Here is a 72,089-nt window from a genome sequence, read left to right as displayed (position 1 = left end):
TTATTTCTCTATCCTTTAAAAGCCCAGGTTAAATGTCACCTTCTCTGAGAAGCTTTCCTCGTCCCCTTATCTGCTTTATGTTAAGGGTCTATGATAAAAAGTAGCTCACAGGCTAAATGCATCTAACACCGATTTTTGTGCAACCGTGAACTAGGAAGAGATTTTACTCTTCTGGAAGGGTTGGTTCCTTTAAGATTCCCTCTGCTCTGAGGTAGAGAACACTTTCTAATTCGACTTGGTCTCCCCAGCGTAGAGCAGTGTGCCTTGTACATAGGAGCCACTTGATAAATAAATGCGTGGATGCATGAAGTAATGGTGTGAGCTCCCTCCATAACACTAGAATGTAAGTTACATGAGGACAGGGGTTTTATCTCCTTTGTTCACAGTGTGTCTCCAGAAGAGTATCTGGAACATGGCAGGCACTCAGAAAATATGAGTGGAAGTTAACTGCACCAATGTTGGTACCATATTTTTGAGTTTTATAAGTGTTAGGTCAATTCTTAGTCTTTTATTTCATGCTATTTGGTAAGTGATGGAAATAAAAGTCTACCTTAAGAGCCTCCAGAAACAAAGAAGAGACAGTTTTAACTTTGTCATGAAAGGAAGTAATTATGAGGTCTTTTCAAGAACATATTGATTTATCCCAGTCTTTAATGCATCTCAATTTAGACATCACAGCTTGTTATTACCTTTTCCTTTTAATCACTGGTAGCAACTATCTCAGGGCAGGTGTTAAATCAAGATCCCGCTGACACTGAGTTATTAAATACCTGTGGCAGCAGGGCCCGTGAAGCAAAGTGAGACTCAGCATTCTGGCCCCGTTTCAAATCAGGATGAGATGTACTTTCAGAGATTAATGTGCACGTATTAATCATAGCCTAAACACTTCATCTGATCTTGGATAGTCTCTCTCCCTGTGAGTTGAAAGCTCTTTGTAGAGGATGAACTAACTAGTTTTCATATCAACTTTATGGGTTTGCAGGGAGGATGAATTAAGATCCCTGTCCTGTGCTGAATAATGATCATCATAATACCTTGTATGTTTACAGTACTGCAATCTGAAGTAGCATGTTCGAGAAATGTTTTTCCTTAATGACAAATGTACCCACTCAATATCTGACAATTTCATACTTGTCTCATTATGGGCTTTATGACATTTTGTTGATGATTGAGTGTGAGGGTCTGTATCTTTTTTAAAATTTTGTGAAGAGCCAAGTAAGTGCATGCTGCTCTCTCCTAAGGCACTAAAAGTTCCAGCAAGGCAGACTTTTAAAATGCAAAGGACAAAATATGTCTCCTAGTCACTCACTTCTGGTGAAAAGGCCTAGCCAGTCCCCGCAGCCCAACCAGCTCCTGGCAACACAGTGCTAGCCTTGCCCTCGTTCAGGAGGGCTGCCACATACCCTCTGCTGGGGTTCCTGCATGGCTTTATCAGTGACCCAGTTTATCAGCAGACCTTTGCTCCTCTGTCACATCAGGATGGGGTTGGAAGCTGTTCCCTTCTCACTCCTCCCCTTCAATTTAGAAGAACCCTGTTCTCACATACACAAGGGTCAGGGGAAAGGAAGGTCTGTTTGGGCTTTCTGTTCTAAATTCACACACACATGCCTTTCAAAAACCTAAATTTTAGCTTTTATTTCTTTGAACAACAAGAGTGAGCATGATTATAAACACTGATGGAAAGAGGTGAAAATAATGAAGTCACTACCAAAGGAAATGGAAATCTCCACTGCTGTTCTAAGGCTGAGAAACCTTTGAGTGTTTTGAGTCTGGATGGAAGCAGAAAGGTGCAGAGAGGGAGCATGCTTTTTACAGTCAGAGATACCTGATTTCACATTCAACCTTAACATCTGTGCACCTCAGTTTTTTCATCTATAAAATGGGAACAGTAACTTTTAATGTTGTGAAAAGCATATGAGACAACTTAGATACTTCGGAAAATGTCAGTCAGTCACTCACCACCCCTCTCACATGGAGTCAGGGCACTGACTTAGCTGATGGGCCTCTGGAGTCCTCTGTAGGTAGTTAATATCAGTTGTTCTTACTGATTAAGAGAACAGCTGAACAATAGAAACTGACTAAAAGAAACAGGCCCGAGAACCATTGCAGAAATTTTCTAGTCAAACACAGTTCTCTACATTGGGGATAATCCAAAACTCTGTACATAAAAGCAAATAATTATTGAATGGGTGGCCCAGAAAGCTTGCCAAAACCACTGTTATAATCTGTAAGACACAAAGGATGCATTGCTAATCATAGTTAATACAAAGGACTTTAGAAGGGATTTATAGCTTTTATAAATTTTAGTGGATCACTAGAGTGGAGTGAAGGTAATCTCTGATGCATGTGTCTTATTTGAATGCAGGCTCTGGGGACTGCAAATACATATGCCCATGCCCCTAGGTGCATTTTATAAATGTGGGCATCACCATGATTTATGTAGGGTTAAAAAAAAAAAAAAAAAAAAAAAAAAGGCGGAGACCCACTGGACTGAGGCTTGTCCACAGCGAGTTCAAAGGGAGACTTGAATGGTGTGTCTTTAGCATCAGCCACAAGGTAGCTCTGAATTTAGGGGGCTTATCTCCCAGGCATTTTCCTAGCACTTATTTCCTCCCTACCAAGAAACTTTCAATTTTTTTTTTCCTTCTAGAAATAGTTGATTTTAATAATAAATGATTGAATTGACTTCTGAGTATCTATAGGCCTCATGGAAATATAGGAGCATCAGCTGCTGTCCTGGGTCTAACATCAGTGAATCCAGGATGATATTAACCACGTTGGGGCCTTTTCCCAACCTTTTATCTCACTACCAAAAGAATCTTTTCAGAAAGTTCTTGATTCCAGTCCTTCACAAAGATATCAGACTTTCTTGGGCATGAAGAAACAAAGAAATGCAAATGCTAAGGACCCAAACCCTTTTTGGGTGAGAATGTAATATTTTTAATATTCAGCAATGTTACATACACACCTGACAGATATATCAACTCACAGAAAAATATTAGTCTGGCTTTAAAAAAAAAGAAAAAAAAAAAAAAAACGCTTTCATCCAAATTACAAAAATAACAGCACATTTTGTTAACTCATTACAGTTTAGAGTTATCAACACATCCGCAGAGATGAAGAGCATTTTTAAATTAACTGCTTCTTGCCAATACAAATCTCATGACATAAAAAAATTTATTTTCATATTTACAGAAGAAAAATGCTTATTGTTTCTTAAAATTCTCTTTGTAATTAATGGGTGAGGCTATATTTTAATGTCAGAGAACATTTCAAATGGAAGAAGTTATTTTAGAAACATCTCACAATGCATTTTATTTAATACCATTGAACAGTTCTGCATCCTCTTCTAAAGATCATGTTTTTATCGCAGAGCTTCAGGAACTTCGACCTACAAAAACAGGGGATTTTCTTTCAATGAAACAACACAAATGGTAATGTGAAAAATATTAGTAGGGTATGGCTCTAGCAGTGTTCCCTGAGAAGAACTCAAATATAGATCGATTATTGCTGTATGGTACTCAAATCTTATAAATTAGGTTTTAAATTACTTGCAACTCTGTGGCAAAATTTTTGATAAGTGTTGAATCCTTTTGGAATGTAGATTATACTCTCTGATTTTCTTATTAAGGAAATTGGGATTTTTAAATGTTGGACTGTCTTAAAACGGTCCTGGCCTTTCTAGGACTGAGATGCTAGGAAGGTGGCCCAGGCCCACCTTTCAGATGGAAATGTGCCTGATCCTAATGCTTCAAACTTGATATGCTTGCTCTCACATACTAGAATATTTGAAATATTATTAAGTAATATTGAGAAGGACTTTGGTACCGTCATGCAGTGGAGGCCGACTCATTTACTAAATCTGTGCCCACATGTCTGTTCTCGGGTTACTTACCCGCCTTAGCTGTCTCATGCTGCTTCCCCGAATTGCTTCCATGAGATCCTCATGAGCTGATCTCTGTGGGGTGGAAGGTCGGGAACTGTCTTCTGTTTTCTTCTCTTGCACTGACCTAAGAGAATTTTTTATTTCCTTTAGGATATTGTTTGGCTGTTTCTTAGCCTTTTTCCCTTTTTTCTTTTTCTGTCCGTTCTGCAGAGCCCGTTGGGCGCTCTCCTGTTGTTTGATGACTTCTGCAATATTTCGGGTGATGAGCTTTTTCTCTGGGAGAGGAGGGGGAGGGGGAGGGGGAGGAGGTGGCAGCCTCTGGGGAGGAGGAGGGGGAGGAGGGGGAGGAGGTGGAGCTACTACAGGAGATGAGGGACGGCTCCTCCCAGTCTGGACTTTCTTGGGGAGTTTGGGGGAGGACCAGGGAGAGTGCCTGGGGGATGCATGAGGTGAAGAGCCAGGCGTTCCTCTTTGCCAGACTTTGGTCCTGAGATTGGATCCTCCATCGTATCCCTCTTGCTGTTTCTGCTCCTGCATCCGCTTCTGCCTCTGTTTATCCATATTTCTTGTCAAGATGCTTGTCATGCTCATCCTTGGTCCTGGGAGCTCAAAGTGGTAGCCCAGCCTCAGCAGCGTGGTGTTGTCCTTCAGCAGCTTGACGATCTCCATCTCCACCTGGGAACCCATGATGTGCCTCTGGTTGTGGAAGCGCAGCTCCGTGAGCACCGTGTTGTGCTGCAGAGCCCTCATGATGGCCAGGATCCCCCTGCCCGTTATGAAGTTGGACTCGATGTTGATGCTGGTGATGTGCTTGTTGACTCTGAGCATCTCGGCGATGGCGGTGGCCGCGCCGTCGTCGGCGTGCGTGTTGGCCAGGCTGAACGTCTTCACCACCGTGTTGTCCTTGAGGGCTTCAGCGAAGCGGCTCAGGGTCTGCGTGGTGATGTTCTCGATGTTGTTCACGTTGACCTCTGTGGTGGCCGGGTCATTGCGTTCAATCTTCTCCAAAGCATCCTCGATAACCGTAGGATTCCCACAAGGGTGAATGGCAGCGGGTGACTCTGTGTTCCTTCCACTGTTGCCCTCGGTCAGATGTATGTTTTCTATTTGACTCGTAAACGTCTTTGGCTTAGAGTTGTCAGAATTCCCGCTGTGGTAGTTTGCGGTTCCGTTGATACCCTTCGCAGTTCCGGTCCTCCTCTCCTCCTCCTCCTCCTCTCCCTCCTCCTCCTCCTCCTCTCCCTCCTCCTCTTCTTCCTCCTCTTCCTCCTCCTCTTCCTCCTCCTCTTCCTCCTCCTCTTCCTCCTGGGACTCGTGCACCTGCTCCTCCTCTTCGGTGTCCACCTCCTCAGAAATCTCACTGTTACTTTCAGTAAAGATAAGCTCTTCCTCACTCTCCTCTTTGTCTTCTTCTGCAACCTAAAGAGTATGGCATCATCATTCAGTTTTTCATTTTTAAGCACATTTTTTAATTTTCAAAAGTAACACGTGGCAACTAATACAAAAGTCTATCATGGAAAAAGCTAACTCTCTCCTACTGCTGACCTCTCTATTTCAGGTGACCAAGGTTAAGATTTGTTGTCAATACCTTTTTGTATAAATATCTCCTTTGTTTTTCACAGGATATCCAGAATTCAATTGATAGAATAAAAATATTATCATTTTGCCAATTCGATCACGTAAGTTGGAACTTCAGCTTTAGAAAACCCTTGATGCACTTTTCAATCTCTTGACTACTGACTCTGAAGTACTTGATTCCTTGTCTACTCAGAATTTAGCAAATTCAACCCGCCCTTGTGAAATCATCACTTTGTTCTTCCTTATTTCTCCATACCAAACAAACAAATGACAACAAAAATATGCAAAATGTTAATGAGTTCTTTTTTTTTTTAATGTTCAAAAATTCTTTTTCATATTTATCATCAATATCAGAAGTGACAGGAGCCAAGTTCCCTTTGCCTCGGCTTGTTTCAGTGTAGGCACAAGCAGGGGTGTCATTTGCTCCTTCAGCATTTACTTCTGTGGTAGAGCCCTGCATAGGGACTCGAGACTGCACACCACCTGAGACCTTTCGCTGTGCCTGTCCCTCATCTGGGGAAGGGAAGCCTAGGGGGGCAGGCTGCTACTCAGGACAGCAGGAGGTCAGACCCATCTCTATGCAGGAAAACATTCGGGTCACCCTTTTCAGCAAATCAACTTGAAGCTAGCTCCAGCTAGCTCAGGATTAAATGAGATAGACTGCAGAACACCATGTGGGAAAGATAATCACCCCTGGCACTTAATAGATTGTAACCAGTACTGTGGGACAACAGAAAACAGTAGAAAATCTTGAAGCAAGCCAGTGCCCAGCCTCACGGTCTTAAATTTTTTAACATGTATCAATTACAAAAGGCTTTCAGACAAACACAATTTCATTTTATCTTTGTCTTTCCTGTTTATACGACTCACTGTACAAAGATACCCAAGTGATCCCTTCTTCCTCTTTCTCTTTCCATCTTTTCTGATTTTTTTTAAAAAAAGGTGTTTGGAAATTGCTGACAGAGTCTGGTTTTCCCTCATGCTATCTTTTTAGTCCTTTCTCTTTATCTTCTCTAAAACCCTGGTGTCCTCCCCTGTCCTCAAAGCCCTGAGTCTTTCCTCTATGTTAGCAACTTTTTTGTGACCCCCGAGGGCACCTGCCTGAGGCATGTGGATTGAGCTTTGGAAAACACTGCACTTGTCTCAGGTTTGTTTGCCCAGTTGCTATCACAAAATAGCCTCCAATACCCACTTGTTTGGAGTGGCAGGCACCAAGTGATGGCCTGGGGAAGGGGTTAGCCACTCCAGTCTTAATTTACTTACCTCTTTAGGAGTAGCTGGGAGAGGTATAGTGTATGCGTGTGTAAGATAGAGAGAGAGAAATGTAGGAATGCTTGGTGGCAGCTGGCTGTAAGTCACAACCCAACAACACAAGAGAAAGAGCTTGGCTCTAGCCACTCTTGGCATGTATGGGAGAGAGAAAGCCTTATATGCCCAGCAATGGAGTAAATGGATTAACTGGAGGAAGGAAAGAATTGTAGGCTGAGCTGTCCTCACCCCCACCCCACCCCCAATCCCTTTGCATATCATATTATTCTAGTCCATGTCAGCTGTGTGTGCACATATGTGTTTGCAGGTGTATTTTTAGCTGCTTTAGTATTTGGAGGAAAGGGGCCTGTCTCACAATCCAAGACATACTGGCTTTTATGCCACCATTAAATTTTATCCCCTTTAGTTTTTTAAACACCTTTAGGCTCTATCTGCAAGAGCTATTTTCCACTATAAATGTACCTGAAAAGATAATATCTGGAACTTATCTAGCCACTTGAGTTGTCATTGTAACATCCAAATGACACCTCTTTCAGAAAGCCTTCTTCGACACCCCTTTAAATCATTTCTGCAATGCGTTTCCATGACATTGTATTTCCCCCAATAAAGTCTATTTTAATTACTTGTTTGTCATTTTCCCCAGTAGCCTGTTAACTGGGTGAGGGCAGAAACCATGTCTGATTTGCTCACCTAGCACAGTGCTTAGCATGTATAGGGGCTTAATGACTACTTGCTAATTAAATGGATCTAAGTTGACATTGATAAGCAGCAGGTGAGAGTCTGGACTAGACCCAGGAGAAAGTACTGACAGGTGCAGGCTGGGGTAAGGTGACCAACTGTCCCCATTTGCGTGAGCCAAAAGGGTTTCCCAGGATGCGGGATTTTTAGTTCTAAAATCTAGATAGTCGTGGACAATCTGAGATGGTTAGTCACTCTAGGTGGGGGACATCTGGAAGAACACCAGAAGGGAGAAAGATGTCTAGGGAGAGGAGGTAGGAGAATACAAAAAACAAACTTTGCCGACTTTATAAACTATCCTGGCACTAGGGGGACTGTCTTATCCAGATCTCCTAAATGCCATTGTTCTGGAGTTAACCCTGATCCTTTGGAGAATGGAGGTGGGGAAGTTGGGCTAGAGTGAGGGGGTGGGGAATGAGGTGGTGGGGTGTGAATAGGGAGCAGGTGAATGCTGGTGCACTTAGAGAATAAATCAGACGATGAGGAGGAGGGGCCAACCATTTCTCCTGATCGTCTCCCTGGCGTCATTGCATGAACAAGGAGACAAGAGGCTTAGTTTTCAGCTCTGGTTGTGTTTCTGCCCATAAACAACTGGTTGACTTTAGACAAGTCACTAAACCTCTTTGTGTCTCAAAGAAACTACAGTATAATTGAGTGGTTCTTAAATTTTAGCATGTGTCATAATCACCTGGAGGACTTGTTAAACCACAGAATGTTGGGCCCTATCCCCAGAGTCTCCCGTTCAGCAGATAGAGGGGAACCCTAGAATTTGCAGTTATAAGAAGTTCACAGGTGATGCTGCTGCTGCTGTTTGACACCTGCAATATTGAGATGGTCTTTGTGCCAACAAAGCTTAGTCTGAATTTCAGTTCTACTTTCAAGCTGTTAACCTCGAAAGAGTTTCTTAGCCTCTTCTAGTCTCAGTTCTCATGTGCAGAAGGTAAGAAGGAAATGAGAGAACGTGAGAAAACTCACTGGCTCCTGTGCCTGAGATCCAGCAGATGCTCAAGCTAGGGGAGCTAGGCTGCTGGGTCTTCAGCACCCCTTGGAGCCCTAATGCAGCCTAAGTTTGTGTGAACCCAGGTGGCAGAAGACTGTCATTCAACAGGTGTTGCACACGATTTCATAAGCCTTTACAGAGCCAGCAGCCTCATCACCAAGACCCCCAGCTCCTCCTCATGGTGCCCACTGTGCTGCCCCTCACTCAGGCAGCTGTCCTGCTCCCCACCCACCCCTCAGCTGCTCTGAGTTTTTCCTCTGGTAGGAATGGATTTACACCCTACATCGGCAAGCTTCTGCTCAGCAGTCCTTGTGACTACAGAGACAGCTGGCCAGCAGGCAAAGTGTAGTGGGAGAAAAGTTAACTAGCTGAGAAAGGAAGCAAAGTTCAACAACACAGCAGCCTCCCTAATCGAGCTGATAAGCCATTGGCAGGGATCCGCAAAACCTTTGGCAGGAGCAGGTGGGTTTCATCAACAGCTGACAACAGGCTTTGTCCTTCGGTTCTCACTGCTGTCATGACATTATGACATTAAAATGCCTTTGCTGGGTTGTTGCTACTGTTGGTTGTATGTCCTGGAAATTAAGACAATTTTATTCTTTTTATTAAGGAAACTCTTTAATAACTGTAATAAAAATGTCATTATATTTTATTAAACTTTTGACACTCATTCCACATCAGAGGAAAAAAAAAACACCTCTGAAAATTATGGTTGTGGAGGAACTGACCAGCCCAAATCCCGGCTTGTCATTTGTGTCCTTCCTTCTCCCCTCTCCTTCTAGCTCCTCGATACAGGCGGCCACTGGGGCCTTGGCAGAACCTGGCCTGATCCCAGTGGCCCTTCCTGCAATGACTGACATGGACAAAGCTCACACATATCTTGCTGCAAATGTGTCACACGCACCCTATCATCAAGATCATCTAACAGTGCCTAGATTAGTACTGTGGGACTCATGCCATGGGCTTTAGGCCATTTCAGTTTTAGATGATGTCAATGGAAGGCAGGGGTTTTAAACTGTTGCTCCTGAACCTATGTTCTTCCACAAATTCAGGAATTTCTTTCTTATGTTAACATTTTATTGCTATAACTATTTTCCCAGAGTATAGTCTTTTGAACTTCCTTCTGATAATGACTCATTTGGAAAATTCAAAGTAATATTTACTGGGAAGTACACAAGAACTTAACAAATTCGAGCTCTGATATAAGCACATTTCTGGGTCTCAGAATAACTATCATAAAACAGGAAGGAACTTAGATTATCATCTACACAGCCATACTTAACTTGGGTCATCAGATGGGTTTCAGGCTATGTGTCATCATTTTGAAAGTCTATACAAAAATCTGTGTATATTTGCACAAGCACATGTGCATTTTCTTGAGGAGAAGGCCTATAATTTACCACAATCTCAAAGGAGTTCTAGATTCACAAAAGAAACACTGTATCTAACTCCCTCAATGGACAGATTAAAAGAGAATTCTGAAGAAGTGACTATCTGTTCAAGGTCTCACAATTTGGGGACTAGAAATAAGGCCCCCTGACTCTCAAACCCATGTACTTCCCACCACCCCACACTTTTTGGTGATGGAAAAAAAGAACTATTTTTGCTGTAGCCACTATCATAGTCAAAGAAACTGAGTTCTTATAGTAGAAAATAAATGTACTTAAATGAAAAAAAAATATATATATATATAAATCAGAAACAGATACTACGCCACATCACCAACTTACAGCTCTAGTAAGACTTATGTTTTGCAAAATATTTAAACACACACCTTGGTTGTGAATTATTTTCCTCTCGAGGTTCCCATTTTTAATCAATCAGAAAACCTCAGCTAAGAATGTTACATATTATGATTGATCGGGTGGCCACAGAAGTTGCATAACTATTTCAGCCTGAGAAATTTTTCAGTAGCAGCACAAATGGGTTATAAAAAAGCTAAAGTGATGAGGGCTGAGAAGTTAGAGAAAACAGAGGTGTCTGGGTTTGGGGTCGGGGTGGGACTGCGGGAGCAGTGAAGGAAAAGTCCCGAGAGCCTACCTTTCCACACTCCCCCAGCCTCTCCTTCTCCAGGAGTTTTTGGGACTCCTTTTCCCAATAGGCCATCAGTGCCTCTCTGCTGAATGTGCCCGTAGGGGTTTTCTCGGTCAGACTCTTCTGCCTTAGCCCCACAGGAAGGTTGCGATCAGGTTCAATGTCTTCCAGTTCCCTCTCTAGCTCCTTCAGCTCCTCTGCTGTCAGGGAGGCGAGGAGTTCGTCCTCATCGATGGATTCATATTTACTAAGTCCTCTCCTGTAGCCAAAGGTAGACATGGTCCCTGCTTTGTCAGACCCACAAGGAGCTTGAAGAACCAGACATTCAAGACAGGCAGGAGCAGGCAGGAGGCACGTGGGCAGGCTGGTCAGCAGCTGGTGCAGGAGTGGCTGCAGGAGCCTTTTAAGAGTGGTGACACGGGGCTGTGACAATGCAGCGAGGAGTGAAAGCATAGGCTGTTTTAAGCATCAGACGTCAGCTAGACATTTGAACACAAAGAATGTCACATCAGTGGTGGATGGAGGCCTCAGAACCAGTGGGGATTATTAACATGCTGGCCAGGGCCATATTTAGCTGAGCCTGATAGCTCCTGAGGACAGACAGAAAGTGTTTCAGATAGGGACTAACTCAGTTCTTTTTACTGTGTGTACAAACAACAGGGGAATAAAATTTGTTTTGAAAATGACTTGCCAATACCACCATGGCTATGAAAAGATTCTTTCATTATAATCTTAGGGGTTGAGAAATGACTCCATAGTATTCTATGAGTAGTTATTCTGGTTCTCCTATAAACATATTGTAGGTGGCATTAATGGGGACAGAGGGACATAGTAATACAGTATACTACTTTATAATTTTATTGTACTTTAATATAGTTTTCCTAATCATGAGTCCTGTGAGATGAATAACATGATCCTCATTTACAGATTTTAGCAACTGAAGTTTTGAGAGATTAGGTGAAAAAATTGAAGACACCTGGAAGGGCAAAAGTAGCTTTCTCCACCGCACAGACGGCTTCCTTTTCCTCACCATGAGTAGTAGTTTAAAAAACTAGGGCCGGCCCGGTGGCGCACTGTGCTAGTGCGCCGCTTGGGAAGCGCAGCGGCGCTCCCGCCGAGGGTTCGGATCCCACATACAGACCGGTTCCCGCTCACTGGCTGAGCGAGGCGCGGGAGCAACACCGAGGGTTGCGATCCCGTTGCCGGTCCCCGGTCCGGTACGGGCGCGACACTGAGGGTTGTGATCCGTTGCCGGTCACGAAAAAAGACAAAAAGGAAAAAAAAAAAAAAAACAACTAGATTTGCAGATCAAACTCCAAAAAGGCAAATAATAATATTGGCTATAATTTATTAAGTACTGACACTGGCCAGCCCAGTGCTAAGCATTTTTCCATATTTTTTCTCACTTAATCCTACAGTCCTGTAAGGTGTATATAATGGCCCTTAATTTACTAGTACAGACTCAGAGAAGTTAAGCAACTAGCCCAGGAGCCCAGAGCTAAGAAGTGGTAGAGCTAGAATTTGAACCCTGGTTTGTATCTGCGCTGAAAACTGAAGAGAGGACAATTTGAAATTGTGTACATGCACATATTCTAACAAATGTGATAAAATGTACATATCATAAAAAATAAAATGTAAAATTGATAAAATATAAGACATCATAAAAATAACATGATTTTAGCATACAGATATATAAAAATCTATCAAAATGTGCATGCATAGAAATATGCATTTATCAATACATGTATAATATGTGATATTTTGTTCAAACATTCAGCAATTGAATACGTTGTTTCTAGGTTTGAGTTATTATCAACTATGCTGCTATGAATATTAACACACAAGTCTTTTGAGTGGCTGTAGGTTTTCATTTCTCTTGTGTGTGTGTGTGTGTGTGTGTGTGTGTGTGTGTGTATAGGATGGAGTTACTGGGTTATATGGTAAATTTACTTTTTAAGAGAGTGCAAAACTTTTCCAAAATGGCTGCACCAACTTACATTCCTGCCAGCAATGGATGAGAGTTCCAGTTTCTCCATATCCTCATCTGTTATTGTTTGCTTCCTATTAAAGTCATTTTATAGCTGTAAAGTGGTAATTTTAATTTTAATTCCCTAATAACAATGTTTATTAATAATAATTTTCCATAATTACATGTTAAGCATCATTTCATGTGTTTATTGGCCATCTTATACATTTTTTGGTAAAATATTTTTTCAAGTTTTATGCCCGTTTTTAAATTGGGTTAATTGTCTTATTGAGTTATTGGAGTTCTTTATATATTCTGGACACAAATACTTTATAAGATATATGATTTGTAGACATTTTCTCCTATTGTATGGCTTGTCTTTTAGTGTTTTTTAATGAGCAAACATTTCTAATTTTGATCAAGTCCAATTTTTAATTTTTTTTCTTCTATTGCTTTTGTTTTGTGTTATAGTTTAAGAAATCTTTTCCTAACCCAAGGCAACAGAGATTTACTTCTATGTATTTTTCTAAGAGTTTTATAGTTTCAGATTTTTATACTTAGGTTTATTACCCATTTTGACTTAATTTTTGTGTATGTGTAAGGTACGGCTCTAAATTCATCTTATTGCATGCAGATATTGTCTTAGCAAAATTTATTGAAAAGACCATGTTTTCCCCTATTGAATTTCCTTGGCACCTTGTGAAAAATTGACCTTAAATGATAGGCCTTATTTGTGGACAATCAAATCTGTTCCGTTGATCTACATGTGCAGCCTTATGTCAGTTCCACATGGTCTTAATTACTTTAGCTTTGTGGTACATTTTGAAATCAGGAAGTGTAAGTGTATTAACTTTATTCTTTTGAAAAAATGTTTTGGCTATTTTGTTCTTAACTCACTATGGTATTCTGCCTCCAAAAATAACTATGACACTTTTCAGTGGGGCTAATGAGAGATGATAATGAAATTAGAAATAGTGAGTTTATTGGTGTTTTGTGGGCTTTTATTTTCATCCTGTTGCATATACTTTTGTGTAGCCTCAGTAAAAACATCTTTTTTATTTGAAATGGGTTTGATTTTTGGCAATAACATCAAATCATGATAGTCAAATCTGGAGAATGAGATGAATAATTCAGCTATATGACATTTTAGGTAAAAAGATGAACAATGATTACAGCTGTGTAAAAACTATGTTTTTTAAAAAAAATGAATAGGGAAGAACATACATATATATGACAGCATAAGTTCATTCCTTCAACCGTTCTGTATGGGGAACATATGATATGTTGACCACTGTGCCAGTTTTTGGGTATGTAATTATGTACAAAAAATAGTGGAATTGGGTTTTACATTCTCTCTCTTTCATGTTTGTAATTTTTCTGTAACATTTATATATATATATATATATTTCTCTTTTTTTTTGGTTAATTTTTATTTGACAATTTACTAAACTCTATGTGCCAGATTCTAATTTAATTGCTGGGGTTAAAGCAGTGAACAAAACCAGCAAAGTCCCTTCCTTCATGGAGGTTACGTTCTAATTGGGGGAGACAGATAATATACAAGAATAAATAAACACATAAATACAGAACATGCCAGACAGAAGCTTTACGGAAAAAGAGCAGAGTAAGGGAAGAGGAAAAGACTGCATGGCTAATATTTCGTGTAGGAAAATCTCTGCAATAAGGTGATACTGGGCACAGACCTGGAGAAGTAAGGGCTTGGTGCATGCAGATTATAATACACATACAGGGTGACTATGAAATAATCAATCAGATGATCTTAGAGCCACAGATTCTCAGAGTTCAAAGGGACTTGAATACATGAATGCTCTGTCACTTTTGTAAGTGATCATGCAGTATTTGAACATCTTCAGTGAAAATAGTACATTTCCCAAAACACATTCCATTGTTGGATGGCTCAAATTTTAAGAAAATTCTTCTTTCTTTCTATTCTGTTGAAACTGATCTCTTGAAAATCAGCCCATATGTTTTTACTTTTCTTATTGGACCAACCCAGAATAAATATTGTCTCATGGCAGTTTCTTCTCCGAAATTTTGAATGTCCCTTGATTGACTCTGAAAATGACTCCAGATGAAGAGGCATTAGAGTGTTTTGCTGTGTGGCAGCATCACTAAAACATATTATGCCCTCTCACGAACATTACCTTAAGAACAATGGTCATTTAAATATCCTAGTATGTTTGTTACAAATCACTCTGATTATGATAATAATCAAAGCTCATAAATGATCTTAGTTCACTGGATCCCCCGTGTAAGTATTCTCCATCAACTTAAAATCTATTGCGTAAAGTTTTGCTGAGTGATAAATGCTACCACCTGACCCTGGCTAGACTTAAGTATGATGAATAAATTACATTTCCTTGGAAACTTCTCTACATTAAAATAAATAAATAAATAAATAAATAAATAAATCAATCAATCTGATCTCAATGTGTTCCAAGCATCAGCATATTATATTTTGATATCTTTACTTGGTCTCATTGTATTTTTGAATTGTAATGTTGAATTGTTTTTAGAGTTAATTGCCTTTTGAAAATTAGCATCTTTTGTTAAAAAAAAAGAAAGAAAAAAACCCTTCTATCTTGGGAAGAATTTTTTCATAGCTCTTGATTCCCAGTCAAATATACTCAGATACATACAATCTTAGTATATTGGCAATTCCCTTTATTCAAAATAGAACTTCCTCTTTCAATTTCTTTTCCCCTTTTGGTTTCCTTCTGAAACTACTATAATTTGTTTGTTTATTCAACCCACATTTACCACGTACCTGCTATGGGACAGGTCTGTGCTGGAAGCTAAAATTACAAACAGAAAAACAGAAATTGATCCAGTCTCTGCCCTCAAAGAGATCACACTCATGGGAGAGAGATAGACAGCCGAAAATAACACAGTGCAAAGATCCAGCCAGGTGCCGAGGAGATCAAGCTGTGGAGCCCAGATGAAGAAGCAACCCCGTTGACAAATTGATGGAGTTGGAAAGGTGCAGGAGCTGAAAAAGAGCTGTTGGACTAGAGAGAGCAGCCTCTGAGCAAGTGTGCAGGAGTACGAAAACAAAAAGCAAAAACTGGACTTTGGCATAGGGATGGAGAGTAAGAGGAGATGAGGCAGAAACTGGACCTGATTCACGTACTATTTTGAAGAAATTGTTTTGGTATCTTGCTCACCTCTTTTTTTCTTTCTTTTTTTTTTTTTAACAGCCATCAGCATCATGCCCTTCACATAGTAGTTGCTTATAGATATTGAATACTTTTTATTTGAAAGTTTCTCTAGGCCATGTGAAAGAGTTTTGGACTTTTTATCACTTAGTGTGAAGTGGACATCTCTAATGTCACCCTACAACCATCATCCCATCATCCATAGCTGTGTATACCATATTTGCCTAACAGGCAACCGTTCATTTTAGCAAGTGTCCTAATATTAATGGAGAATCAAGAAGACACTGAGCAAAACTCATCAGTACCTCCCCAAATCAACAGTTCCAGCGCTGCCAGTAGGCAGGTATGTCAGTACAAAGTATTTATAGTAATCAGAGACCTCCTAACTACACAATTATGCAATACCTGCTTTGGCCTAACACTCAGGATGGAGAATCACACTTCCTAAAGATGAGTTTCTTTGCTTGTGGCTTATGTACTTTTGGCAATTAATATTTACAAGTATTCAGAGGCCCTACCAAACCTACAAAAAAATCTTTGTTTTCCTACTTTGATGACCCCCAAATTTCAGAAAGAATTTGGTAATTTCAGGAATTGTTCATATTTCAAAATGCTTGTATGGGCATTCCTATTTATAACCACAAGACAGAGTTAAATGTATGTATTACATGGATATGTTTAATTTTTAATTATATTTAATATTTATGTATTCTACAATAGGCTCTTGTCATTTGCAGATTTAATATATGTAGTTTCAATGATTTGAAAGGACCCCAAAAGTCTAAAAGACTTACAATAATATGTAGTTTTACTGAGCTACAATTTATATCCTCAAGCTCAAGAATGTTTCATGAAACTAGCTAGAAAATCTCCATCTGAGCGTCTCACTGATACCTAAAAATTAACTTGTCTCCCAAACCAGTGTATTGATTTCCCTCTTTCTGCCTTTCCCACCTTCACCACCAAACTTCCACATTTCTTTTTTTTTTTTTTTTGTCTTTTTTCCGTGTCCAGCAACGGATCGCAACCCTCAGTGTTGCCCCCGTACCGGACCAGGACCGGCAACGGGATCGCAACCCTCGGTGTTGCCCCCGTGCCTCGCTCAGCCAGTGAGCGGGAACCGGTCTGTATGTGGGATCTGAACCCTCGGCGGGAGCGCCACCGCGCTTCCCAAGCGGCGCACTAGCGCAGTGCGCCACCGGGCCGGCCCGAAACGTCCACATTTCTGAAAATGCTGTCCTCGTCCACCCAGTAACTGGAGCTGCTTCCCTCCCCACCATCATCATGTTCAATCACGAAGTCTGGACTCCTGCAGGAGAGTGCTGCAAAGTTTGTGGAAAAAATAGAATTGGAAGATAATACAGATTTTCCCATGAACTTTTTGAAGTATTCTCATATTTTAAACAGATCTTGAATTTCTACTTTATTTCTAACTCTTCCCCCTCATCTCCACCTGAGAATAATAATGAAGCTTCAGGGTTCAGGGAGGTTCCAGATAGCTGAACTTGGGGAGGTGCCTGGAGGGTGGCGCCCCGGGGACGGGCGTGGAAGCTCCATGACCCTTCTCCCACACCTCACCCCTACCGCGTCTCTTCATCCGTATCTTTTGTAATATTCTTCGTAATAAAACGGGAAGTGTTTAAAAACAAAAATCAAAATCTCATCAACTCATCCCCTGTCTAAAAGGCTCGAATGGCTTCCACTGTCCTTCAGACAGAACCTCCAGGATCAAGCCCTGCTGAGCTCTCCAGCCTCAACGTGGGCCACTTCCCCAGCTCTCACACTTGAGCCATGCTGGGGTGAAGTCCCCACATTTGCTCTATTCCCGAGCCATTGCTCATGCTCTTCCCTTTGCCTGGAAAGCCTTTGCCTTTTGCCCTTTTGCTTAGGTCTTAAGGAACACTTCCTCACAGAGGTCTTTCCTGCTGTCTGAAGTCAGTTCAGTTCTCCCAGCTCCCCCAAAACTCTTTTCCACAGCAGAATCCCACTTACGATTGCTTGTTTTAAATAGGTCTTTTCAGGAAAGGTGTTTTCTCCAAGGGAGGGGGGCCATGTCTGTCCCATTCACCATCCTCAAGGGCTAGCCTAATTATTAGGTGTTCAGGAAGTAGTTTAAACACACACACACAAAACAAAACAGATGAGTTGGAGTGAAGGCCGGAGCGGATCTAGATCTTATAGAGCCTGGAGATTATATAGTGTTAGGGACCTCTTTAAGAACAATAATGCAAAATTATAAATACAAAGTTAGTCTTGAAAGTGAAAATGTACTTAAAACAACAGTAGGAACCACGACAAACTTCTGGTTCTTAGGTGTTTCAGGCTTCTTTCCTCTGAGGTCCCTCCTTTAAGCAGTTTGTTGGAAACGTTTTCAGAGAAATGTTACCTAATTATAACCTGGCTTTGCCCCCAACCCGGAATTCTGTACTACTCCTGGAAACCCCACTACTCACAGGGCCTGGAGCTCATCCTTTATGGTCAGTCTGCCTCTCAGTGCCAAACTAATGAATGAGCCCAACTGGCCTTTAAGTGTTCATATCCCCTGGTGGCATTTTCATTCATTTTATAGATGCCTTTCTTGTGTAAATTGTCCTCAGTTTTCTGATGAGGAAACATGGAAATCATATGCTATATTGTCATTTGCAGATTTGAGAAACTGGAAATGCTTTCATTCTCACAAATGTCTATCTACAGTTAACCAGCTATTCGTAACTTTTCACTCTCCCTCTACCCTTGACCTTTTTAAAAAAAGTCTTATCTAATCTCCCTCACTGTGTAGGTGCAAGATTGCTTTCTGTAATATATCTAACATGTTTCCCACTTACACAGAAAGATTTGGGTTTTCCACATTCCCTACAGATGGTTTGTAATCAGGCTGCTCTAATGCAGTAGCTCCTAAGGAAGTTAAGCTTCCTACTTTGCTCAGTCTGTTTGCTGGGAGCTTCCCAGATAGCTGCAGAGGCTCCCAGGGGAGAATGTCAGGCAGAGGTCAGGCTTTGGACAGACAACAACCAAACAGGCAACAGGGATCAGATGAGAACTGGAAAAACCCTTATCAAGTCTTCACTCTCAGGCTTGGCAGCCAAACAAACATCCCAGCTATGCCAACCTGTGGTAGTGAGCATGAGTCAAACTTAAAATTATTAGAGCTATGTATAATAATATCTCACAGTTGTATAATATCTATACTTTACAAAATACTTTTATATACAGTCAGTGAACCAGGCAGTATAAGGTAGTAATAAGATCTTCATTTAATAATTATGTATATCTACCACTTCCTGTGTGTGAAACAACACTTGAAGAAATACACGTTACCTCTGTTGACCTAAAAAGAAACAGGCCAAATACATATAGCAAGGATTTACTGAGCCAGTCTGACGACTGCAACCAGGGAGAAACATAGATCAGGTTGCCCTGAAAAACGTGTTCTGAAGAGAGCCAGCAGAGTTTAGCATTTTATAATCACAAGAAGGGAGAGAAATCAAAGGAGAAAGGTAGAAGGACAGCCCACCTAATCACTTCAGTTTTTCTATTGGTCGTGCATGATGTATAGATTTGAAATTGTTATTAGGTTACATCCTGCATGCAGGGATCTAGGGTAAGGGTAATAAGAAGTATTCCAGGTTATTTTATGATTTTTCTGATATCATTATGGCTTCTTCTAAGTTAAATGGTCTTATGATAATTTTTCCAGGACAGATGATCATGATTACTGACCTAGCCTAGATCTCCCAAGGCACTGTAATTTATCTGACCTGGTCAGAGCAGTTTCTTTTGCTTGTCACCTCCATTTTGCAAAGGATAAAATGGGTTCTGAGGGATTAAAAAATCTCTTTAAATATACCAAGCTAGTAAGTGATCGGATATAGTTATGTTCCATAAGTCGAATCTGCTTCTCACATTGAGGTCTACTGGTTTGTCATTTCAAAATGTGCCAAAATTAAAGACAGATGGGATGAAAGTCAGAGATTGTCATAGAGCATCTAATGCTTTACCTTGTGTGTAGTAGGTCCAACTATCATTTATTGATCTGATTCAAACATGTAAGAATGAGTCCCATGCAAGCAAATGGAAAGAAAAACTGAAAATGTTAACATTGTAAAGATGAAAAAAATGACTGCCAGAAAATAAAATCCAAAAGTGAGAAAGAAATGGCTGAATTTCATCAATCAGGTCGTTTATATAGCAGATCACGAATATGGAATTCCACTTATGAAACAAGAAATAGATTCGATATACAACATCTGAAGTTCTAATAGAGGAAATTTTACTTGGGGTGGACTAGAAGGTCCTTCATTTATTTCAGCCACCACCTCAGTTGCGACCATCTTCATGGGTCTGATGGGTTGGGGTACATTTGCTCACTGTGGTATTAGAAAGGATGATGTGGAGACTGAGCAGCCAAGACATGCACTTTTCTTGGGATGGCTCCCTCCTCAGGTTCATGACAGCCGTCAATTTAGAAAACTCCAAGTCTTGCAGGGGAGTGGTATCTTAAAGGGCAGAAAAACTGATATCCTGCTTCGAAGGGGAAGTAGAAAGGTAAAGTCAGTGTCAAAGTACAGGAATGTGGGGATGCAGTGTGCCTGATATGGGACAGTTAGTGCTTGAAAACTGGTATCTTGTTACTGAGCTGTTTCAATTTTATTATGAAAATCAAAGGCACAGTCCTTTCATACAGACTCACAGCTCCTGACTTTTACTTCCATATTTTCCTTGTGTTCTTGAGATCCATGGCCTTCTGTACGTTTGCCTTCTCTGTATGTTCTGCTCTCTCCCCACTCGTTCTGACAGTCCTTCCATTTCTCTTTGGTCTCCTTCCTGCTGTATCCTCAGGGTATCAGAGCTAGTTTTCAAAGGTGTTGCAAAAGCTCCATCCCATTGGTAATATGATCCCTTGCCAATTCATACCCTTAACAGAACAGGAAAACTAACTACACTGTCAGCTCTCTAATCTATATGTGTTTGTGCATTTAGGGTTTTTTTTTAGATAAAAACAAAAACAAAAACAAAAACAAAAACCTCAGAAGTGGGAAAGTCTTATTACAACCAGCGTGTAAAAGTCAGAGACTGACAGAGCAAGCTGCATTTGTCTGGGTGAAGGGCAGTAAGGTTGGTGATGGCAGCAAGCTTTGTGTTGCCCTTGAAGTCTGTATCATCATCTGCTTTTAATGGGCTTGTCAGCAGATCAAAAGCAATAAATCATGTGCTGCCAGCACAAGAACCAAGTGTTTTCCTCTGAGCCAGATGATTCCATTGTTTAGCGGGGCCACCTCAGTGAGTGGTAAACACGGCATCACCTGTCTGGGAGAGACATGCTCCTCCTGTTCTTTTATTTAAAGTGATTCATCAAAGTGTAATTTACATACCATTAAATTTACCTACTTTAAATGTAAAGTTCAATGATTTTTGTTTTAGCAAATTTACCAAACTGTGCGATTATAACCACAAACCAATTTTAGAACATTTCTGTCACCCCACAAAGATCCCTTGTTCCATTTGCAGTTGACCATTGTTCCCAGCTCCCAGGCCTAGGTAAGCACTAATCTGTTTTCTGTCCCTATATATTCGTCTTGTCTGGATATTTTATATAAATGAAATCATACGACTTTGGCCTTTGTGTCTGGCTTCTTTCACTTAACCTAATGTTTTTGAGGTTCATCCATGTTGTGGCATGTTGACGAATAGTGTTCCACTGTACGCATATGCTACATTTGTTTATCCACTCACCAGCTGATGGACATTTGAATTGTTTCCACTTTCTGGCTACTGTGAATGATGCCCTCCTCTGCTTGATGAACTAAGAATGATGAGATGGAAAGAGCTCGGGATTTGGAGTCAGAAATCCCAGGTGGAATCCTAGCTCTGGCATTTACTACCTTAGTTAGCTGTAAGGTTTGTCTCCTTATCTATAGAGGGGAGGTAGCTAACCCCCTCCCTGCCCTGCTCCTAGAGTAGCTGTAAGAATCAAGTGGGATGATGTATGTGAAATGCTTTGTGAACTGTGGTATACAGGACAAATGAAAGTCATTGTTATTGGAGAAGTCTATCAAGATGTATTAAAATGAACTAGATGTTTCTCGAGATTCTTTCCACATTCATAGAACAAATCATAAAGCCTTTGAGCTGTAGGAAATATCTACACTTTTTCTTCTATGGAGTTGTTTCTCACTATTCTTCCCTTATCAAAGCCTGTTATTTAGAAAGGTTATAGTACCTTTCTGCCTCTCTTAAATTTACTTGTATTTTAAACCTTATTTTTGATTGTCAAATAAAAGGCTTTGTTTCCCGTTGAAGAGAGTCTTTAGATACTGTAGAATCACTATAGGAACTAGACAACTCAGAATAGTTGAAGTTCAGATTTGATAGCCTCTTGGAAATCTCAGGATTGTGAAGGGCTGGCCCCCATGAAGGGATCGGATGCAGAGTCCAGGTTGAGGGGCTTCCAACGAATCAAAATAAAGCCTCCGCTGATGTTAGCATCCTCCACTCAAAGGTGATTAAAATTGTTTCTTCCTTAAAACGATATTAAACCAATCTGTAGAACTATAACTTTAGGGGTATTCAGACATTCAGGAATATAGATCGTTGACCACTGTATGTCATGCCTGCTTATTTAACTTCCACAAAGCACAAGAAAGTAGCTTCCCTAAGAAGACAGTCTGGACTTCTCTTCAAACAGAAAGAACTGGATGCTGGTGTGTCACACCACTCAATCCAAAGGTAAGTGACACATTTAGCATCCTCCACACCTTCTACCTTTTCTAACACTATAGGCTGCTTCTAAGAAGTTTTATCTTAAATCTCATTGGGAGATCTGGGATGGAGGACATCCAAGGCAAGAGCAATGGCTGTCCCCAGTTTACTGGAATCTGAAGCACAGAATGTAAGGACCTGTCAAGTGCCTCTGCTGGGATCACTGGCCAATCCAGCATTAGAACTCAGGCGCTTCCAGTGCCCAGATTCAAATTACTGTCCCCTTCCAAAAACAGCAAATCCCCAGACAACTCTAGCACTCCCTGAGGTTACATAACACAGGCCACTGAGGTCAAGTAAGTCTGTTGCTTCTACACATTTTCTCTCCTGAGAAGACCTTTCTTTCCTTGTCAACAATTGATAATAAGGGCTTTGCTAAGCAGAAGAATATGTGGGTTTTATGTGCTAGGGACAGTTATCTACTAAGTTTTCATTCTGTGGATGTTTTCAAAGTATTTAGAAATGAGGATGAGATGTCATATACATCCCTAACATTATTTTTCATATTTTATGGTCTAATTATGACAATCTGCATCCCTTTGCCACAAGACCAAGGTTCTTGACTTTTGCAACTCTGTCACTGCCACTATGTATAATAATATAATATAATAATAATGATGACAGCTTGGGTTTCACACATGCTTACTCTATGATGGATACAGTGCTTTGTATACTTATCTCATTCCTTGTTCAAAATCAAGTAGCTAATGGGCCGAGCCCGTGGCGCACTCGGGAGAGTGCGGTGCTGGGAGCGCAGCAGTGCTCCCGCCGTGGGTTCGGATCCTGTATAGGGATGACTGGTGCGCTCACTGGCTGAGCGAGGTGCGGCTGGTCTCAAAAAGGACAAAAAAAAAAAAAAAAATCAAGTAGCTAATAATTTGCACACTTTGGTTCACACTGATTCAAAGTCTGTTCTTAAGGGATAATATTTATTTGCATATTTAACTTAAGACACTATAAAGGTGATTGGTATCTTTTTAATATATATTCTTATAACTCTTAATTAACAAAATTTGAACATATTTATGGGGTATAACATGATATTTTAAAGTGTGTATATATTGTGGACTGGCTAAACCGAGCTAATTAACATATGTATTACCTCACATACTTATCATTTTTTCTTCTTTTTGTGATGAGAACACAAAATCTACTCACTTAGTGATGTTCAAATATGCACTGCATTGTTATCAACTGTAGTCACCATGTTGTACGATAGATCCCCTGAACTTGTTTTCCTGATTGAAATTTTGCATCCTTCACCAACAACTCCCCAATAACTCCCACTTCCCAGCCCCTGGTAAGTGCCATTCTACTGTCTGCTTTTATGAGTTTGTCTTTGTAAAATTCCACATATAAGTGAGATCATGTGGTATTTGTCTTTTAGTGCCTGGCTTATTTCACTTAACATAATGTCTCATTGAGTACAAAGTGTATGTCCTTCCTTACTGCATTACATATGGCACTGCAATAGCATGCCATGATACAACGCACATGTGTATATATATGTGTGTATTATATTATATATGTACATGTCATATACATCTACTTATATGTATGTATGTATATATATATGTCTTGTTGATTTTGTTTCATAAATAACTTGAAGCAGCTTAGAATTTTTATATGTTCTAAATAATTTCTGATTTAGATGGTGGCTATATACATCAGAGTAATGTGGCTTAAAACCAAAATTTGGATAGAAATTTCTGGTAAAAGGTTAATGACAAGAAAAAGGCTTAAATGTGTTCTTTGTGTCATAAAAGACTCCATTTTATCCATATGTACTGATTTTTCAAAAGCCTGCATCGAAGAGGGTGTTGCTTATGAATATTTGCTGCACATTTATACAATCATGTTTACATTTTCTGCACTGTCATCTTATTGCCTTGAAACATATCATGTGACTAATTAAAATGATTAAACTATATTCTTCAGGAGACACTTGCTTTCAATGTGCTTATTGAAATTATTTTTATCATGAAGTGAAGATACTATTTAATGATGACCTACAGAAAAAGTTAACAAAACACTTAAGTGAGATTTCAGATCTGCATCTTTCTACCCAGATTCTGTACGATACAAAACAAAATCCACAGTGACCAAAACAGCCACAGACATCTCGGCGGCATGTGAAGGGGGCATCTCACGTCTGTCACGTAGATTCCACAGTGGTTAAACAGGCACCACTGGAGAATGTTTGGCTTCTTCTAAGACTGATAAAGGAGGAGGAGCTGTTGCCCTCTCCCAGATAAAGTCACATACTGTAGGAGAAACAAAGTCCTAATTAGAAATTAATTCCTCTTTCCATGCAGCCCCCTCAAAAACAAAAACACTGCTAGAAAAGTCCAAAATGTGGTGAGAGATCAGATTTGTTTCGAACATAGCAATTGCTTCATTTTCATAAGGAACATTTTTCTCCTACTTCACAAATGCTAAAAGAACCACTTTCAAAACCTATAGCATGTGCAGTTAAATTATGTCTTTCCCTCCATGTATTTCTTGAATATATTTACACAAAAATACATTAAAGAAAATGTCAAGGCTTTAGTGTACTAGAATTTAATATCTGAAGTATCATATAGCAGATTTACATCTTCAATATTGTTTTTTATTTATTTAGAGCAACATTTATAGGCAACAATGCATTTTAACCACAACTAAGAGAGCAACACAAAAACTATAAACTCTTCTACATGAAATGTTGTAATTCAAATGAAATACATTGTGGTTTAATATACATAAAAATATGTACTCTAAAAATACAACGGGTTAAAATTATAGCCCTAATTAACCATACAGTTTTTTTTATTCCTATTAATCTTCCAAAGATAACTAAACACAATTCAAAAAATTTATAAATCGGGGAGGTATAACTATTGAAAGAATATTGTAACTCAAAGTAAAAAACAGATATAGGAAAAATACATTATTGAAATCTAAGAATAATAAATTTAAATAATTGCATTACTAACTTACATAACCAATTTAGAGATTCAAAACTGTGGCTTCACCATGAAGTCACTGATTATTTTTGTCTGGTTCTTATTTGAACATTCATTCAATATATTCAACAAATAATTGTTGAACTCTTTCTGTGCTCTAGGGAATGTGTTTGGCCCCAAGGAAACACTGGAAAACAAAACAAACATAGACCGTGCCCTCATAGAGCTTACAGTCTAGTGGGGAACACCGGTACCTATGATACAGCATGAGAGGTTCTGTGCTGGGGCCTCCTGCCCTAGAAGAAGTGACATCTTTCCTGAGACCTGTAGAGTAAGGCAAGTTAATCAGGTAAAGAGGGGCAGAAGGAGGTGGAAAGAAGTTTCCAGGTAGAGGGAGAAGGAAATGCAAAGACCCTAAGGTGCAACAGAGCATGGTTGATTCTATAGCAGTGGTTCCCATACAAATGTCCTCAGATCCTGGTTGGACCACGTGAATTTTCATCCATCAATGGAGAAATGAAGCCAGTGTGGTAAATCTTTTCAAAGCTAATGTCATTCAATTCTAATGACTATTTATGATTGTCTTAGTTTTTGGCGTTAAAATGACCCCTCATTTAAGAAATAATGGCAATACTATTTTTTTAATAGACAGTCCTACTTTTAAAATTAGTGAGACACAAATTACTGGTGTATAAAAACTTAAAGTCTGGGAATCACTGTTTAAAGAATAAACTTCTAGAAGGCATTTGATATGGTTAAAAGGAAGGGAGGAAAGGGAGACCTCAAGAAATGGAGTTAAAGAGGAAGTCAGGAGTTAGATCATGAAGGGCCATGTAAGAACTTTGGACTTTATCCTAAGAGCAATGGGAATGATTTTTAAGTAGGGGTGTAAAAGTCAAGCTATATTTGTGAAAGATCGCTCTGAATGCTTCTGTAGGATGTATGTGGGACAGGGCAAGACAGCAGGCCCACAAGCCAGATAAGCATCTCTGTATTATCCCAGGAAAAAGGAGATAATTGCCAGACTTAGGGCCAGATCAGTGAGATGAGTTCAGGAGATAAAAGGATTTGGTGATTTGTTATACTGGGTGAGGAAAATGGGGTGGTCCAGGCTGACGTGATCACTGTGCTAACTAGTCAGCTAGAAAATGTAAGAGAAAGAGCCTTTTTGTAGAGGAAGGTAGTAAGTTCATTTAGGGACATGCTGAATTTAAGGTGTCTTTGTGTTTAAATGTCAATTAGGCCAATTGTCTACAGAGATCTCAAGTACATGAAAGAAAGAGCTGAGCTTTGGATATAAATCTGATAGTCACCAACAAATGATTGAGATCATGAAAGTGAATGAAATTACCCAGAGAACATAGCATGAGAAGAGAAGAGGGCGTAAGATACAGTACTAAAGGACTGATGGGAGATGAGCAACACAGAAAGAAGCCGGAGACAGAGCGGCTAGGGCAGTGGGAGGAGAGCCAAGAGAAGGATCGTGAAAAACCAGGGAAAGGGGTGCCGTTTCAAGGACAGAGCAGGCGACAGCGTCAGATGCTGCAGTAATCAACTGGAAGAGGAACTAAAGAATGCTTATTGAATTGAGTGACAGAAGTTGATAGGGACCTTGAGAAGGGCAGGGGAGGGAGCAGATGCCAGATTATAGCAGCGTGGGAATCTGCAGGCAGGAAGGAGCTCTTTTACGCAGCAGGGCTATAAAAGAGAAGGGAAACAGGCCAGCGACTGGAGGGAGATGTGGATTTGAGAACGTGGTTATTTGTTTTTTAAACAGAGACTTGATCGTGGATATCGTAGGAGTCACTTGATAGGGAGAGTTTGAGGACTCATAGCCAGTGAACATAATTAATAGAAATTCACTATCTTAAAAAATGAAAAGATCTTTAAAGATGAAAAACATGGTGTTCATTTAAGAACACATGATCTACCTATAAAATTGTCAATGGATTTAAATACACTTAAGGATGTAAAATGCTTCCAAGAAATTATCTGAGGGAATCACATTTAAAAATATTTTAAAAGTCATATTTTAAAATATTATTTTTAAATTATAGTAATTTTAGCTCTTGTCCATAGAGATCATACTCTTTAAATAATATGTATCTTTGAATAGCTGCTGGTAGAGGAAGCTTTTCCATGGAGGCTGGCTGGCCGAGTCGCTGGAGCCCCATAAGTCTTCGAATTTTTAACCGACACAAATGCTTTAATGAACAAGGATTCTCTAAAATGAATGGGGAAAACAAGCAAAAGTTAAAAACGGTATAGTGGATTGATCTGTAAGATGGGCTGTTTCAGAATAACATAAATAGTGTCATTCTGAAAAAGAAATGTATGCACACTTTAGGAACTGGTGATTTTAAGTGAAATTAAAGTCGTTATTAAGCATTATAGACCACTCCTCTAGAATGTAAATTCCAGGACAGCAGAGATTTAGTCTGTCTCTGTGTCAGAAAAAGAGTCTGGCTCAGAGTGGGTGTTCCACTAGAATTTGTGAAATGGATGAATGGACTTGATTTAAGAAAGCAAATGCTCATATCTCCTTCCATTTTTTTTTCAAGAACTGAGAATTATAGAGATAGATTTGTTTACTTTCTCTTCTACCAATCTTTCTAATGAATAATTGTCCAGGAAACATTGGTGCAAGTGATTCCATATATCATCCATGATCCAGTCTGAGGTTCATTTCCAGTGTGTGATACCTAAACATTTTATATTTTCAAAAATATACTAAGATCATTCAGATATCTGATGTTAGTCTTTATTTTCAATTCTTACTTTATCTATATCATAATTACAGTACTGATACATTATACCAGCAATATGAGTTAGTGAAAGGGCAGCACACAGGCTTAGATGTGGGCTCTGAACTCAGTTGGCTTGGATCAAAATCCCGGCTCTGACACTTCGTATTTCTGTGGTCTTGAGCAAGTTACTTAACCTCTGTGTTTTTAATGTTCTCATCTATGAAATGTAGGTAACAATGGGAACTACCAAGCAGGGTTATTTGAAGATTAAACAAATTAATTCATGTAAAGTGTTTAAAAAGTGCTTGGTATATTGTAAACATTAAATAAATGTTAACTATCATTCAATTCAATAATAAAAGTGATCCATTTCTGTTTCATTGGAGATTCTAAACATTCCAGTTATCTTGTTAAATATTTAAAAGAATGCTTCCCCAAAATTATTGAGGCAAAATTATTGCTATCAAAATAGGCAGAAAAAAAAATCCATGTTTTTTAAAAAAATTACTATTTTTTTCCTCTGACAAATCCACTGCCTTATATGTGTACATTCCTGGAGGAATCCTGACATCCAGTGGCTAACAACGCTCATAGCAATCAACTGACACTGGTTGCAATAACATACGATTGAAAGAACAAAAAACTTGATGGTTTTATTTACTTGGATTGTCTTTCTAAATTCATCAGGACTGGTGATTCCTTTGCAATAAAGACATATGGACAATTAATTACCATTTAGAAGAAATGTCTGTGCTGTCTATAACAGGAAGTACAGTGGTATTGTAGAAAGAGCCTGTGTTTTGAAGTAAGACAGACAAGTGTTCAGATCCTTGCTTTGCTATTTTTTATGTCCTTAACTTTGGGAAATTTATTTATCTAAGACTTAGTGTTGTGTCCTCCTTGCAATCTCCAAACTGTCTTAACTTTTTTATTATAAAATAAAATACAGTTAGAGAAACTACACAGGTATAGTTTCATAAGTTATTATAAGTGAACATCTTTAATCACCTCCCAGGTCATAAAATAGAACTTTGCCAGCCACCCCACAATTCCCTCCACAGTCCATCCAATCTTCATCCCTTCCTTCCCACATAAGTAACTACAACTCTGACTTGTCTAGTAATCCATTCCTTTAGAGTTTCATCATCTAAGTGCACTCTCACTACCCTATAGTATTGACGATATATGCTTTTTTAATTTGGTATGTCCTTTAAGTCTCTTTTAATCAGAAGGTTCTGTTCTCCATCCCCTTCTTGTCCTTTCATTTAATCTTTGAAGAATCCAAATGCTGTGTAGCTTTCCATTGCCTACATTTTGCAGATTTTATTTTTATGGTGCAGTTCCATGTCCTGCTTTCTTTATTTTTTGAAATTGATAGCTGGATCCAGAGACTTGATCAGACTAAGGTTTGATCTCTTTGGCAAAACTATAGCTAGTGCTAGGTTCTTTCATCAGGGGCCACATAATATGATGTGAGCAGCAGCTGATGGTCACTGACTACATCCATTAGTTTACTGGGGGCTGCAAAATGGTGATATCCAATTATATTGTTTCTTTTTCATTTATTATTTGGAATACTCTTATAAAGGGGTACTTTTGCTCATCTACTCTTTGGATACTAGTGGCACAAATCATATAGGCAAGATGGAATAAATACTTAAATCTTTTCTTTTATCAATTTTCAAGATAATGAGTTGATTTTTTATTGTCCTCTGGAACCAACCAGATTTTAAAATATCATATAAGTAAACATATTGGCTAGGTTTCAATTCACTGAAATAATTATCCTTTTTGAAACTTGTATTGTCCTGTCTTTAGCCAGTGGGAGCCTCTTCAAGTTCAGTCCTAAATTCTTTTGATGTAATTCTTATAGTCTTCAATAATTTATTTGCTATCTGGTATGACCGGATGTTTCAGGTTCATCCTGCACACATCCTTCCCCAAGTCTGGAGTCATCCATTTCTCCAAGAAACCCTTGTTTCTTTTTTTGTAGAAAACGGCACTTCTAGGCCAAAATCTGGGTTCTATGGATGCTCATTGCTACTGAGTTCATTATTACTTCTAAGCTTCTTCTGTAGAGACACACACACACACAAAACACAGCCCACATACAACACACATACTATCAAGGTAAAATAACTTATGAGTTTACATTGATGCTTCCAGTTCAAATTCAGGACTACAGAATTTTTCTTTAGCCTCCTCTGTAATACATCTGTATTTCTTTTCTTCCATGCTGACAATTCTGGTTCTCAAGGATGCAAAGAATAATGGAATTAGAATATTCTTTAATTACTCATCTACTGAATACATCTCCCATTCTCAGCCTAATAATATTAATATTATGTCACCACCAATATTTTGAAATAAATATGTTTATTTACCAATGTTTTAAATAAATCATTGTGCCAGATCTAGATTATCAGAGCACATAACCATTACATATTATATCTTCTCCCTTTAAACTTAGTTTTGGTATTCTGTTTAAATGCTAGTCCTGTTTAAACTAGTCCTTATGTTGACATCTCTTTAATCACTTTGGGTTGTCTAAAGGTTACTTTTTAGTGGATTCTTCAGAAGGCAATCAGCAGAACACTGTTTTCTGAGTTCCTGCATGCTGCCAACGATTTGTCTGCATTAATCACTGGAAGTCAGTTTTGCTGTGTACGCTTCCTTGGCTCACATTTTGCTTCCACGGGTAGTCCTAAATGTGTTACTCCATTTTGATAATCCATTTTTTTCTTTCGTAAGTCACTTATTTTATTTATTTATTTATTTATTTATTTGTTTGTTTGTTTGTTTGTTTATTTGCCTATATGCCAAAGGATGTAGTAATTTATAACTTGTAGTTTCAAATCTTTTTATTTTTGTATTTGATTTGTTCCTTTGGGTTTGGTTTTCCTTTTCAAGGAATCGTGTTATTGATATGTCGACTCTTCATTTCCTGTCTTCAGTATTTGTCACTGTCTTTCAAATTCTTTTATTTATTCCTTCATTTCTATTTGATTTTTGCAATTTTCTTCCATTTCATCTTTTATTTCTCATAAGATATTATTTACTTTGTTAGTAGTTCTCATTTTTATTCTAGTTCAGCCTTCATATTTGGTATTAATTCTTTTTATTCCTAATTCTTTTCTCAGTTCTGTTACCTCATTTCTGAATTTTTTCTAATTCTGACATGTTCTTTCGTGTCTAGTTTCATATTTTCCTTAAGCCTTTTAGAAAACACAAGGTTTCAGTTTTGATATTTTCTGAAAATGGGTTTTTCTGGTGTGTTTTCATTGTCTGTGGGATATTATTCTGCTCCCCTTTCTGTTTTTTCTTATAATAACTGTGAGATTTAACTGTGATACTTTTCTGTTGCTCGTTTTTATGTGAATTTAGTTTTCTTGAACTTTTAGAAGAATATTTGATTCGAGATAGTTCTAACTTTTCAGAGCTTCCTGTTCTATTGTTTTCTTGCAATGATTCAAAATAAGGTTTCCTGGTTCTGCTGCCACCCCCACTTTTATATGGCCTCTTTCTTGTTCCTGTCCTGCTTGATTCTGATTTCACTCCCAATGTGGGCTTCAGTCCAGGAATGGAGCTCTGAGAGGTCAGCCCGAAGAATTCATAGGGTTTAGACTCTTGTAATTCCCCTTAGCCTTGGTTCCTTATTCATAAAAGTAAGCATGATAACACAACTCTACAATATTTAATGATGTATTTTACATAAACATTTCAGATACTTCACATAAACTTACCATGTAATAAAAATAGTAATAATTTAGTTTGGAAATAGTTAAGTTTACTAAGTATTTTTAATATTCTAGACAGTGTGCTAAGCACCTTTCACGCATTATCTCTTTAAATCTCTACAACAACCTTATGAGAAAAATTCAATCCTAGCCCCATTTTTCAGTGGGAAAACCTAGGCATAAGTAATTTTCTCAAAATCACACAGGCTGTATGACTATTTTGGTCTTTTTACAGGAAATAAAATCTTCCTTCCCTCAGAGAAACAAAAATGATACAACAAATTGTTGCTTGTTTCCAGGAAAATATCAGACCTGAATGACATGTGCACTGTATAACCCAGCAATCCTGCTCCTAGGCAAACCCAGAATTCCATTCCATTCTAGGTCTATCTGAGCCTAGAGTTCAATTTCTAGACTAACGATATGACATTATCCATCGTATTCACTAAGATTCCCATTTCAGTTGCCACAAAGTCTCTTCTACTATAGAACCCACTCCAGGGGGAGGCTGATTTAGATATATTAAAAGTGCCAGATTATTTAAGTGTCATGTAAAGTTCTATGATGCTTCTTTAGGCTTCATAAAATCGATGTCTAAATAGGTTTTGAAAGTTCATTTTTCCAAACATATTTTGAAAGAGAAAACATCTCTAATCTATGATTTTTCTTTCTATTTGCATTTAGAGTAATTTTAAATGTATTTTCATTGAAACTTTTATAATATGAGTTACTTTCATGATTATAACTAAACTTTCACCTAGAGAATGCAAAATGGTCTGTCTGTAATACAAACCTTTGATGGTAGAACTTTGTCAATAAAGACCTGAAAGAAAGCATGTCAAAAAGGATAATTCTAATCTTTTTCATTCATTTACTTACTCCATAAGTATTTACTACTAACTAGGCATGATGCTAAGCCTTGAGAATACAAAAAGAAACAAAACAGATTCCTGTCCGCACGGAGATTGCAGTCTACATAATGTATGATGTTATAGAAGTTAATTTTCAAAAAAGTGAGTTATAGTCAGAATGTTAATATTGCTATAGATGTACTCGTTATACAATTATAGAGTTGGAAAATATCAAGAAAAACAAAAAATTATATCTTACAACAGAGGAAGAGTTAAGGATGATTTAAAAATCCACACAATTCTGAAAATAAAGTAGCACTAAAAAAAGTACCAATGAAGATATTAAGAAACTTATCCCATATGCATTTTTAATAAAAACGATTGTAGGCAAAACTTTTGTTTTTACCTAGGATTTGGCGGATTTCTGGCCATTCTCTCTGTACTTCTAGTGCAGACTTCAGTTTAGCACACAGGGGGACGTAATCCATGTAATCTATTAATACTCGAATAACACTGCCCACCAAGTGTTTCATCCAAGGAACTGTAATGAACTCACAGAACTGAGAGAATTGATAAAATTAAATTTAGTAGTAATTTTCATATACCATATACATAAAAACTCAATTTTGCTATGAAAATTACTCTTTTCTTTTTAACAGGAAATAAAAGATCCCTTCTTGTAATAAACAAAACGAAAAATAGTTTGCTTGTTTCTGTGAAACTATCAGCCCTGAATGCACAGCTTTGCTGTGCCTGTAGTCAACATAACATGGAAGAATCATGCTTTTTTCCATTTAGCCTCAATATTCTACCAAATAAACATAATTGCTTATGTTCTCACATTCTTCTACCTTCAGTTTCCAGTTCAAGAAAAATAAAGAGCATCTTTTTTTGGCTAGCTTTATGCTTATATTCCCATATCACTGCAAACAAAAATTTAAGAATACAAGAAATTAGAGTTGATTTTTTTCTGGTAACATCTCTAAGTGGGTGAAAGTTGATAAGAGTTAGGATGATGACCCAATATGAAAAAGGAGAGTATGGAACTCACCGGGTTGTCTTTTATTACACAAGATGTCCATCCTGGCAATACCTCCTCCTCTATCTCTGACCACACGAATGAATTTCCAAAGATGTCCCCATGCATGCAGTTAAAGCACATCTCCACTTGATAGCCATTATTCAGCAATAGCCTCAGCATCACCTCATCATTTAGGGCATACTGAATGACACTGGGGAAACGAGTGTCATTTACATGCATAAAATAACAATTGACATTAGCTCCATGGAAGAGAAGCAGCCGTACAATTTCGTGATTATTGGCCCTCACTGCCACAAGTAGACAGTTGAGGGGATCTAGGTTTGGGTCTGCACCTGCAGCCAGAAGGACTTCTGTGCAACGGATATCATTATTAGAAACAGCAAAATACAGTGCAGTCTTCCTCTCATCATCGTAGCTCTGGGAAATGTGGTCAGCAAGTAAGGTGTTTACATCAAAACCATTTTCAATGAGCAGTTCTAGGCACTGTGTATTTTGTCCATCTGCCGCTGAATGAATTGGTGTTAGCCCACTTTTCTGAATTGCATGTTTGGATGTTACTGGGATAAGATATTTCAGTGCGCTAAAAAAAAAAAAAAAAGGCAAATATCTACATGTTACAAACAAAACCAAGAAATTAAATAAATCAGCTTCTTCACTAGGCAAGTGAACACAGTTTATTTAGTTTCTATTATTTTTTCTAGATAACCTTATACTGAAACAATTACACTTTGTTAAGCAACTGCTATTTAGGTTAGTGTAATTTAGTCCGTTTTGATTTAGCTTCCTATTCTAGATATTCCTGGGAAACATGCTAGATCTTATATATTTGGACCTAGAATTGTTCCTTTGGAACTCCTCATTTTCCAATTCTTCTCTGGACAATACCATTTTTATAAGCAACCAATACTATCTAATAAAAAATTAAAATTAAAGTAAGCCTTTCCAATGCCATAGAATAACGCTTCACAATCTTGACCATTAGAATTGTGGAGTCATTGCAAGTGAGAGCTGAAAGTAACCTTGAATATCCTTTAGTCCCTCTGTTTCATCTAACAGAACAGTGTGAAGTCTGGAGAGGTAAAATGACTTGTCCAAGGCCACACAGATTTAGAGCAAGGACTGGAATTTAATCGCCTTTTGAATTCTCATTAATTATTCTTTTTTCACTGATTCCTAAGCAATCTATTTTTTAATTTTGGCTATGTATATTCTGTTTCCACATCATTTGCAATGGAATTATCAGCCAAAAGAAGAGTCTTTATTATTCAATCAACCTTTCATCAGTCCAATTAAGATAACTGACCACGGCTGTGTTTCTCAATTCATGTGATAAATAGTTGTGAATTTCACACTTGACCAACTAGACATGTATGAGAACCACAAGCAAGGATAACTTGATCTCTTGTGCCTAATTCAGAGCTACCATGTGTGAATTTATGAACACCGGGCGTAAATCCAGGTAAACTTTAACGACGTGTCACTTAGCATCAATTATGTGTCATTGGCCACTTAATTTAGCCAATGTGGCCACTGAAAATGATAAAGCCCAACTACTTCAAAGTTTTTGAACTTATGAAACATATTTAACTGCCTAAAACCATCTTCTCATGGTGTATAGTTTAATATCATGACTTTAGAATTCTATCAATGCATTGGTTATTAACCATCACATTTTGTGATTTAAAAATCTATCCAACCATTTGAATAGAATAAAGAAATCTAAACTTATAATGAAGACTTCCCATTCATGAATATATTTGACATTATACTGTGATATCCTGGAGATGTTAGGAAATAATTGGAATAATACTGATAGTATTGTTATACATTTTAATCCTTTGTCAAGGGCAAAGTTTTTAGAAACTCATTTTTTAACACATTCTTTAACATAAAGGCACTCGCAGGTGGCTTGTGAAGAATTCTCACTTACAACTTAATTCCTTTTAAAAGAGAGTTTCTTTTCATTATAAAAGTAGTATAAATTCATTTGTAGAAGTACAAGAATATAAAAAGGAGGGAAATCAAACGAGTTCTAAGGATCTAAATGCAAAACTTGGGAACATTTTGTCTATTTTTCTTTGGATTTTGGAAGGTATTATATAGAGACTTGTGATTATACTGCATATATAATTTTGCATTTTTTTTTCCTTTTTGTCTTTTTTCATGTCCGGCAACGGATCGCAACTCTCAGTGTCGCGCCCGTACCGGACCGGGACCGGCAACGGGATCGCAACCCTCGGTGTCGCACCCGCACCTCGCTCAGCCAGTGAGCGGGAACCGGTCTATATGTGGGATCCGAACCCTCGGCAGGAGCGCCACCGCACTCCCAAGCGGCGCACTGTAGCAGTGCGCCACCGGGCCGGCCCACAATTTTGCATTTTTAACTTGAATGATCACCTTATAATTTATTACTCACAGATAATGCCCCTCATAGGCAGCTCGGTGTATAGGAAGATGCCCTGCTCTGTTGGGTACATTTCCACTTCCCCCATATTCCAACAGGAGGGAAATGCAGTCAGGGTTGCCACCTCCTGCTGCCTCGAACAACACGGATGTGCCATCATCTGCCAAAGCCAACACATCACCACCTGGCAGCACAGAACACATGGGTAACTGGAGAGCACTGTTAGGATAGTCCCCTTAACAGTAACATGTTGTTTCCTTTCTGGTTAGGACTTAAAAGTATAAAATTAAGAGCATTTATGTTCTCAATATTTTCTATAAACAGTTATACAGCATGCTTCATTTTATTAAAAAATCTTTGGGTCACAAAAATGTGAGATAAACCAACAAGTCAATTTTCACAATGGACAAGTGTTTCCAGAAAAATGGATCATTAGACTTTTTCAAGATAATAATTAACATTCTATTTCAATTCAACAAATATTTATTGACTGCCGTCTATGTGCAAGTACTACGTGTGAGCCTAAGATGAATGTCTGACTACCTTAAGGAGCTTAGAAGGGAAATGAAACAAAAAATCCTCAGAGAGCACAAACTGTATGACATTCAAGTGACATCAGGACCAGGAGGTGTGATGCTGCTCTGCTGCTTACTGGGAGAGTGATTGTCTAACTACCTACTTCTATGAACCTCCTTTGTGCATCTATAAACTGGAGTAATACAGCTTATTTCACAGGGCTTATTTAATAATTAAATGAGGTTGTATGGGGGGTACTCAAAAATGTTAGTCTTTTCCCCACAGAGGATCCTTGGGGATCACGTGGTCTTAGACTTCATTTACAGATGAGGAAACTGAAGACCAGATGTTCAAATAACTACGCTAGGGACTCACAACAAGTAGGTCGCAGAAACCAGTTTAGGAATTATGTCTCTTAACTCCTGGTTCTGTAGTTGTATAAAGCACAAGGGGGGTTTAAAGGAGGGCAATGTCACGAGCTGTTGGTGAGAATTAGGAAAGGATTTAGGGGGGAAGTGTCTCCAGAGATTGACTTTGAACTGTGCTCTAGCATTTTCCAGATAAGGACAAGGACCTGAACCAAACCCAGACAGAAGGAATGCCAGATATGTTTTGGAATACTGCCAGTCTATTTGGGCTGGAATATAGAATACGAGATGGGAATAGTGAGGGATAAACTTGAAAAAACTATTCAGGATGCTGCAGTAGGAATTGTTTTGAATAGTTTCTATGATGGTAGCTGTTCTGTAGTGAGAGGGACTGAGCTGCAGTATGTAGTATGGGTTCTCTGATGGGGAGACTGGAAGCCTGGAGAGTGGTTAGGGAACGATTACACTGGTTAAGGGACCACGTGAGGGCCCAGTGCAGACGGATTGCAAAGGAGGGACAAGAGAGACGCTATAGGACTTTGCGACTGTTTGTATTTGGGAAAGAAGGTGATGGAAATATTAGAGATAAATCCAAGCTTTCGGCCCTGGTTAAAGAGGGAAAAAAAGAAGGAATTCAGTTTAGAAGATGAGTGGGAGACCCTGGTGAGCCATCTCTGTGAAAACTGGGCTGTCCCTAGAGGGCAGTTGGGGCTGGGCTTGATTTGTAGGTCCCCAGCATAGGGCTTAGCTGAGTTGTGGAATAGGGGTCTATCGAGGGGGCTGGCACAAAAGCCTGATGCCCAGTTTCATTCAGGGGAGCAAGACGAGACAGTGAGGGATGGAGGAAAGGAGAGCCTGAGAGGCAGGACGGAAATAAGGAAAGTTAATTCCTTCCCACATACCTTTGTGGATTAGATGTTCTAACACGTCACAGTGACCATACTCAGCTGCGACACCTAATGGTGTGACTCCAAATCCATCTCTCAGGTGGACGTTGCCTCCGTGTTTCAGCAGCAGAGCTATGATGTCCTTTCTGCCCTGCTTGGCTGCTTCATGCATTGCCGACCATCGCTTGACACAGGGCTGGTCAAGGCTGCTGTTGTGCTTGATTAGAGCAGACACCATGTCATAGGAGCCCTTTTTTACAGCTGAAACATGATTTTTAAAAAGAAGAGCCAACAGTAGGCATATTAACATGAACACTTTAGAAGTTATTAAAGTAATTACCAAATTTAACAGCAGAATAGATATTAGCTATTCCCTTTTCTTTTATAAGGAGATATTGTATTTCTCAGACCCCTTCTATTTCTCATACCCAAATTTTTATTTGTGGAGTATAAGTATGCAAGATGATACTAGCTTTTCTTTAAGACCCAGAGGAGGGTTAATAGTTTCATGGAAAATAGTGCACATCACTAGGACAGAAAGCTGTGTGTATTTTTCTAAACTTTAATCTCTTCACCTAAAAAGGTAAATAACATCTAATGTTGAGTCGTGTAAATTGATGCATGTATATAAAATGCTTAGTATAGCACCAAGTATAGAACAGGTGTTCAATAAATGATTATCATTATTAATATAATTTTATCACTTCCAGGATTCTGGAGCCCCATATATAAATAATATTTATCACGTTTTCTTCTATAGAAACAAGTTCCCCCCCTGCCCCGAAATATAGCAGCAAGTATTAAATGAACTTCTCTTTTAGTGGGAGGTTATCAATAGGACTCTTTAGAATCTAGATAGGTCAGTTGTTCTAAATGGGTGAAGTATGTGACAGCTACATACTTCAGAGTTTCACTAAGTCAGATGTCTCTCCTCCCCTCTGCATAATGTTGAAATCATAATGTTGAAAGTTCTTCTTCTCTTTTGGATTTTTTTTTTTCCTTTTTGTCTTTTTTCGTGTCCGGCAATGGATCGCAACCCTCGTCGCCGCGCCCGCACCTCGCTCAGCCAGCGAGCGGGAACCGGTCTGTATGTGGGATCCCATCCCTGGGCGGGAGCGCCTCCACGCTCCCAACCAGCGCACTGTAGCAGTGCGCCATCGGGCCGGCTCCTCTTTTGGATTATTAAAAGATAGTCCTTACTTTGATGTAAATACTTCTGAAAGGTGTAACACATTTTTTCTCTTGTCAATAAGTAAAATCGTAATAAGAAACAGATCAGTTCCAGTCACTCATTTGTTCATTCACTCATTCATTCATTAATTCAGTTAATCCATGCTAACTATATGAAAGGCTGTGTTAGGCACTGTGGACAGCAGGAAAAAGATTTCTTTCTCACTTGTGAAATTTACAGGCTAGAGAAAAAGCCTACATTGTCTTCTGTTTGAAGAGAGACTCAAAGTCTGGGCCTTTGCTGGGAAAAACAGGAAAAGAGAGAGAACACAGACCACATAGAACATTCTGGGCAGCGAGGAGGCAGAATGCAGAAAGGATCTAAGGCCAAGGCGAGGGAGGCAGCTCCAAATGGCATAATAGGAGGATGAAGACAAACGCTGCCTGCTTCACTTGGAGGCAGGCAAGCCATCACTGCAGCGAGATTCCAGCTTTCCTCCTGACCACTGTCTAAAGTAGAGTCTGTCGACAAATGCCTCTCTCTGAACTGCCCATCTGCCACTGGCAGCCTAATTACAGTGAATTACCTCATCCTAGCTGGTGTCATTGCAGAACAAACATCAAGCGAGCTAAACAAACCAAGAGAAATGCGTCCTCATTTATTTACTTGCTCCTATTGCAGTTTTTTATAATTAGCAAAAAATGTATTAAAATAATGAACCTCTTGATCTGTTTTCCTCTTGTCTGACTCAGAGATCATATTGGTTACTGGTATTAGTCTTTCTTCATGAATATAACAGCATAGACAGGACATCTTCACCTTAAAACAATATTTAAAATATCAAAACTTCACTTCCAATTTGATTTTTTGGAACTAAGCATGTATTTCCCATAGAAATAATAATGCAAGTGGTAGAAAACCCTTCCCAAGCTAACCCATGAAGATATTCTTAACCAATAAATGACTGAAATAATAAAAACTCATAAGCCACATTATTGGTGTAACATAAATAATTAAGTAAACTAAGAATTAAAAAATTTTTCAAATTTTATATATATGTTGTATCTATTTTTAATTCTTTAGAATTTAAAAATTTTAAATTTAGAATTCTTTAGAAATTCTTCAGTATTTTTAAAATTCTTTAATTTTTTAATTTTAAATTTATATCTTCAATATCAATGCTTAAAGAAAACCAAGCTTAAGAGGAAGAGTCTAGGAAATTAGATGGAGAATTTTGTGTAGATTTTAGGCACTTCTGAACATTTCATACTTTGCTGGCACTTTTCCTTTTTATTTTAAATTTGTCATTATCTCTCTTTTTCTGGATATAGATGTTTTGCTCATGTAATTTATTTATCATCAGGTAAAAATGACTTTCTGACTTATAAAACATACCAAGAGGAGAGATTTTTCTGAAGTACTTTGACAAGAACTGGAAGGTTGAAAGAGGAGATGTAGTGAAGAGGATGTGTATTGATTTGTGAGAAAGAAAATGTCTGAAGTGAAATCACTGGTCTACATGTGGCAGAAGGTCAGGGTCAGGAGGGCAGTGGAACTGACATGCTGTGCCTAACATTTCTCTGGTCTTCCTCGCTTCTCTGGACTCCACTGACCAGGATAAGCTTGTGACTATCCCACTGGGGAAAGACGACTCCAGGTCCAGGGAATGGGCAGAGAGGTAGGCCAAGTGCAAAAACCCTCAATAAGTGCCACATCATCACCAATCAGATATCCACCACTCAGCAAGTAGCTGTGTTCACATGATTGCACAACCTCAAAGCCTTAGAGGGATCAGAAGTGACTTTTTTTTTTTGCCATCTAAGAATATTTCATAAATAGAGACAAAGATAATGACATCAGGCTAAGAAAAATAAAAATGGCATTGTACACAATGAAAAGAACAATACTTTTTTCCCTCTTATCTCTCCTCTACAAGTTAATGGACTGAGAGATGCAAATTTCAAAAATTCAAGCAGCTCATAAATTCAAGAACAAAACTGAGGAAGTTCCATGGACAATCCATTTTCCCACAGAACCTGAAAAGACTTGATGTGGGTTCCATAACAAAGGTCATGAAGAAGGTAACCTAAGAAAAATCCTTCTTCTCCAGATATGTGGATGATGAGGACATAAAGGAACATTTCTAGAATATTTCCTTCATGGAGACTTTTGTCCTCTCTCAACATTACCATTTGGTTTATAAAATACATTATTTCCGTATGTTAATTCTACTTTGATTCTGATAGATCAGCAATAGAGTTCTTGTCCTACACTTTAGATATTGCTAAAGTAGAGAATTAAACCAACATATGGAACTTTGAAATGCATATAAATGCTGAATGCTCTGTTGTGGGCATTAAGCATTAAAAAAAATTAATGAAGCAAAAAGAAAACAAATGAGTAATAATCATGCTTAGTTGTCTGTTAAGAAATAAGTGGACTGAGAATAGCAAGTGGAGAATAATTCTATATTTGCAAATGAAGCAGTATACAATTCTGGAAAAGTCTTTTTTTTTTTTTCTTTCAGAAATCACAGGCAATATATATAACAACGCCAATGTTGTTGCAGATACTCCATGGTATATTCTGGCCTTTAAAAAGTAATTCAAGTCACATTAGTAGTGCTGAAGTAACCCAAGATGCACATTCCATTTAGTGTCTGTAGAGCCTGCTTAGGAGAGCACTCTGGTTTATTTATGAAAAGACCAAGTTATTATGACCTAAAGGCTGCTTACATGTATGCAGAGGTTGCTATTTACTCTTCAGTATTTGTGCTTCTCCTTTTCCTTGTAGCAACAGAAGCCCCCAAATGTTAGCTGATCCCAGACCATCCAAGTAGAGACTAAATAACTCATCCTCCCTGGCACCCAGGTGTAGCCATGTGACAAAATCTGAGCTAAAGGCATATGAACAGAAGTGCTGTATGCAGTTTCCAGGTCCTCTTCCTACATTACAAGTGCTTTCCCAGGGCTGCTCCTTCCTCCTGCCCACTGCCCAGGAATGGTAATATCTGGAGCAATATTGGAAGACCTTGTAATGGTGGCAAAGCCACCCTGCCAACCCTGGGCCATTCACCTACAAAATGTGAGAGAGAAATGACTTCTTTCTTTATAAGTCATTGTTTATTTTGTGTGTCTGTTTTTGTTTTTTTGTTACAGAAGTTTGCCCGTACCCTAACTATAACTATAATGATTAAATTTTTTGTCTGATTTAATCTGAATTCAGAAAGGCTGAAAACTCTGACATGGGGCAAGAGTAAGTGAGAAGGAGTCAGACCAGAATGACCCCATGCTCTGATGACACTCTTCATTGCACAAGTTTTGTCTGGGGCAGAACAGCTGCCTTGGAGTCTTTCCCTTCCCTGTCTGCTGATAATCCCCTCTACGTCCCTCAAGCCTTAACTTCAAGAGCAAGGCTCTTCAAAGCCTTCACAGATTCCTGCTTTTTTATTCCCTAATTTGCTTTGAATATACACCTTTATCATAGCATTTATGACACTCATTTTCCGTTTAAATGTATCTAGCTCTCTCACCAGGCTCTTTGAGAAGAGGAAGATTTGTCCATTCATCTTTCTACCCACGCTGCCCAGCACAGCATCTGGCTTATGGTGACTTCTCAATAAATGCTTGTTGCATTGATGTTGTTGAATTTATGCCATCAAATGTTAATATTTTACTAATGTTATGACTTTTCTCAGTTTTCTTTTAACAATATTCAGGTTGTTTTAAACATTCTGGTGATCCTCCTGTGAACAGGAGCTGCAGTGGTGCTTAACTAGCTACGATCTCAGCTTGCGGTGCTTTATCTTCCTCTACAGTTGCGGGTAAATAATCTTAGGGCCCTTCCTCCTCCTCCTGCCACACATACACTTTCTCTTCTGAGCACCTGTCACCTGTAAGGGTTTTATATGTATTTTCTCTAATTTTCATAACTATTCTGCCTGGTAGGTGTTGTATTTGCACTTTACATGTGAGAAAACTAAGGCCAGTGATTGCAATCTCACAGCTAGGCTTTAAATCCACAGATCTCAGGCTCCAAAGCCCAGATTCTTACTCCATCACTTTGTGTTCCTAAGAGAAAGGAAATGTTATCTCTGGTCATTTGTAGTTAACCTCATCTCTCTCCACTCCCACAAACAGACCTGCCAACAAATAGCAGGATATGTAAGACTGAGAAGAAGCTGATAAATGACACCTTCAGATTTACCATCCTTGCTTCATTGTGTTACAGCTGTGAACTCCCTCGTAGGTGCCAATCTCTGCATCTGTGTGCTCAGAATCTGCTGGATCCACTTCCTTCCAGTTTGGCCTGATCATTCTGATGTGGATCTGATGTCCCTCTTAGGAGTCCCCTTTCTGACTCTTTCTTCTGGCTATTTATTGCACAGACAACCCTCCTTACAACTGGACCCTACCTAGAGAATATCCCTTTAGAATTGGCACCTCTGCCCTCATGAAGCTAGCTCAGGTCCCTCCTGGTTAGTTGCACTCTATAATTGGGTGCTGAAGGATGAAGCCATCTTTCATATTTGACTTCTTTGTGGGATAGGAAAACAAAATCACAGGGCAGATGAAATGGGGGCTAGGGAAAGAGAGGGAATGGAAACACCTGAGGTCACATAATTTTAGTCAATATATAGTGGTTTCCAATAAATACTTATTACATTTTTATCATTTGTTTCAAACTATAAAAGTTCTAGGAAAAAAGGTTATTTACCAATCAGGAGGGGCGTCTCTCCTTTGTCATTTTTGGTGTTGGGCCATACTCCCTTTTCTAGTAAAGTTCTTACATTCTCCACCAGACCAGCTTTCACTGCCAAAGTCAAGGGCGTTTCTCCATCACCAGTCTTGAATTCCCAGAGTGTTTTATAGGATGCTGAGATGCAAAAGCATTGTATTGAAAAGTTAAGAATGTTTACTTAAAGAATATCACATAGATCAGAATAACTCAATATTATATGCATCATGTTGAAAAAAATCAATTGATGAAAGAGAGAAGACTAAAAGGAAATACAATAAAAGTTTACCAAATGATGGTGAAGATAAGCAGGTGTACACAGACTTGCTAATTAAATCGACAGCTAGAAAACCAACATCTGTGTTTCAACCTGCTCTTTTTTTTCTAAACAGGTTGCTAATTCCTGAATCTTAATTCATTGTAAAACAACTCTCTGATCCTTTGTATTATTATTTAAATTGCATCTGAAATTGTTTTTTGTCAAATGAAGTCTGTAAATGTGGGAATGAGAATGTATTTGAATGAATGTATCATTATGTCAGAATGTGATAGGACAGAAATATCAACCTTAACCTTATCTATGTTTGTGTGTCTAGCTGTCTAGTTTTCTAGCTGGCTGACTGGATAGCTAATTATCAGATATTTATTATTATCTCCCAGAACATAGAATTAGCAAGCAACATTGAAAGTTGAGAGATAGGGCACTCTCAAAGTGTTCTGTAAGATGCCAAGATGTGAAAAACACTGTGTATAAAAGTTATTAGTAGTGTTTAACACTGGGTTGATTTACCACAATATGAGTTAATTCTTACTTTATAAAAAATTAATATAATATAAGGACAAAGATTGTAAGTATTGCTTCTTGTACCATATAATAATCTTTTGGAAACTAACTCAGGAGATAGCTCATTATAAAAAATTAAAAACTGAATTCCAAAAGAAAAAGCTTTATACTTAAGTCAATTAATTCAGGATATAAACAAACTTTTATTACTTTTAGGTGATAGCCACACTTTCCCACCAACCCATGTCACATTCTTAGATAAAGGGACGCAAAGGTGAGCCCTGAACATCACAAAATGTGCTAATTTTTTGTACTCTGAGTTTAAATCATGGGTACTGCCTTTTTCAAATTTCAAAGAATCTTTAATTCTGCTTTTCCTTTGTGCTTATTATGTTTATTAGAAACACTCATAACTTCTGCATTCTTGCTCTGGTTTGGTCAAAGGGGTTTTATTGTTCTCTTACCATCCAGAACAATCTCAAGTATTTGTTGAATGGGTTGAACAACAGCTTCATGCAATGGAAACCATCCTTTTTCATCAGCTTCATCCAAAGCATATTTAAATTTCACATATTCCTGGAGCTCAAGAATGTGACCTAAATTAAACATATGGACTGATCACAAATATCTGTCTTTGCAAGGCACAAACTTCAATCCATCTTACTGTAGACAATACACTCATTTACCTTGTTTTATGGCCTCGACAAGTTTTCTGTTTTGATCACTTAGCGGTACAAATCTACCAGAGAAAGAAAAGCCATATTTATACTAGTGGCATATTTAAAAAAAAAATTTCTAGTTTATTTTGAGTTTTTTGTACATAATTTTGATAATAGGGAATGTTATCAATAATAATATCAATAATCAATAATATTATCAATAATTTGTTAAAGGGAATGTACACAATTGATTTTGTCTACTTAAAAATGTAAATGTCTAGGAGTCATATATATATAGTATATACATACACATATATATATGACACACTGGACCTAAGAACATTAGTGAAAAGACATAGTACAAGATTATGATGCTACCTCTGAGATACCTCTAAGCCATGAAAAAGGAATAAACAACTGGGGACAGAGTCAGAACATCTGGGTTCAGGTTACAGCCTGCTTTTGTGATCTGGTAGGGAGTGGGGGGGTGGGGGAGCAAGGCAAATAGCCTCTCTGGGTGTTGTTTTTTTTATCAGAAAAATGATAGACTTAAACAGAAAGATCACTAAGGCTTTTTTCAGCTTTGATAACTATGCTCAATAAATGTTTGTGCTTTGAACTTAATAATTTGCTAATTAGATGCTTACTTGGGAGCTTATGGTCTACAATGCATGTTAGAGTCTTTAATCAACTGATCCACAAATGAAAATAGGCAGAGCATTTATTGAACAAACTCCTAATCACTGGCTCAGCAGCTCATGATTTAATCCCTCATGGCAATTCTCTGGCATGTGTATTTATTAAATGCAAACAAGGAATTTCATAACAAATTTATTAATTCTATTAAGCAGAAACATTTGCTAGCATTCTAGGGTTGCAAATGCCTTCTGGGGAACTCTAAAATTCTAAAATCTGTTGGAGATAAGAGAAAAATTAAAAAGACCAGAAATTTAAATGTAATGTGTCCATTTTTTAAAAGCTCAAAAGCAATAATTTTATAACACTGAATCTATTCAAAAGCACTACTAAATTCCAGATTACAAGATGCAAAATACTGTAATAGAATGTAAAGGTAAGCTAAAATTTATTTTTGATCGAAGTATATGTGTGTTGTTCAAGAAAGAAGCTTGCTATTGCAGTTTTAAATTCTATAATTTGTTAACTTCTGTAGATAGTAGATAATTAAATAGGTAGTGATTTATATATTACCTTGTCATATATAATAAAAGCCTATGACTCTTTTTACATTTATTGAACTTATGGGCTAGCTGGGTTTGCATTATTCTTTATATTTTAAAGATGCAAAAAAAGGGATATCTGAGTCAGTAGCAGAACAGGCTGTAGAATATACAGAGCTCAAATCTGTACATTGTTTGTATAAACGGTATTTGCAAATTTGCTCAAAATACTCATCCTTTTTTTGACTCCATGTTAATTTGGAAAAATAGGTAATCCTATACAACCAAATTCAAATAGGAATTTCCCATCTGAGTTGTTTTCATTTTCTACATGAGGTGGGTATTAGAGGAAGATCAGATTGATAAAACTTCTGCACAGTGGCCCTTTAAAGCCATTAGATTTCCTGCCAGAAAAGAAGGGTAAGAATTTTACTAGAGAAGGAGGCAGAAAAGAGTGTTCATTTTATCTTAACAACAAAATGAATGCCATAAAGAAATTTTGATAAGGATAGTCTATTTAAGTACTACCTATCGGGATAAAATATGGTCTTGCTGGCTTTGATGGATTCTTCGATACTGAGCTGAATATCATAACTTGCAAGATGGTCTTCATCGAGATCATCATCAGTATCCATGCCTGGATGCAATTTTGAAAGAAGCAATTTCTTATTATTAACAAATGACACACAATAGCATATAGAGATAACATAAAAAATGCAAAATGAAAAATTAAACTGCATTTACTTTTCCCTATTTAACAAATCAGATACAGTTAACATTTCAATTTGTATTATATATGAGGTTATTTTATTAATTTAAAGTGTTCTAACTTTTGCAACTTTTAATTATCTGCCCTTTGGGTGTCTGCATTTTCTTTTGACTTTCTTTTCAGTAATGGCTGCAGTTGAGCTTATAAGAATTCACGTTTTCTGAGCATCTGATTTACAGTAATTATGGCCCATTAGTTTTCTCAGACACTGCTGTACAAAGCTTTTTTTCTTAAAACTGAACCCAAGGAGGATGAGTGATTCAGTAGCAGTAATAGAGAACAGCAATCCTTTTGCATTCTTTACAAACCAGCAAAGGTTTGAATTGACTGCCTTGAATTGCAGCTATTTCTGTATTTGTGTTCAAATTCTTCCAACAGACTCTACGTTGTTTGAGATGAAGGCTCTGCCTCACTCATCTTGGCATCTCCTGCAACTCTAGAAGGTGCTTCGCTCAGGGAAGCTTCTCAATCAACATTTGTTGAATTGAATTGAAATAGAGAGAACAACAGGAACCTCACAAGTGCAGTGGCCTGGCCTTGCCCTCGGAAAATTTGATAGGGGGCAAAGAAGACACTAAGGAAATTTTAAATAGAAGAAACTGAGAACTTCAACAATTCTTCTTCCTGAGAAACTACTATCTGGTCTCAAGTATGAAGCAAACAGGTTTTAAAATTTCAAAGCTTTAAGGTAAGATAGGAGGTTATTTTGACAAAAACATCCTTGAGCACATGGAATGCTTACTTACTGACTCACTCTGTTGGGTGTGATAATCCACACGGCTGCCTGGGTTCTCCAGGAAATCCATCCCTATGGACTTGTGCTACCTGTATTCCCGGCTAGGGAAGGACCCTTTCTGACACCTTGGCAGAAGGGCATCCTTAATACACTTAGGGATGCTAGAACTGCTACAGGCATGATAAAGACCAGCTTTACTAAGTAAGTCTTAATTGTGGGAACTGTCAGTAGGTAAATTAACCTGGCAAACAATAAGTGGAGTTAAAATGAACTCCTGATTTCAAGAAAAGAGTCAAAAACAGAGTTTTCTGGGCTGACTTACATAATTTATTAATGACTATTTCAGTTCTCCATAATCCACCCATTTGTGTCAACCGAATCATAGCCATGAATGGGTGTGCAGGATGCGCACTACACAGCTGTTGCTGGTTGAGGAAATCCAGCCACACCTCCCCTAAATGAACTGTGCACTCTGGCAGAGCGCTATTCTTCCCCAAGGAGAAAGCATCTTTTGCATTTGCACCAAAGTGCTTATGGCCTGTGGCATTCCTGAAGTCACCTGAGCATTTTTTAACACCAGGCAGTTAAAAAAAAAATAGGACTAGTTATTTAGTGCTCTGGATAATAAATGAGAAAAGATAGACATATGCCATTTACCAGAGTGAAAGGGCCTCAGGATTTGATTGTTCTTAAGAAAGGATAGGGCTACTATGGCTGTGAGGTTAATGATGCTTCTTGAACTTAGAACAGCTACTGTTTGGTACCATTTTTTTGTTTGTTTGTTTTTTGGCTTGTCTTACAGAGAAAGTTGTAAGGTCTGCATGGTCTGAGAATATCCTTTGAACAGGAGATAAGGACCATCTTAACTCCATCTGCAGGCCAGAAACCAGCCCTCCTGTAAATTCCTCATTCCTTCCCCTACACAGTTCTATCCATTACAAACCAGTGCTCTTGACTGGCCTATCTCCCTTGAAATTAATACACAAAAATGTAGATTATTTCTCATTGGCTTATTTCTTCCAAATAGCCAAATAGAAGAGTGAGTATCTCTCATCACTATTGAGTCCATTGCTTTATCTTATTTAGAGAGAAATTTTAGAAGATGTAGAAGTCAAAATAGTTCTACAGCTGGGTTGACCAACCAATATAAAACTGTCTTTGATTCATGGTACTTTTTAGGCCAAAATGTACTCTCTGTGTGAAATTTTACATTATAGTGCGTCTGTTCAAGGGGAGGAAAACAAAGCAGTGTTTATAGATAATCTCGAGCTCCGAGGACAGTTCTACACCCTGGTAGCCAAGGTCCCTGACCTGTGGACAGACTGCACATGAACTCAGTGGCATCCTTATGATTTTATTGTTCATTGTGCTGTACCAGGGGCCTTACTATCACTTCAGAACAGAAGGGATAGAAAAGTGATACAGTTCGGTGACTGCACGTGAGACAGCAACAGTGTTCCACCAAGTGTGTTCACTCCCGCGGTGATATCCTCGTCTCCTCACAAGGCCAGTGTGAGTCCTAGGGATCCTACCCACCAAATAGATCCAAATGGTATTTGATTTTTTATTGACTGTTTATTGATTCATTGTCTGTCCCCACCCCCTAAAATACAACCAAATAAGAGTAGGGAATTAGTCTGCATCCTTAGGGCCTAGACAAATTTTTTGTGGTCTCTAAAAGTGCATTGAATAAATGAATTCATGAGTTAACAAATGCACACTAAAACATAATCCAGGCTCTGTTTTGTTCTTAGAACTGGCCATTTCCCTCAGCTATGGGGTCTTTCTTCCAACTAAACAACTGTAATTGCTCACTCTGTGCTTGGCTTCATCTTTCCCATTTCTGTGCTTTTACATCTTATTCTTCTTCATCCACAAGGCTCTCCAGCTGTTCCACACCCGTGGCTCACACTGCCGTGAGCCTGGCTCAGGACACTCCTCCTATGGAAGCCCTTGCTAGAAGTCTTCAGTTCCTCTGCAGCCTTCTTTATCTGTGAATATCTCCTCTTACGTAATATTTTTCCAAGAGTTAGATTTACACTCAGTCATTCTGTATTTGCTTTGCTAGTTCTTCACATATTTGTGTTTTGTGTTCTCATTTGGACTACTAGTTTTCTGAAGAGGGAAAAAAAAAACCCTTAATTTCTTTCTCTTTTATGTCTTTTCCCTCTATTCCCATTCCTAGCCAACTATAGCCTGTGGCTGCACTCAGTGGTCACTGGAAAAAAGTTGTTGACTCATTGTCAGTGGCCAAGCACTGAGACCTTCAGACAGCACAATTAGATGACAAAGTTAAACCTGTGGTGATAGAAGGTTGGCATGATCCTGGGATTAGTAATGGGATACAAAGCCTTTCACCTATTTAAATCACCAGCTTCAATCTAACCCTGTGTAAAACGTGGGCTTCCAGTATGTGAAAATTCTGAGTTGGTCTATGGAAAGTTTTTTGTTCTTTTTTTTAAATGTTCTTTTGACTAACACCAAGAAGAAAGTTACCTAGGCTCTTAACTGTTTTGCCTTGCTAATGACAGCAGGGTAAAAGTGGTGGGGAAACTGTTTACTATGCAGAACAACTCCAACACGACACAGGCTGTCTCCAGCCTTTAACTGGAAGCTTGGCATGAAATGAAGATCTGTGTGCAGGTGCCCTAAGGTGTCAGACAGACAGTCAAAAACACATTTTTGGAATGGACTTAGAGACATCAAGATGCAATGAGAAAGGCCAGAGGAGAGTTATTTATCTGTGCCTCAGATTTAAAATGACTAGGGCTCAATCCCTACCGAGGGCCAGCAACAGTCTATTGGGAATTATTTCAATAAAGCACCACTCAGGAGTATGAGGAAAGGCCAGATAATGCTTTGACTCCTTTTAAGACCTATCCACAGGTGTCCCACTTCCCTGCCTAGAAAAATTAATTGATTCTTTCTTGATAGTATTTTAACACTCAATCTTATTCTGGAAAAACCCATTAGTGAGATCATTTATTTTCCATACGTAGCTGTTTTACAAAATAATTGGAGGAATCATATCGTACAATTAGCCTTTTCATTTAAAGCACCAGTTAAGTTTGCTTAGGGTCAGGAACACATTTGATGAAAGCTATGGATTCTTTCTCTAAAGGGACACATGCCTTTCAAAATTTTGCATATAATTTTAGGGAACTCATGAAACTTCGGGAGCTTTTTCATGCACTCCTGGTAAAGAAAAAAAAATCTCTAAATTAAGAATTTCTAAATGCTAAATGTCAAATATATTATTCAAATATCTATAATTATTAGTTTACTTTACAGATGGGATAAGTTAAATCCTAAATTTAGATAGTAGGAAAAGGATAAGTTTAGTGATCATGTGAATTTTAGAATGTTTGGTCATAATAAAAATGTTGATAAAAATAATAACCATAAATTACCAAGTGACTGCTTTGTTTCAAACACCGTGCAAAGCATTTTGCATATACCAACTTGCTCTAAATCCTCACTCTAATTCTATGTCGTAGGTATTGCAGATTCATTGTACATTAGTAAAAATTTAGGCTTCAAGAGGTTAAAAGATACAGCCAGTGTCACAGAGCCTGATAAGAAGAATCTGGACAGAAGAGGGAATATCTTCACTTTTAAGGTCTTTCAGAAGTTTCAGAATTTACAGGAAAACATCCCAGACTGTTGCCTTTAAAAAAAACCACTTTGATCTTGCTCTTAACAGCCAGCTCTTGATGACAATAACTTCCAAAAATAAAAAATAGCTTCCAGGGACACATGAATCTTTTTCTTTGGCTCTATGCAATAAGGCTTTGTGTTGCTTACGGTGGTATGAGGTGTCCTAAGCTTGCTTTCATTCTGTACTTATTGTCTTGTAGTCTAAAGATTACTTTCCAAAAAATAGGATCAACATTCCAGTTGGTGCCTGACTGAAATGGTCAGGAGGCTGGCATGACGTTGCAAGGTATGAGGCAGGAATGAACACGAGTGCATGGTACCTCTTTGCCAAACTACCTCCGATCCACGATCCGTGCTCATTCCTTACTGTTAAGGTTGTTGGCAAATTTATGACACCCCTCAGAGCTTCTTTTGAAACAAGGTAGCTCCCACAGCACAGAACCAAGGTTTTCCTTTCCCCTGAACAAGGATGAATATAACTTTGCTCCCCATAAATTGTTTATTTCACTTATTCCTGGTTATATCCAAGTGTGTTTACCCCACCTACCCTCACACTCTGTCTTGTGTACTATAAAATTGGAATGTTCTTCATGGGTCCAAAGCGAGGCTGGCCTTAAGAGTACATAGAGTGGACAGTTGCTTCCATGGTGCAAGAAAAGGCTCTGTGTCCATAAATACCACACTGCCCCCAGCACCTGTCACATCATTGTCATTCTGTAACATCAGTAAGAGATTCTGTCCTTTAGGACTTATTCTTCTATCCAGTATCCCTTTAAAACTGACAATAGCACCATACTGGCCCCCAGTGTAAAAACAAGATCTCTCGGCATAGTTACTGGGGGTGGCCTGAGGCTGGAAGGATGGCACAGGTCTGAGACTGAGGTCTAGGGGGAAGTGATAACAGGGGATAAGAAAAGGGCATTACAGTAAAATTTAATTTGTTTTACAATTTTACACAAGACCAGCTCAAACAGAGACACCGGGGTTCTGAATAAGTTGCAGGTTTCCAAAGTGTGTCACAGGGAATACTGATTCCCCAAGGAATTTTGCTTTTACCTGGAAACTGCTATGGTTCTTGAGTGATGAGTTCATTTACTGGAGGTCCAGGAGAAATCATCAGAATTTATCCTATCAGAGGAAGAGCAAAAGTTAAGGGACATTTTCATTTTTTGATATTGTTAAGAAAATATAGTTGTTATATATAAAACAATGCTAACTCTCATTTTTCTGTACTATGACCATTTATATGTGTAATTTTAGAGATACAGTGAAATCAATATAAAAAGTTTTTGTTATAACTTTGGCATTTATTTAGTGGCCACATACTTTTATCTTTTCAGAATCCTGTAGCACAAAGTGACAAATCAGATGAATGGCTTCATTAGGCTGATTTCAGCAACAATTCAACTAGTCCCCAAGAGCTCTCAGAGAGAGGTCTAACTCCATCATAATTGGGTTCCACTCCAGTCACTTACTTACTTACAAGTAATAAGTTACAGCAATTCCCTCTTTATGGTATTTGCCTTTTCTACTAGAGAGAAATCCTATGGATGATGGAGAGAACTAGAGAGTTCAAACAGCATCTTTTTAGCAGCACAATATGTTCTACTGATAAATATCACACACACACATACACCCACAATCTTAGTCTAGAAAACAACTGCTATTTTTATGTTGCCTCAAAGAAATACAACTCAACATTTTAGAAAAAGGATATGAAAAGGAAAAATGGACATATTGATCTCTAGACACTAAGTGTGATATCTGCCATGTGATAACAATTCAGTAAGTATTTGTTGAATGAATGAATATTTGAGTGATCAAATATACACTACTCTTTTAGTCTTGGCCATCCTAAATATCCATCGATGGACAATCGATTAAGGAAACTGTGGTATATATACACCATGGAATACTACTCTGCCATAAAAAAGAATGAAATTCTCCCATTTACAACAATGTGGATGGGCCTGGAGAAACTTATGTTGAGTAAAATTAGCAAAGCACAGAGAGATAAATACCACATGTCCTCACTCATAAGTGGGAGCTAAGAGAGAAAGAAGGAAGGAAAGACCACAGTGGTGCATTGGAACTGCAGAGAGAGAGAACATTCCTTGAGCTACAAAGAGAGTGGGATAATTGGGTGGGGGACACAGGGTATAATTGCAATTTGTGGTAATGTGCATGCTGCCAGTATGAATCTGGCCTTCACATCTTCAGCACGAGGGGTGACAATCAGCTTTGTATCTCACGACTGTTCAAAACCAATAAAAAACAAAACAAAACAACAAAAACAAAAAAACCCCAAATATATACTACTCTTAAAATTAGCCAAAGAATAGACATTTCCCCTTCAGATCATGCATATGGTTTTGCCAAATTCACATCCAATTTTGGTACTCCACTGATTAATGCTTAATTTCTATGTAAATACATTAATGATAGAATCTGTCATACTGTTTTTGCTTATCTCTAGCTTTATATTTCAAAGTAGCAATTTTTACTCTCTACTATTTGATTTCCAAGTCAAATTCAATCATGACAGAAATGTAGAAAAATGCATTTCAGCTTTTGAAAACAGCACTCACAACAGTATAAGAAGGAGCTTTAGGTTCCAAGTTTGTGGATTTCTAGGGGAATGTAAACTTACAGAGTAGCAGAGTAGAGCAAATGGCCAGTAAAAAGGTACCTTCTTGATAGACGTGCCTTTATCACAACCTAGTGTGATAATATGATTTTTTAAAAAGCCCTATCCTTTGAAATTCTGTGTCTAGGAATCTATCTTGTAGAAATAATCAGAAATATGGAAAAAGATTTGTATGTGAGAATATTCATCTCAACTGTATTTAAATTGCTAAAATGTTAGAAACAATGGCAATATCCAACAATAGGGAATTTGTATAAGACACTATTGTATACACAAGCAGTGGAATACTAACACAGTTTATACACTTACTAAAATTCATTTACTTGAGGAATATTTATTTACATTTTAATTTAATTAATTAATTAATTAATTTTATTTTATTTTTTAATTTAATTTAATTTTATTTTAATTTAATTTAATTTAATTTAATTTAATTTAATTTTATTGGCAGCTGGCTGGTATGGGGATCCGAACCTTTGAGATGGTGTTACAATGCCGCACTCTTAACAAACTGAGCTCACTGGCTTGCCCTACTTGAAGAATATTTAATGTCATGGGTGACATGTCATATTTAAGAAAGATGTTCATTTAACCAACTAAGACCAGCCACTTTTAAAGAACTAAGATTTACTATTTTTTCAAGTTTACTGATGTATAGTTGATAATTAAAAATTGTATGTATTTAAGGTATACGACTTGATTATTTGATCTACATATATATTGTGAAATATTCACCACAATCAAACTAATTTAAAAATCCATCACTTCACATACCTTTTGCTGGGGAGTGGGGGGTGGGTATAACCATTACCAAAAACAGTGTGCAGTTTCCTCAAAAACTTAAAAATAGTACTACTTAATGATCCAGCAATCCCACTTCTGGGTATTTATCCAAAGGAATTGAAAGCAGTATCTCAAAGAGATATCTGCACTCTTATATGTTTATGTTATTTCTAATGTTTTGGCAATAGGCAAGGTATGGAAAAAAACTAACTTTCCATTAGGGGATGAATGGAGAAAATGTGCTATGTATTTACAATGGAATATTATTTGGCCTTTAAAAATAAAGAAAATCCTTCCATTTGTGACAACATGGATGAACGTGGAGGAACTTATGCTAGATGAAATAAGCCAGATACAGAAGACAAATATTGCAAGATGCCACTTGTATGTGGAATCTGAAAAAGTTGAACCCATAGAAACAGGGTAGAATGGTGGTGGTTAGGGGCTCAGGGAGGGGGTATAGGGAAACGTTGGCCAAGGGGTACAGAGTTTCAGTTACACAGGGTGAATTCTGGAGATCTAATGTACAACAATGTGACTACAGTAAACAATATTCTACTGCATATTTGAAATTTGCTAAGAAGGTAAATTTAAATTTAAGTGATTTTACTACCACCAACAACAAAAAAAGGGAATTGAGATTGATTTTATGGAGCCAAATCTCACAAAGCCCTTTCAGGAAAACTGGTCTGGCACTACCTCTCAGGGCTGAGCAGGCCAGGAACTTTGGCCTTGAGAGGAGAGGAAACTGCTCAAATTTATAGTAAAGCAGGTAAAACCTGGTGGGGAGAGTTTCTTGGCTTGGGAAGGAGCAGAAATCTGAATGACTGATCTATTTATCTGAATCATCCAAGCAGAGGCTTCAGTACCTAAGTTATTGTATCTGTTTGCATGAAACCAAAAATTTATTTTCCACTAATTAATGAGTAGTGGCTCCTGAAGAAGGTGAGACCTGTTACAGATAACAAAAAAAGCTACTTTTAGTTTATGCAATTTTTGTAGGGTAGGAAATGTTTTGAATACATTAATTAGCTACAATAACAATAAAAATTAAATATCTCTAGATCTTAAAAAAGTATTATTCTTATACATATACATAGACATATACAAATATAAATACATATACATATCTTGTCTCTAAAAATATTTGTTCCTGGGCATGGTGTATTTTGTTCAACATGGCAAAAGTTCCCGTCTGGTGCTCAAGTCAAATATTTTCCCATTCAAAATTCATTCAAACAATAATGAGCCTTTTCATTTCCTCATATCTTGTTTTGAAATTATATACAGGCCACTGATTTCTTTCTGTTGGAGGTGGCTGAGTTCCCTGGTTGAGCCTTCATTCAAATTCTAGCCTGCCTGCATTAGTTTCCTGGTTAAAGGTGACTGAACAGTCACAAGTAATCAGTAGGCACTACCTGTTATTACTCTGTGATTGAATTCCTCTAGAATGGGGAAGTAGGATTCTAGTATTTTGGGGCAGTCCTATTCCTCACCCTTGAAAAGGCTCTCCAATTTTTTCTTCTCCTTCCTCTTTCCTGGAATCGCCAAACTCCAGAGTTAAAGATTATCAGGTAGCCCCACCTGTAAATTCCACTTACAACAAGCCCAACAAGTCACTGGCCAGCCTCAGCATAGACACCACAGTGACAGGGAGTTTGCTATCTCTCCACATAACTATTCCCCTCTGGCCAACTTTACGATTAGGAAAAACATTGAAGTTGAATCCATCTCCTCAAACCCTTAGTTGATGGCCCTAGTTCTCTTGCTCAGAGCCATACTGAGAACCTGCTGATCCTCTGCTACATGAGTGTCTTTTAAATATCTCCCAGAAAGGTTATTGGGACTCCACTAAAACTTCTCCCAAGGCTGGACAACTACCCTTCCCATGACGTGGTTTCACTCTTTCACTGCTATTGGTCAAATGTGTCCCCCAAAAGTTCATGTTTGGAAACCTAATCTCTATTGTAACAGTGTTAAGAGGTTGGGAAATCCTATTATGGTAATTGAAAGGTGGGGAGGCCTTTAAAAAGTGGTTAGATTGTGAGGACTGTGCCCTCATGAATGGATTAATCCATTTATGGTTTAATGGCTGGTCATGGGCGTGGTCTGTATAGCTTTATAATGAAAGTGAATGAGGCTCTTAGCTCTCTTGCTCAGCCCATTCTTGCCATGCAATACCCAGCGTCGCTACAGAGTCACCACTAATAACAAAACCCTCACCAGATGCGCCCCCTGGACAGTGGACTTCCCTGAAAACTGTAAGAAATAAATTTTATTTCTTTGTCAATTATGCATTTTCAGGTATTCTGTTATAAGCAACAAAAATGGACTAACACATTTACCGTCTTGACTACTTCCTGTAAACATACTCATCGATCCATTTCTTTCTAAAGAGGGCTGTAAATCACAGCTCTGAGTGCAGCACACAGGTGCAGTCAGGCAACACAACATGAAGAGGGTGTGACCACCTCCATTGTCTTAGACACTATACATCTTTTCATTTAGCCCAAGCTCAAGTGAATTTTTTGGCTATCATGTTATACACTTAATTCAGATCCCTATAGCCCCAAATTCTACAAGTTGCATTTTTCCCACATTGTTTGCTGTGCAATTCTGTGCAGGACTCTTTATTCCTATTACATTTCATATTTTTTTAGATTCGACCTTTATTCCCATCTGCTAAGATCTAATGCATTTTTTTCCTTCCAATTATTAGTCCATTTGCACACTTAATAAGCATGTGTTCTATATGGCCTTATGCTCCATTGATAATGATAAATGTTGAACGGAAATTGGCACAGGACAGAGGCCTCCAGGTTGACACTGATTCATTACTTAGCACCCTTTGAGAAAAGCTGTTTATGCAGTTACAAATCCTCTTTAAGACACCATCATGTAGTATTAATGTCTTCTTTTTGATAACAAGCCCATCATCAAGAGATATTGTTAAATACCTTGTTGAAATACAGATGCACAGCATCTACTACATTCCTTTGCTCTACTAATCAAAAAGACAAAGGAGAGTTGACCCACCAGTATTTAGTGATTATTTTTCATCCTAAGGATTTTCAGACCATCCTATTCATTCATTTAAGAAATGTATTCAATATCTGCTCTGTTCCAGGCACAGGGCTTGACACAGACTTGTAGAATCCATGCCCTCAGAGAATTTTCTGCCTTTAAATAATGCATTCTAAACTTTTCTCCAGAAATAACACCAATGGCTCCCCTCTCCAATGAGATTTAGCAGAGTCAAGCACACAGCAAGTTCTCAATAAATATGTTATATCAAATTTCATAATTATTATAACTAATATCTATTGAGCACTTACCTGTGATAGGCATTACACTAAGTGCATCACATTCCTTAAGTCATTTAATTTCTACAATACACCTTTTCCCCACTTTCTAGATGAGAAAACTGAAGCACAGAGTGGTCAGGTAATTTGCTCAACCCACACATCTAGTGAGCAGTGGAGATGTGGGATATAAAGCCAGATATCTGACAATAGAAGCCACACAGTCTTAACCATTATACTGTAACAGATGACCCAGCTACCCCAATGGAATTAATGAAAAGAGGGTCTCATTTTGTAATTTAAAAATTCATAAGCCTCAGAAAAACTTTTCTAAAAGAGTTTAAGCAAACAACTAGCAAATTCATCCAACAACTCCAGTGGAAATATAAGACTTTAAGCAAATTTTTATTTGAAAATGAGGTATCCCTATAAAACAACTGAATTGCAAAATTATGATATTTTATTACACTAATTTAGTGATCTCAGCATAAAGTAGTGATAGGACTTGCCTTATCCATATCACTGCTATTTCATAAAAATCAAATCAATAGATATGGAATATTCCTTAGACGTTATCTGTTCATTTAAGAACCAGATAAGTGATGGTGTCAGATAAATTTTAACTTTCCAACATCAAGATTCTATGCAAAAGCAAATTTCCAATTCTATCAAGTTTGTTTTTTCTAACTAATTTAAAGGAATTTTTCAGTCTGAGCATAAGGCACCCATCTTTTGCAACAAGTGATGAAAAAGCCTTGATAGAGATTTATTTTAATATTATTCACAAAAATTATTTAATTATTTTTTGAAAACCAAGGGGGTTAGCTAAGACCTTTCTCAAATTCCATAGTATATATATTGACACTTCTACAAACATATTCATTCTTCATCTGTTTTTCTCATGATACCATTTTTTGTTATGTTTAATAATTATGCAATTGAGCTTTATTCTATAAACAAACAAAACAAACCTAGCTTTATTCTATAATTAAAAAGGCCCTAGACACACAAGCCCATGGGGGATCAACCAAAAAGAAACTAATGAGTAGTTACCACAGCATGTATTTCCAACTGTTTGAAATATTCCCAGTACTGAACTACTCAATAAACTAGTTGGTAAGGTACAGATCAAATATTTCATAATCTCACCTTTTGGAATGATTGTCTTGTCATTCTTATCCAGGGACTTGCCTTCCTAAACCAGAGGAAGTACCCTGGAGCCAATGTGTTCCTCTGTGTATCTAAAATTAAGTATCCAGTTGGTGGCTAAATTAAGATCTGACCTTGTACAACTGAAACACAAGAGGTTCCTGGCACACAGTAAAATATTACCCATGACTTTGCTAGACTCTCATCAAAAGAAACACAAGCCCATAGAAGTATAATATTATCTGTGCCCTGATTGGTTCGAAGAGCTCTCATGAAAACAAATGATCTGCCAACTCAGCTGCAGGGAGGGTTCCTGCTGAAGGAACAAAACTAAACCACTTAAATGGAATTAAAACATATTTTAAAGTTATTTGTTCAAGAGATAAATCCGTGAGTCTGTGCGTCAGCAGACCCTAATCCACTTTTGAAAAATTTTAATGCACACTATTTTTCATTCTTCATCTTTTAGACTCAGGTCAAATCTCATTAAACACAATCTTCTTGTTACACCATTTAACTGCCTTTCACCTGATTTGTATTTAATAACTGCCATTCTGATAAACAGATGGAGATAGGGCAGTAAGTGACATCTAATCTGATCGAGAAGTTTTAGGTCAAATTATCAAGCATATTAAAATCTAAAAAAAGTGAGTGGCAGATGTACAGCAAGCAGAAATTGGGATTTTAATTGAGGATGGCTGTTTGTTTTCTAAAACAAAAATAAAAACAAAACAAACCAAAAAAACCCAATAAAATTACTGTTTTACTGATTTTCTAATGAAAATAATCTGCCTTAAATTTGTTCAGACATGGCTATCCTTGGGCTAACCTCAGCCACTGTCAGCATTCACAAAGCTATCTGGCTCTGTCCCCTCCACCCCACTAAGAAAACTCTTTTGAGGGTTTCAGTGCTTTCCTAATTTCTAAGGTTACTAAATGCTTTCCATTTCTTATTTGGTGACTATTGTAAATGGTCTAGCTTATTTCTGCTAGTTTGTTATTGGAGTATAAAAATACTAGGGATTTTTGCACATTAATTTTGTATCCTGCAACTTTACTGAAATTGTTTATCAACTCTAAGAGGTTTTTTTTTGCAGACTCTTTAGGGTTTTCTATATATAGGATCATTTCATCTGCAAACAGGGACAATTTGACATTGTTTTTTCCAATCTGGATGCATTTTTACTTCTTTCTCTTGCTTGATTGCTCTGGCTAGTACTTCCAGTACTACGTTAAACACAAGTGGTGAGAATGGGTATCCTTGTTTTGTTCCCATTCTTAAGGGAAAACATTTCAACTTTTCCCCATTCAGGATGATGTTGGCAGTGGGTTTGTTGTACATGGCTTTCATTGTTTTGAAATAATTTCCTTCTATACCTAATTTGCTGAGCCTTTATTATGAAGAGACATTGAATTTTGTCAAATACTTTTTCTGCATCTATTGATGTAATCACATGGTTTTTGTCCTTGATTTTGTTGACATGGTGTAACACTACCTGACTTCAAATTACACTGCAAAACTATAGTAACCAAATCAGCATGGTACTGGCATAAAAACAGCCACTTGACCAGTGGAACAGAATAGAACACCCAGAAATCAACCACGCACCTACAGCCATCTGATCTTTGACAAAGGCACCAAGCCTACACCCTGGGGAAGAAACTGCCTCTTCAGCAAATGGTGTTGGGAAAACTGGGCATCCATATGTTGAAGAATGAAAGTAGACCCATACCTCTCACCATGTAACAAAATCAACTCAGAATGAATTAAATATGTAAACAAATATTCTGAAACATAAAATTCCTAAAAGAAAACATAGGGGGAACACTTCAGGACGTAGGACTGAGCAAAGACTTTATGAATATGACCCCAAAAGCAAAGGCAACAAAGGGGAAAATAAAGAAATGGGGTTATGTTAAACTAAAAAGCTTCTGCACAGCAAAAGAAACAATTAACAGAGTGAAAAGACAATCTACAAAGTGGGAGAAAATATTTGCAAACTATTCATCTGACAAAGGATTAATATCCAGAATATAAAAGGAACTCAAACAACTTAACAGTAAACAAAACAAATAATTTGATTAAAAAATGAGCAAGGGAGCTGAATAGGCATTTCTGAAAGGAATGGCCAACAGACACATGAAAAAATGTTCAACATCACTCAGCATCAGGAAAATACAAATCAAAAACACAGTGAGATATCATTTCACCCCAGTTAGACTGGCTATTAATAAAAAGACAGAGAATGACAAAAGCTGACAAGGATGTGTAGAAAGGGGAACCCTCCTACACTGTTGGTGGAACTGTAAATTGGTGCAGCCATTATGGGAAATGGAATGGAGGCTCCTCAAACAACTACAGACAAACTGCCATATGATCCAGTGATTCCACTGCTGGGTATATGCCCGAAGGAATGGAAATCATCATGTCAAAGGGATACCTGCACTCCCATGTTTATTGCTACTCTATTTACAATAGCCAAGAGTTGGAACCAACCTAAATGTCCATTGTTGGATGAGTGGATAAGGAAAATGAGATGTATTTACACAATGGAATACTACTCTGCCATAAAGAAGAATGAAATACTGCCATTTGCAGCAACATGGATGAACTTAGAGAAAATTATGTCAAGTGAAACAAGCCAGGCACAGAAAGAGAAATACCGCATGTCTTCACTCATAAGTGGGAGCTAAAAAATAAATGAATGAAAGAAAGAAAGAAAGAAAGAAAGAAAGAAAGAAAGAAAGAAAGAAAGAAAGATACAATAGTCACAATAATATGTTGAACTTTCAAAAGAATAGAACAGAACTGAGGTTACCAGAGGTAGGGGAGGGGGAGGGGGGTAAGGGAGGAATTGATAAAGGGCCATGAAAATAGATTACATTATATATTGGTTAATATAGTAACTATCCTGATTTGAACATCATATATTGCACACAGGTATTGATATTCAAAGCTGTACTCCACAGATATATACAATCAACTATGTTCCAATAAATATAAATGAATAAAATAAAATGCAAAGAAAAACATTAAAAAATAATAAAGTAATGCTTAAAATGATAGAAAAGACAAAAAAGAGAGACAGTATGATAAAAATAAGTGAGAACATGTTACGAAGACAGACCTAAGAAAAAGTCTTTCTTTAAGACTTACTGTCTCTGTCACTTTAAATTTGTTATTTAAATTTTTGAGATTCAATTTATTCATCTATAATATGTGAGTGATTTATAATAGCAATAATAATACAATGACCATAGTACCCTCCATTTTTATGAGGTTTATTCCTCAAATAGTTAGTCATCTATACACACACAATTAAACATACTTTGAGTAACTCAAATATTTGAAATAATGATCTGTTTATAATGTTAATAATCACCTCCACATTTGACTGTTTTGGAAGTTGGTTCTTCTTGTGGGTTTGCTCAAAGTGGAAACATAGTATATCCTAGAGTTTTGAATGATGTGCCTCTGGTTTGTCTGGGGAGGGTGAATTTCAGGGATAGATGTGATTTAACAGTAAAGGACTATTGCATACAACTGTTGCTCTGAGAAAGTCACATACTCGTACAATGATACTAATATCCAAATACATGTCCTTTCTATCCATATATAGTAAGAAAGCCATGTCCTGTTTCAAGATGATAATTATAGCAACTGATATGAAGAGTCTTAGGTTAAAATGGTTAGAGCACAGTGTTAGAGGAATTGTCCTTGGACCCAACCATTTCTATTTTGGGAATGAGGGATTTGGGTAGCATTGTACATGAACTACCAGGGAGCAGTGTGGCACCCAAGCCTTCATGTTTAAGGCATCTGCTGCTACTATATTCTGAACTTTGCCCACAGGTACTATGGGTTTCTGAGGACAAGTTCCTTGCCTTTAATGGTGAATTAAAAATTTGACTCTTGCTATGATTACTCTTACAATCACATCCACGCTCAACAAAACCATTTAACACAGTCCTGATTCAGCTCATTCTTTATAAAGCCTTATCAGAACTGCAGATTTATCTCTGCTTTCTGGGCAAAATGCTGTTGTTCAAACGCCTCGGAGGGTCCTCCTCTAAGGTATCCTATTATTTTGTTGTTTCGTAAGCAATACCAATATATATCTCCCTTGGCTCCGTTTCTACTTTGGCATATTTTAGACTTTCTCCTCTTTCTTTCTCCCATTTTGCACTTGTTCATTATCTTCTCCTTGGGGTTTGTGAAAAAAATGAACAATTTTATTTCAATTGTGCATAAAACAGAGTAAAAAAAATATAAGAAAATAAATCTTTTATTTCTAGTATGCTTCCCAGAACTTTGATAATGGTTTGTTTGCTGTGCTGTGCACTGTATTTTCAGACTAAAAATCAACCTGACACTGTGGGTTAAATGTATTAGCATCGAACTTCATCAGGAGTGTTGATGTCACAGGTCCCTGGAAGAACTCACATTGTTGACATTACCCTGGTCATTTAGTTGCCACGCAGCAGCACAAAGGCAAATGAGAAGAGGGTAGTTTTTGGTAAGGCAGTGCTACATGTAGTAATACCAAACCAATGAGGAACAAAAAGTAGGGAGTATGCTGTACTGGGTCTCAGTTACATCCACCCTTTGTCATCAGTGTCTAGCAAAGTACTTGGCACACACAAAGCACTCACCAAATATGTGTTAAATGTTTTGCTGAACCCTGGTGATTTGTTCATATGGGTTAGCAGTTATTTCTTGTCTAATTTAACAAAAGTTTAATTCAATTAAAATTGAGTCATAGTAATTTTTTAAAAAGGTGGTCGATATTTCTTTCTTTTCTTTTTTTAGTTCCAGGCTCTTAATTTTCACTACCTTGAGAGGCATTTCAAATGTATCTAAGAGAAACAAACTTGTATTAAAAGAAGGCAGGGAATATGTATTTTAGTGTAATACCTGTCAATGTTTTTGTGAATTAAGGCAAATCATTTCAATGTCTGTGCCTCAATTTTCTCCTATGTAATAATACCATTCTTGTTATTTCACATCATTGTTACGAGAGTAAAGAGCATAATTATGAAAGTTATGAAAAAATAGTAATCCCTATACAAATACAGAACTTACTATTACCATATCAAACGTCCGGGACATAAAATAGACATTAAAGAAACTGTTCCATTTAGTTGTCTATTCTGTACACGCAGATGCACTTTTCAGTATATGCAGAATGTGATCCTAGACACTTGAGGGCATGCTGAGATGTGTGAAACACATGGTTCTAGTCCCAGAAATTTACCATTGTGTAGAAAAGAAGTAAATATAAAAGCCAGAATTTGGTAAAAGAGATAACACGTAGTAGGCTGAAGAGGAGAGAGTCAGAGAACACACACACACACACACACACACACACACACACACGCACGCACGCGCGCACACACACACACACACATACACGAACGTGCACACACACATACAATTTGAGCTTTGAAAAGATAAAATGGTTTTATAATAATGGACCATGCTTTAAGAACCTTTCTTTTTCTTCTACTCTCTTATAATTCTGGCCTCTTACTTATCCCAAATTGATAGTTCTAAGGCAAGGAGATTTGCACTATTCTTAGTATCTTATTTAATACAAATCAAACATAATCATAAGAATGCATAATAAAGCTCTCTATTGGCAACCAAAGTAAATTTTGAATTATTGAAAATTCAGTATTGTATTCCATTCTTTGTGAAAAGAGTTGATCTTTTCGTGTATACCTGTTAGGTTTTAATGTTAATTGAAGTTGCTAATGCACAATGACATTTCATTAACATTTGATTATGAAAAAGAACATTTTAACATTGCCTATTACAGAAGAAATTATATAGTGAAGAATATTGATGAAGAAAACCTACTATGCTAAAATTCAAAAATTTCAATGAAAATCCATCCTTTCTACCATTAAAAGATCCCACTCTTGACCCTTTTGCACTCAGATTTTTATATTTTACACTTCAAATTTGACCTACCATTTCATGTATGTTAAAACAATTTTAGTATAAAAGGTAAGCTTAATGATTCTTTTAAGAAATTAGAAAAAATGTGATTATTTCTTCTAAACTTAAATTTATCACTATAGAATATTGTAAGTACTGGGACAAAATACTCTGTATTTTCCAAAAGATATTTCTACTAAATATTTGGCTTAGTTGTGGCTTCACTTGATGATTGAATATGTAATTACGACACAAATAAAGCAAATTTTCACAATTCTTTCACATATGCTGTAATATTAAAAGTATTAAAATCAAGCTGAGTTTTGGGGTTCTGTTGAGGTGTTTTTATGCAGCTTGGAATTTCTGGATAGTTCTTCAATCTTATAGATGTGGCCCATTCACTCTCAGAGGGAGCCACCTTTCAAAGGGGCTTTGGGTGAGAAACGGTAGTGAACCAGTTCACTGGCTGTAGAACATCTTAAAAAGTTAAGAATGGTAAGACCCACCCAGAGAATTAGATGAATATCAGATTCTCACCAATGAAATATTTGACAAATATTTATTGAGGCTCTACAATGTCAGGTACTGCACCAGGCACTAGGTATACCAATGACCTATCAGATTCCTATTCTCAAAATTAACATTTAAACTGATCAGGCGAATGTTTAATAAGTAAGAAAATAAGTTGTGATAATTCTATGAAGAAAATATGCATGACAATAGTTGGTAACTGATTTGGGGAAGCTTCTTTTAGAAAGGATGGACTGAGAGGGAACACATTTGTGCTGAGACCATTTACAAAGAGAAATAACCAGCCACAGAAAGGCAAATAGGACAAACTTTCAGGCAGAAACTTCAGGAACTTCAAGTTTTATCTTTTCTTTTTGTCTGAAGCAAAAATAACGTGTCATATTTAAGAAATCAGTGAGAGAATGTGAAGTTCAGTGAGGAAAGGTAAGGATGAGAGATAGGTCATGGACGGAAGTCTGCGTTTTATTCCAAGTGCAATGGGGGAGTGAATTGAGTGGTTTTAAGTAGGGGATGAATAATCTGGTTTGTTATTTCAAAAATGGGAAACATCACTCAGGGCAAATAGTCATTTCAACATTGGCTTAAAGTTAAGTTCAAGAAAGCAAATTCTGCCCTCCCTTCAATATAACTACAGTTAAAACACCTCAGATCTGTTTTGTTGCCGTGATGCATTGTTCTCAAAGTTGAATTTCTAGCTTTAGCACCAAGGGGTTAAACTCAGTTGTTCAGTGGCTCTGCCCACAGTTTGTGTGCCTTGCCAAACCGAGCTGAAGTGTAAGAGGGTTAAAATTGAGAAGTGGCATTGGCAAGATGGAGGAACAAGAGTTTTCTGCTGCCTGCTCCTCACAGTGCACCAATTTTGACAACCGCCCACAGATGAGAGCATCTTTGTGGGAATCACAGATGAGAGAAATTTTGTGGTAATCCAGGAGTCCATCAGAGAAGTTTCAGTATATCATGGGATCATAAAATTCAAGAATAGATGCATTGAAGAGGTCAAGAACAGTTTTTCTTTACCCACATCACCCCTTTTCCAAGGTGGTACAGCTCAGTTCTAAAAGAGACCCCCTTGACCAGTGATTCCTCCCATGGAGAAAATGAGAGTATAGTGAGCAACCAGGTGTCAAAACTCAACAAAGACCTGTGTATCCTACTTTCAGTGGAGGATGTCTTCCCAGTGGAGACCCCTCCAACTGGCCCACAGTTACCACCAATACCCCACATGCCTCACCTCACCCTCTCCCATGGCTGGCTCCCCAGGCATGCCCTCCTGGATGACAAATGTGAGACTTTTGCAGGAAGTTCATAAGCACATGCATTCAGCCAGTCTGACTTTGTGGGACTGGGAGAAGGAACACAAACTTGAGCATTTTAGGGCACACTAAGGAAAACAAATGGGAGACTCTGAACCTGGCCTAGCATTACAGTATCAAAATAAGGCATACAATCTTAAAAATTACCCCCTGCAGACCCCAACAAAGAACAAGAAGCGTTGAGTAGGCCACCCATAGAAAAGATCTGAGAGAGACTCAGAATCCCTAACCAGGCAGACTGGTGAATACATTTCCCTTGCAAAGCTAGTCAGTAAATATTAGAGGAAGCAATTCCTTCAAATGTGAAGGCAGCAACACAAGACTTCAAGAAATATGAAAAACCAAGGAAACATGACACCTCCAGAAGAACATGATAATTTTGCAGTAACTGAACCCCCAAGATGGAGATGTACAAATTGCCTGACAAAGAATTCAAAATAATTGTTTTAAGGATTTTCAACAAGCTAAAAGAAAACACAGACAACTCAACAAAATGTGAAATAACAATACATGAACAAAATGAGAAATTTAACAGAGGCAGAAACAATTTTAAAAAACAAATTCTGGAGGTAAAGAATACAATAAATGACATGAAAAATGCAATAGACAGCTTCAACAGCAGACTTGGTTAAGCAGAAGAATTTGTGAACTTAAAAATAGGTCACTTAAAATTATCTAGTCAGAGGAGAAAAAAGAAAAAAGAATGAGAGAGAATAAAGAAATCTTATGAGATTTATGGGCCATCATCAAGAAAAAATATATACATTACAGCAATACAAGATAAAGAAGAAAGAGAGAAAGAAGGAGAAAGCTTAGTTTAAAAAATAATGAAGGAAAATGTTCCAGTCTTAGGAGAGACATGGACATTCAGATACATGAGGCTCAAAACTCAACATGTTTAAAATATTGAGTCTCCCCACCCAGGAAAAAGATGTCTCAATCTATTCAAAACTTTTCTTTTGAATTAATATAAAGTTTCTTACTTTTAAAATTGAGGTCTCAAATATTCCTTTTGTATCTATTCTTCAGTATTTTGTAATTTTTATTTCTTTTTAAATAGGATTGTTTTTCCCCAGTATATTTGAATTGGTTATTGCTGGCACATAGAAAGCTAACTTTATTTATATATTTATTTTGATTCAGCTGCCTTTCAGTATTCATTTGTTCTAATGATTTTAGGTTGATTTTCTCATGTTCTGTATACAGTGCTATCATGCTGGGTGGTTGGAAACCTTATAAGAAATATTAGACTAGCTCCTTAGATGGAAAAAAGACATAGATTCTATTGTAAAACATTTAGAACAAGGAATTAGTAATGTAAACACTATGTATGATTTCTATTGAAAAGTGGTTCTCAGGCTTGGCCTGCACTGAAATCACCCGGGAAGATTTAGTAAACACTGATGCCTGGGGCCTTCCACCAGATACTCTAATTTAATTCCTGGGCATCAGGATACTAAAAACTCCATAGTGATTCTAATGTGTTGCCAAGCTTAGGAACCATTTCTATAGAGTAAGCAAAAATAAATTTGTTGTTTAAAAAAAAAATTCTAATTGTTAACTTTGCCCTTTGACTTATCTAATTCTTGTTTTTTTAAAAAAATCATCTTACATGTACCCATTTTTACTTACTTTTCTTACATGTGTTTACATCCATTAACTTATTCAACAGGTATTTTCTGAGCAGTGTTATGCTCCAGAATACTGTTCTATGTACTGAGAATATAATAATGAATAAAACACATCACCATCTAAGATGCAGGGATTTTTATCTGTTTGAAGGTAAAATTTACAGTATTTTTCATGGATTGGACATTGGATTTGTGAGAGGGTAAGTAGACCAGGGTAGAACCTAAGCAACTGGAAGGATAGAATTGCCATTAACTAAAATGAAAAAGCTTTAAAGAGAAAGAACAGGAACTCAGTTTAGATCATGTAAAATTCAAAATACCTATCAAAGTCCAAGAGGAAAGGTTAAATAGGCAGATGGATGTGAGTCCAAATTTAGAGATGTCCGAGCTGAAGAAATAAATTAGTGATACTTAAAGCCATGAGGCTACAATAGTTTGTCAAACAAGTACACATAAAGACGATTAAGGGATGAGCCCTGAGGCTAACCGAAGCTAAGAGATAGAATGTAAGCCAAAGGGAGAAAAATATTTGCAGCTGAAGGGAGTGATGAACTGTATCAAATTCTGCTAGTAGGTCAAGTAAGATGAGGACTAAGAACTGACCATTAGATCTGGCAACCTTTGGGTTTGTTTTCTATTCCAGAACCATCTCACTAACTCCCTAGACTTCCTTTTAGTGGTTTCCCATCCTTTCCCCCCTCTACTCTGCTTCTCGGTATATCATGATGTTATGAGGAAGAGATACACAGTGTTCTTAGGTTTAGGGAATTGCAAGACACATATATAACTTCCTAAATCTAGGAATGTTCCTTCCTTTTCCTGTGCTTTCTCTCTCTGAAGATGACCTCAGCTCATTTTGTTAGACTTATTTTATAACAGCCTTTGATTTACAAAAATCAGTTTTTTAAAACTTTATACTAGCAACTTCTCTAGAATAAAAAGAAGAATGTCATTTAACAGAAATTTAAGTAGAATTTAAAACTCTTTTATCATAATTTCTTAGAGAATAGTCAAACATTGGGTGAACAAATTGTCAGGGAGACATAGTAACCACTGTCAGAGAGGATTTGGGGAGCTGTTCAGAATTTTGCGATGCTTCATGGTCCTCAGTTCCAGTGTCTCCTTAGAGCTTGCTTCCCTATGGTATTTCCTCACACGATGTAAGATCACCAGGAAGAAAAGTGCCTAGACACTTTGAGATGGGGCCATCTCTTATTTCTTTAAATCCTCCCTTTCTCAGCTGAAATATTGCAATTAAGCCTGGAATTAGATGAACACTGATTTCCCTTTCAATTTTAGAATCTACAAAGCTATCATTTTATGTTCTGTAATCTGAACATTTTTTTACTTTTAAAGTCTCCGATTCTTTAAAATATGTGTGTTTGTAATGGCTGCCATCTCTTCGCATTTGATATTAATTAGATTTTAAAACAGAGGCTAATAGATTTCTTAAACAAGATTTACACTCGTTTATTTTAGTCCTAAGCTATTATTTCTGAGCAATCTAAATGATGTGTATCCCCCTCTGAATAATATTACATTCATATTACGCATTAATCATGTATTTATTAGCTATTATGTTGCATATATGGGGGAATTATGAACATTTACTATATCTGGTCACAAAATGCATTGAAGAGCCTGCATAAAATGACCAAGAGATTTAGGAAAGAGTTAGAACATGTAGAACATTATATACTAAACTAAGAAATTCAGGGCTTTATTTTATTTCTTCCTTTAGGGCAGTGGAGATGAGAAGAGGCTTTCTTCTTGGGGTGACCTAGGGTGAGTGGTATTATTCATCAGAACCTCCAAAGGCTGTGTGTTTAGTCTGAGCATTTTGAAATACACACTCGCTTTCGATACTCTAATATACTCCCCCCACCCCATCTTCACACATCCTTCCTTTACAGCGTTACCTTCAAACACCATGGGATGAGCCTGTCCCTCAAGTGTTCTGGTCCTGAGAACCACTACAGGAGGCAAGAGGAAGCCACAGGAGCATTTCAGGTAGAATCAGATTCCACAACCTTTCTTCCCTCTCTTCATTTTGCAGGTATTTTACCATAAAAATTTAGATGTAGATTTTGCTCCAAATTAAAGGGTGCTCTCTGTTCACAGATGGACATGGAGCAGCAGCAACACAATTTCTGCCCCAGAATGCACAGCTGGAACAGTTAAAAGTCTCTGTACGGATTGCTAATCAATCCATTTGCTTTACCTACAAAGTTCATTTGCGTGGTTTGCAGAATCTTTTAAAAAGTACCCTTGAGATTTCATGTTTTGTCCTCAAAACTTGTCGGACTTGGAAATGACAAAAAGGGAGAAAATATGCAAACGTGGTATATTCACAACTGGACTTAAAAGCCATACAAGAAAATTTTGATTTTACAAAGATATTTGTTAAATTATTTCTTAAGTAGCAAGTTCTCATAATTGGTATACACAACTTCAACCAAAAGATTTTTCAGAAGCCCGTCTATTGTTCCCACATGTTCTTTAGAACCTGACACATCAAGAAAGATGAAGGTAAAAATAACCAAAATATTTATTCTCAGGACCTGAGTTGGGCAGGATCCCCTTCCTCTGGCATGCAGACTAGGTATCTATCTGGAGAATAACTTTTTAATAACTACACAGTTATCATGTGCTGCCTCCACTCCCGCATTCTAACAATGCCCAAGGAGGTCAAATAGTAAAGTGATGCTGTTATTTGGTAAATTAATAGTTGATAATATTCTGGTTTCAAATTCAAAGTGTTAGAAAGTTTTTGTTTTTTTGGTGGCTGGCTGGCACAGGGACCCAAACCCTTGACCTTGGTGTTACAAAACCATACTCTAAGAGACTGAGCTAACCCACCAGCACCAAAGTGTTAAGAAGTTAATGGAATTTCTCCAAAGCAGCTTAGAGACCTCCTATAGCCTTCCACTAACAAGTTAGAATAATTTCCTCTGAGCTGTGATTAAGTATATTCTGCAACTTACATGCTCTGGGAGAGATGTAATAACTCCTTCCCTGAGAAGAGCCGGAGGAAGCCTGTGGCAGACAAATACCACGTGGCTATTGAGTTATTGGAAATTAGAAAACATTTCTGAAGAGAAGTCAGTTCCCTTGCAACAAGCTGAAGCTGTGTACAGCTGAAAGCCAACGCCATCTAGTGGGAGGAGAGTTACACTGTACTGGATGCCCTTTGGTTTC

At 37.7% G+C, this 72,089-nt stretch overlaps 2 protein-coding genes across 2 annotated transcripts; both read right to left on the bottom strand.

Annotated features, from left to right (window-relative positions):
* Positions 1 to 3,364: 3,364 nt before the first annotated feature.
* On the bottom strand, positions 3,365 to 10,874 carry LMOD2 (leiomodin 2 (cardiac)). The gene is made up of 4 exons (XM_008570776.1): positions 10,508 to 10,874; positions 5,207 to 5,298; positions 3,896 to 5,131; positions 3,365 to 3,391 (listed from the first exon to the last, which is right to left on the bottom strand). Exons 1-4 carry the CDS (start codon positions 10,782 to 10,784, stop codon positions 3,365 to 3,367), a joined length of 1,632 nt encoding a protein of 543 aa, XP_008568998.1. The 5' UTR covers positions 10,785 to 10,874.
* Positions 10,875 to 27,381: 16,507 nt separating this feature from the next.
* On the bottom strand, positions 27,382 to 52,690 carry ASB15 (ankyrin repeat and SOCS box containing 15). The gene is made up of 10 exons (XM_008570775.1): positions 52,651 to 52,690; positions 46,961 to 47,069; positions 45,282 to 45,334; positions 45,060 to 45,191; positions 43,791 to 43,949; positions 37,919 to 38,164; positions 36,145 to 36,316; positions 33,738 to 34,308; positions 33,093 to 33,246; positions 27,382 to 27,575 (listed from the first exon to the last, which is right to left on the bottom strand). The coding sequence occupies exons 2-10, from the start codon at positions 47,065 to 47,067 to the stop codon at positions 27,403 to 27,405; spliced, it is 1,767 nt and encodes a 588-aa protein (XP_008568997.1). The 5' UTR covers positions 47,068 to 47,069; positions 52,651 to 52,690; the 3' UTR covers positions 27,382 to 27,402.
* Between the last annotated feature and the right edge of the window lie 19,399 nt (positions 52,691 to 72,089).

Source organism: Galeopterus variegatus, unplaced genomic scaffold, assembly GCF_000696425.1.
Source record: "Galeopterus variegatus unplaced genomic scaffold, G_variegatus-3.0.2 Scaffold630, whole genome shotgun sequence".
Taxonomy (NCBI): Eukaryota; Metazoa; Chordata; class Mammalia; order Dermoptera; family Cynocephalidae; genus Galeopterus; species Galeopterus variegatus.
This window is presented reverse-complemented; position numbering and strand designations above follow the sequence as displayed.

Excerpts from the sequence above, each read along its gene's own strand:
- ASB15 (XM_008570775.1), bottom strand. The coding sequence starts at position 47,067 with ATGGATACTGATGATGATCTCGATGAAGACCATCTTGCAAGTTATGAT. Across the intron at positions 34,309-36,144 it reads GCCTATGAGGGGCATTATCT|CGCACTGAAATATCTTATCC; the intron begins GTGAGTAATAAA and ends TTTTTTTTTTAG. Across the intron at positions 33,247-33,737 it reads GTGTAATAAAAGACAACCCG|TTCTGTGAGTTCATTACAGT; the intron begins GTGAGTTCCATA and ends CAATTCTCTCAG.
- LMOD2 (XM_008570776.1), bottom strand. The coding sequence starts at position 10,784 with ATGTCTACCTTTGGCTACAGGAGAGGACTTAGTAAATATGAATCCATC. Across the intron at positions 5,132-5,206 it reads ACACCGAAGAGGAGGAGCAG|GAGGGAGAGGAGGAGGAGGA; the intron begins GTGCACGAGTCC and ends GAAGAAGAGGAG. Across the intron at positions 3,392-3,895 it reads GCATGAGACAGCTAAGGCGG|GTCGAAGTTCCTGAAGCTCT; the intron begins GTAAGTAACCCG and ends CTGTTTTTGTAG.